Source organism: Nicotiana tomentosiformis, chromosome 6 (genome assembly GCF_000390325.3).
Source record: "Nicotiana tomentosiformis chromosome 6, ASM39032v3, whole genome shotgun sequence".
Taxonomy (NCBI): domain Eukaryota; kingdom Viridiplantae; phylum Streptophyta; class Magnoliopsida; order Solanales; family Solanaceae; genus Nicotiana; species Nicotiana tomentosiformis.
Genome location: NC_090817.1, coordinates 21,242,566 through 21,305,848, shown reverse-complemented (window position 1 = coordinate 21,305,848; position 63,283 = coordinate 21,242,566). Strand labels below are relative to the sequence as shown.

Sequence of the window (63,283 nt, the reverse complement as noted above, 5' to 3'; positions counted from 1 at the left end):
TATGCAAAATATAACAATTGAAATAAATTGTTCATTAATTTGTAATAAGTTCTTAAAGTAATTAGTACATCAAAGATTTAATTAATTATATATATACAAAGAAAAATGGCAAAGGATGAAAAATGGCAAAAGATTTTCAAACCAAATCCAAGAAAAATTTACCATCGCCGTTAGCTGGTACTAGTAGCAGCTAACGGTAAAGGGAATTGTATAGGTTTGATACCAAAATTAAATATCCATTTCTCTTAATAGTAAAGAAAAAACAATATTTTCAACACATACATTACTGCCAATTGGTTAAATATACATTACATTACATTACATTTTACCTGTATGATATTATTTTATAAAGCTACACTACGTTTAAGTATAAAACAATTCTTTATTCAGGAAGAATAAAGAATTTAGTTAAATATGCATATAGCAAGAAAAGTTACTTTATTACAGTTGTAGATCACAATTTTCTCTATCGGTTAATAGATTAATTCTAACAGATTAAAAACCTATATTTTAATTGAGCAAAATTGAATAAACCTACATATTTCATGTTTAAAATATTATTGTCGTGTATAGCTTTGTGATAGAATTTATTTTCGCTTATGTAATACTTATTTGTTAATACTTTTATTCTTGTATGAAAGTTACCTAAGAGTATTATATTTGAACTTTTAACAAACATATAATTGTAATTAGTTTTTAGTTTTCATCCGGTATCTGGTATCCGCTTTGTGGCTAAATTAATTTTGATTCGCTCCAAAGAATTTCACTTTAAGAATAAATTGCTCCATACCAAAGGCAAAAGATATTTAATTGTGACTGACATAAATAATAATTATTTCTATATATGGAAAATATCCAAATATACCTCAAAATTATGCAAAATGGTTTACCCACGCATTCCTTTAATAGTTCGGTTCAAATAAGTTCTTAATACACTAGCTTATATTTGTCCTTATTTTTTCACAGAAAATTGTTAGAATCTCTAATTGAATTATTTAGCACCAAACAATTGCCATGTGTCCAACAGATGGCTTAAAATAAAATCAATTGTTTCTCCATGCCCTCTTCTTCCCTACCAATTTTTTCTTCTTCTTCTTCTCCACTAGAGCGGAGCAAAAAATAAAAAATAATTGCATTACATCAAAAAATAAAAAGATAAATGAAAAAGTAAAAAATGTGGCGGTCAATAATATAACGACTCGAGTTGTCGTTTTAAGAATTAACGCTTCGTTCAGCGACTTAAGGTCCCAAGCAGCTTTGTGATGTGTACTATGACTTGTGTCTGTGATCGAGTTTGATTTTCAGATGATTCGGGATCAAATTGGAAGAACAATTCTTATTTAAGAAGCTTAAAAGAAAAGAGTTGACCGGAGAGTTGACTATTGAGCAAATGACCCCAGAATAGAGTTTTGATGATTTCAATAGTTCCGTATGGTAATTTTGGACTTAGGAGCATGTTCGGAAAATTATTTGAAAGCCCGTAGCTAAATTAGGCTTGAAATGGCTAAAATAAAAATTTAAGTTTGGAAGTTTGACCGGGGAGTTGACTTTTTGATATCAGAGCCGGAATGCGATTCTGAAAATTTGAATACCTCTATTATATCATTTATGACTCGTGTGCAAAATTTGAAGTCATTCCAGATTGATTTGATATGTTTTGGCACGAGTTTAGAAAGTTGTATAATTTGGAAATTTATGAGTTTGATTTATGGTGTGATTCGTAGTTTCGACGTTGTTTGATGTGGTTTGAGGCCTCGAGTAGGTCCGTGTTATGTTTTAAGACTTGTTGGTATGTTTGGTTGAGGTCTCGAGTGGCTCGGGTGAGTTTCAGGGTGAGTTTTGAATGAGTTTGGGCATTTCGGCACTCTGATGATGTTTTGGGACAGTTGAAGGGCCAAGAGCACATTTTGGAGTACGGATGTGTGGCCGCAAACTCCCAAAGTGCGGAGGCAGTAGTAATTATGTGGACCTGTAACGACTCGGCTAGTCGTTTTAAAAGTTGTAGCCTCGTTTCTCCATTTACTGCTCATTCTGTACTTTATAACTGTTATGTGATTTGCCGGGGTAATTGGTTCGGGTCCGGTGAGGTTTTTAGAATGAATTGGAATACTTAGTTCCAAAGTTTAAAACTTAAGTTGAAAAAGTTGGATGGATGTCGACCTATGTGTAAACGACCCCGCAATAGAATTTTGATGATTCCAATAATCCCGTATGGTGATTTTGGATTTAGGAGCGTATTTGAAAAATTATTTGGAAGTCCATAGTGGAATTAGGTTTGAAATGGTGAAAGCTGAATTTTTGGGAAGTTTGACCGGGGAGTTGGCTTTTTGATATAGAGGTCAAAATCCAGTTCAGAAAATTTTCATAGCCCCATTATATTATTTATGACTTGTCTGCAAAATTTGAGGTCAATCGGACTTGATTTGATAGGTTTCGGCATCGAATATAGAAATTAAAAATTTCTAAGTTCCTTAAGTTCCTTCTACGCGATCTCATGAGAATGCGATCGCGTATGCTAAGTTGGAGCAGTGAGATTTTGTACTATGCGATCGCGTGAAGGCATCCGCGATTGCGTAGGTTTGGCCAGGCCGTGCTACGCGAACGCGTGGGAAATGCCGCGTTCGCGAAGATGGATGAGGCAGAAGGCTGGGCCACGCGTTTGCTCTATGCGATCTCGTGTGTCTGTCTGCGATCGCGTAGGGCTGAGGATCCTGTGTTTCGCGATCACGTAGGGTCTTTTCTGGGCAGCTTGCAATTGCACTTCTCGATCGCAGGACCTTGTCTGCGATCGTATAGAAGAAATCACTGGGCAGAATGTTTATGTTCTGAAAATGGGACTTCCATTTTTACTAAATTGGAGCTCGGGAAGAGGCGATTTTCGAGAGATTTTCAAGAAAAACAACGGGGTAAGTAGTAGTAGCAGATAACGGTAAAGGAAATTGTATAGGTTTTATACCAAAATTAAATACCTATTTCTCTTAATAGTAAAGAAAAAACAATATTTTTAACACATACATTACTGTCAATTGGTTAAATACTAAGTTGCTCGGACTCGGGTGCGAGCATCCGATACGGGCACGGATTCGAGTGTCGGATTCGGCAAAATCTAAATTTTAAGATTCGGGGGTGCGGATCCAGCCATCCAGGTATGGATACGGGTGCGGGAATTCGGCTAAAAAAATTCAAAATTATAAAAATAGCGCTATAAGTCCGAACTCAAAACACGACCCCTTGAATTCTTGATTTTTCTAGAACACAAAGCAATAAATATAAGATAAAAGTACTACAATATTGAAGGCATGCCATTTCGCATGTCCTAAATCTGTTTTATTTTTAATTTTGAAAAATCAAAATCTCAATTTTCTCCCAAATTTGTCGATGGACTCAGGTCAAAGTATTCGAAGTTAGTTGACCGAATTCGAGACGTATCCGCTTTCGCTCCCGTCCCGGGTTGAGACGGGTACGGCACCAAAAATGAAGAGCCCGCACAACTTAGGTTAAATATATACCGATATTACATTATATTTTCCCTGTATGATATTCTTTTATAAAGATACACTACGTTTAAGTATAAAACAATTCTTTTTTCAGGAAGAATAAAGATATAATATGTTTATTCCCTAAGAATAAAGAATTTAGTTACATATGCATATAGCAAGAAGAGTTTCTTTATTACAGTTGTCGATCACAATTTTCATTATCGGTTAATAGATTAGTTATAACATATTAAAATCCTATATTTCAATTGAGTAAAAATAGAATAAACCTACATATTTCATGTTTAAAATATCATTGTCGTGTATAGCTTTATGATAGAATTTTATTTTCGCTTATTTAATACTTATTTGTTAATACTTTTATTCTTGTATGAAAGTTTACCTAGGAGTATTATATTAAACTTTTAACAAACACACAATTGTGCTTAGTTTTTAGTTTCCATCTGGCGTCCGATATTCGCTTTGGGACAAAATTAATCTTGATCGCTCCAAGAAATTCCATTTTAAAGGCAAAGTGTTCCCTGCCAAAGATAAAATATATTTAGTTGTGAGTGACATAACGATAATATTTATTCCTATATATGGAAAATATCCAATATACCCCTAAATAATGCGAAATGGTTTACCCACGCTCTCCTTTTATAGTTCGGTTCAAATAAGTTCTTAACGTAATCAAACTAGCTTGTATTTGTCCTTATTATTTAACAGAAAATTATTAGAATCTCTAATTGGATTATTTAGCACCAAAAAATTGTCATGCGTCCCCAAGTCCAACAAATGGCTTAAAATAAAACCAATCGTTTCTTCCCTTCCAATTTCTTCTTCTTCTTCTTCACCAAAGAGAAGCAAAAATAAATATTAATTCTGTTACATCAAAAATTAAAAAGATAAATAAAAAAGTAAAAAATGTGGCGACCAATAATTAATAGTAAGTTCACTTTTGCTATGTACAGAAAACATAACAAATTTACGCGCAGCTTATTACAACAACAAAAATAAGGTGTTTTTAATTCTCAAGTTTGATTAATAGCTTGTTTGGCCAAGCTTCTTTTGAGGCAATAGTGTTTTTTATTTTTTTGTCAAAAACGCTTTTTTCTAAAATTAAGGTGTTTGGCCGAGCTTTTGAAAGGAAAAAAAGTACTTTTGAGGAGAAGCCGAAGCCGTTTTTGATAAGTAGAAAAAAATAGCTTCTCTCCAAAAGTATTTTTCTGTAAAGCACTTTTGAGAAAAATACACGTAGAAGCATTTTTTTTAAAGTTTGGCCAAACACTAATTGCTACTCAAAAGTACTTTTCAAACTAAATAGCCAAACACAAACTGTTTTTCACCAAAAATATTTCTTTTGAAAAATACTTTTGAAAAAAGTACTTCTCAAAATAAACTGATTTTAGAAGTTTGGCCAAACAAGCTATAAGAATTAGAAAACGCTTAGGTACGTAAATTGGAAACTGAACAATGCGCTGTGTCAAATATAGGCACTGAAGAAGAGGTGGAGGAGAAGACATGTAAGAAAGATCAAGGCTCTCTAACTAATTTTTTTGGGGGGGGGGGGGGGTTGTAAATAAAATTAAAATGTAAAGTCTCTTGAAAGGAGAAAACAAAATTGGTTCTTAAAAGTAAATTATGGGGTCCATCCCCATAAATGAAAAAAGAAAAGGAAGAAAAAAGTGTTAGATTCCATTATGACTTATTTTGGATTTAATTTTTTTTAAACCCCTCCCAAATCTGATTTGCAAATCTGCAAATTATCAAAAATAGTAGGCGTCAGACAAAGCAATTTGCAATTACAAATTGCAATAACCAACCGTTTTGATCGGTGGAAGATTGGACGCTCAACAATATAAAATGAGAGTTTCGGCTCTCATTTCAATACACCAATCTCAAAGAAAAATATATCTGAGAGCAAAGAGAGCAGTGTGAGGTATTCATAGGCGGTGTAATCTGTGAAGAAAAATAGAGAGTGTGAGCGATAATATAGTGAGGTGGGAATTTCAAAAGAGGGTTATTTCTTTTGAGTGTATAGTGGTTCCTGGATTATTTACTCGAGACTACAGAGTGTAAAATTCCTCATTATAGTGGATTACTTTGCTCCTTTCAGGCTCGTGATTTTTTCCTTATTCAGAAGGGTTTTTCACGTTAAAATCTTTGTGTCCTTGTTGTTCTTTTTATTCTTGTTGATTACCGTATCTCGTCACTACGTTATTATTCCGATGTTATTACCATAAATATTATTTTTGTGGGAGGTTTATTCCCAACAACTGGTATCAGAGCACAAGTTTTGCTCGTTCACAGAAATACTATTCATTATCGGTAGTACTATACTCGGTGAAAACAAAATTGTCAGAGTAAAGTACGAGGTAGAAAAATTTAACGGAAATAGCAGTTTCTCAACATGGCAAAGAAGGATGAGGGATCTGCTCATCCAACAAGGATTACACAAGGTACTAGATGCTGATGTCAAAAAGCCCGATACCATGAAAGCTGAGGATTTGGCTGACTTGGATGAAAGGGCTGCTAGTGCAATCAGGTTGCACTTATCAGATGATGTGGTAAATAACATCATTGATGAAGACACCGCATGTGGCATTTGGACAAAGTTGGAAAGCCTATACATGGCCAAAATGTTGACAAATAAACTATACCTCAAGAAGAAGCTTTACGCCCTACACATGGGTGAAGGTACGAATTTTTTGTCTCATTTAAATGTGTTTAACGGCCTAATCACACAGCTCGCCAACCTCGGAGTGAAAATCGAGGAAGAAGATAAAGCCATCTTGATATTGAACTCGTTGCCATCTTCGTACGATAATTTGGCAACAATCATCCTACACGGTAAGACTACCATTGAGTTGAAAGACGTCACATCGGCTTTTCTACTCAATGAGAAGATGAGAAAGAAGCCTCAAAATCATGGACATGCTCTCATCACAGAAGGTAGAGGCAGGAGTTACTAAAGGAGTTCAAGTAACTATAGTAGATCCGGAGGTCGTGGGAAGTCCAAGAATCGATCAAAATCAAAAGCCAAAAATTGCTACAATTGCGATCAACCAGTTCACTTCAAAAAAGATTGCCCAAATCTAAGAAAGGGCAAAGGTGAAAGCAGTGGCCAGAAGAAAGATGACAACACAACCGCCATGGTGCAAAATAATGATAATGTTGTCCTCTTCATAAATGAGGAATAAGAATGCATGCACTTGACAGATCCATAGTTGGAATGGGTGGTTGACACAGCAGCATCTTACCATGCCACACCGGTAAGAGATCTTTTTTGTAGATATGTAGCAGGTGATTTTGGAACTGTGAGAATGGGTAACACGAGTTACTCAAAGATTGAGGGCATTGGTGACATTTATATTAAGACAAATGTCGGATGTACATTGGTTCTAAAGGACGTGCGGCATGTACCTGATTTGCGGATGAACTTGATCTCGAAAATTGCTTTTGATCGAGATGGATACGAGAATTATTTTGCAAATCAAAAGTAGAGACTCACCAAAGGATCATTGGTGATTGCAAAGGGAGTTGTTCGTGGCACGTTGTATAGAATAAATGCAAAAATATGCCAAGGTGAATTAAATGCGGCACTAGATGAAATTTCTGCAGATTTATAACATAAAAGAATGGGTCATGTGAGCGAGAAGGGATTGCAGATTCTTACCAGGAAATCACTCATTTCTTATACCAAAGGTACAACGGTAAAACCTTGTTTATTTGGTAAGCATCATAGAGTTTCATTTCAGACATCGTCTGAAGGAAAATTGAATATACTCCATCTGGTATATTTTGATATTTGTGGTCCAATAGAAATTGAATCGATGGGCGATAACAAATAGTATTTATTTACTTTTATTGATACTTCACGAAAATTATGGGTTTATATTTTGAAGACCAAAGATTAGGTGTTTCAAATTTTTCGGAAGTTTCATGCTTTGGTGGAAAGGGAGACAGGCCAAAAGCTAAAGCGTCTCCGAAGTGACAATGGAGGTGAGTACACTTCAAGGGAATTTGAAGAGTATTGTTCGAACCATGGGATCATACATGAAAAGACAGTTCCTGGAACCCCGCAACACAATGGTGTAGCTGAGAGAATGAAGTGCACCATTGTTGAGAATGTGAGAAGCATGCTCAGAATGGCTAAATTGCCTAAGTCATTCTAGGGTGAAGTAGTTCAGGCAACATGTTACCTAATCAATAAGAGTCCATCAGTTCCATTGGAGTTTGACATCCCAGAGAAAGTTTGGACCAATAAGGAGGTGTCCTACTCACATCTAAAGGTGTTCGGTTGCAGAGCTTTTGCACATGTACCAAAGGAACAGAGAACAAAGCTGGATGATAAATTTGTTCCCTGCATATTCATCGGATATGGAGATGAAGAGTTCGGGTACAGATTGTGGGATCCTATAACGAAGAAGGTCATTAGAAGCAGAGATGTAATCTTCCGAGAAAGTGAAGTTGGAGCTGTAGATGATCAGTCAGAAAAGGCCAAGAATGGTATAATTCCTAACCTTGTTACCATTCCTTCTACTTCTAACAATCCCACAAGTGCAGAAAGTAGGACCGACGAGGTTGCCGAGCAAGGGGAGTAACCTGGTGAGGTTATTGAGCAGGGGGAGCAACTTGATGATGATGTCGAGCAAGTGGAGTACCCCACTCATGAAGAAGAACAACCTCAACCTCTAAAGAGATCAGAGAGGCCAAGGGAAGAGTCATGCAGGTACCCTTCCACAAAGTATGTATTCATCAATGATAAGGGGGAGTCAGAAAGTCTTAAGGAGGTGTTGTCCCATCCAGAAAAGAACCAGTGGATGAAAGACATGAAGGAAGAGATGGAATCTCTACAGAAAAATGGCACGTATAAGCTGGTTGAACTTTCAAAGGGTAAAAGACCACTCAAATTCAAATGGGTATTTAAACTCAAGAAAGATGGAAATGGCAAGTTGGTCAGATACAAAGCTCGATTAGTGGTAAAAGCTTCGAACAGAAGAAAGGTATTGATTTTGACGAAACTTTCTCATCTGTTGTCAAAATGACTTATTTTCGAACAATCTTGAGCTTAGCACCTAGCCTAGATCTTGAAGTGGAGCAGTTGGACGTGAAAACTGCATTTCTTCATGAAGATTTGGAAGAGGAGATCTATATAGAGCAGCCAGAAGGATTTGAAGTAGTTGAAAAGAAACACATGGTGTGTAAGCTGAATAAGAGTCTTTATGGATTGAAGCAGGCACCAAGGCAGTGGTACAAGAAGTTTGACTCATTCATGAAAAGTCAAACTTACATAAAGACATATTCTGATTATTGTATATACTTCAATAGATTTTCTGACAACAATTTTATTATTTTGTTGTTGAATGTGGATGACATGTTAATTGTAGGAAAAGACAAAGAGTTGATCGCAAAGTTGAAGGGATATTTGTCCAAGTCATTTGATATGAAGGACTTGGGCCCAACACAACAAATTCTGCGTATGAAGATAGTTCGAGAGCGAACAAGCAGAAAGTTGTGGTTGTCTCAGGAGAAGTACATTGAACGTGTACTGGAATGCTTCAACATGAAGAATGCTAAGCCAGTCAGCACACCTCTTACTAGTCATCTGAAGTTAAGCAAGAAAATGTGTCCTACAATAATGGAGGAAAAGGAGAGCATGACCAAAGTTCCTTATTCCTCTGCCATCGGAAGTTTGATGTATTAATGGTATGCACTAGACCTGATATTGCTCACGCACATGGTATTGTCAGTAGGTTTCTTGAAAATCCTAGAAAAGAACACTGGGAAGCAGTCAAGTGGATACTCAGATACCTGAGAGGTACCGCAGGAGATTGTTTGTGCTTTGGAGGATCTGATCCAATCTTGAGGGGTTGTACAGATGCTGGTATGGTAGGTGACATTGATAATAGAAAATCCACTACTAGATATTTGTTTGCATTTTCAGGGGGAGCTATATCATGGCAGTTGAGGTTGCAGAAGTGTGTCGTACTCTCTACAACTGAAGCGGAGTATATTGTCGCTACTGAAGTTGGCAAGGAGATGATATGGTTGAAACGGTTCATTCAAGAGCTTGGATTACATCAGAAGGAGTATGTCGTCTCTATTGTGATAGTCAAAGTGCAATAGACCTTAGCAAGAACTCCATGTACCATGCAAGGACCAAACACATCGACGTGAGATATCACTGGATTCGAGAAATGATAGAGAATGAATCTCTAAAAGTCTTGAAGATTTCTACAAGTGAGAATCCCGCATATATGCTGACTAGGGGTGTACATGGACCGGGTTGGTTCGGTTTTTATCAAAACCAAATCAAACCAACTATATCGGTTTGGATTGGTTCGGTTTTGTCGGGGTTTTAGGGTTTTTTGTTATATGAATATTATTTCAATCTTACTTTGTTAAATTTTTGATAAGTAAAGTATATGTTAAGTAAAAATTGAAAAAATTGACAAATATATGATCTATTAAAATATTCTTATGGAAGAATTTTCTTAGTAACACATGATAGTTATTTTTTAGTCGTCTGACAATAATTTTACTTTCAAGGTTAACCGAATTTAATAATTAAATATAAAAATAAATATGAACTTATATAATTATATGTTCTATTTAACTTTAAATTATCGAAATGCCTTTTCAAATTCGAAAAAGATATAAGAATTTAATAGATCTTGATATATGAATACTGAAGAACAAAGAGATTGACGCATTTCACTAACATTTGATAAGAAAGTGATCGTACAATCCCTTATAAAGTTAATAAATATGGAACACTTCATATTTAACTAAATATTACATCCCATAAGAGAATAACAAATATTTTTAGATATGTTTTAAAGAAAATTCTATAAAAAGTCTTAAAAGTATATATAAAAATTATATATATATATATATATATATATATATATATATATATATATATATATATATATATATATATATGTCGGTTTGGTTCGGGTTTGTTTATATATATATATATATATATATATATATATATGTCGGTTTGGTTCGGGTTTGTTTTACTCAATACCAAACCTAATCGGATTTTTTAATCGGTTTGGTTTGACTTTTCGGGTTGGTGCAATTTTCCGGTTCGGTTTGTACACCCCTAATACTGACCAAGGTGGTACCAAGAGACAAGTTCGAATTGTGCAAAGAACTTGTCAGCATGCACTCAAGCTATAAGTCCGGTGTTACCTTTTTCAGGTGAATGAGTCTGGAGGGGGAGATTTGTGGTGTCCATCCCCATAAATGAAAAAAGAAAAGGAAGAAAAAGTGTTAGATTCCATTATGACTTATTTTGGATTTGATTTGCAAATCTACAAATTGTGAAAAATAGTATGCGTTAGACAAAGCAATTTGCAATTGCAAAAACCAATCGTTTTGATTGGTGGAAAATTGGGCGCTCAACACTATAAAAGGAGAGTTTCGGCTCTCATTTCTACACACCAATCTCAGAGAGAAATATATCTGAGAGCATAGAGAGCAGTGTGAGGTATTCACAAGCGGTGTAGTCTGTGAGAAAAATAGAGAGTGAGCGATATTGTAGCGAGGTGGGAATTTCATTATTTCTTTTGAGTGTATAGTGGTTTCTGGAGTATTTACTCGGGACTACGGAGTGTAAAATTCCTCATTATAGTGGATTACTTTGCTCCTCTCGGGCCCGTGATTTTCCCTTATTCATAAGGGTTTTTCACGTTAAAATCTTTGTGTCCTTGTTGTTCTTTTTATTCTTGTTGACTACCGTATCTCGGCACTACGTTATTATTCCGTTATTATTACCGTGAATATTATTTATGTTGGGGGTTTATTTCCAACATAAACATCCCTTTTCTAGGAGACTCTGTGCCTCAATTTATATCACAAAATGGGAGGAAAGAAGAGAGTTCGGGAACCAATCAGCAAAAGAAGGGCGGAGAAAAAGAGAGTTTGGGCACCAATCAGCATAAAACAGGCAAGGAATTTTGATTTCTGTAGAGTTTGCCGATTTTATTGTATGCTAAATGCAACTTTTTTTGTTTTGAATAGGCATAATAATCACAAGTTAGTACTAGTTTTAATAAGACAAATATTAGGATTGAGAACACTACTACAAAACTTTAGGCAAAATGAATTTTCATTTGCAGTTATCAGAGCTGAGTAATTAATGGTAAGTTAATTATAAGAATTATTAGCTGAGAGAAATAAATCGGCTGATTGGATTAAGCTGCTACGTGCAAAAATCAAGTGGATTAATACAAGAGGCACTTTATAGTTGCTAGTTGCTACTGACGAAGAATGAAATACCAAAGCTGATTTACTCTGTATAAATTAAAAATGAAGGAGAAGCTGAGCAAAATTAGACATGTTTTTAATTGCCAAACTTATTTCATGCATGTCACTGCTGCACTTCCTATGTTACAACCATTATTCGTCCTGAAATAGATTTTCTTTTTTTTTTCTTGGTCAAAGATGTAATCACAAAACACTAACAGTATTTGACTCCCTCTAGATGCTACTAGTAAAAGTAGTACTAACATACAACTCACACACTAACCACAGTCAATGAGATTTAGAACCTAATATTTGCCTGAAACAACATTTGAAGAAGTGCTTATAAAGATTATAAAAACTCCTGCAACCACTCAAGATCATAATTGTGCAATAAGGAACTTTTAGGATCACAAGATAGTCTCCAATTGTATATCCTAGTGCAGAAAAAAGTAAAATTTCATTCAGCCCTTGGCACATTTAAAGTTGCTCTTATAGTGATTAATGTCGCAGGTTACATGTGGAAATACCCCTCTGCAAAAATACAAGAGGACTGTATTCAACCTCCCTTATCATTGCATTACGCAATTTGTGTACAGGGTCAACCCTTTGATTAAAGTATCTGCAATGCTACGAGATAAATATAATTTAAATTTAAAATCAGATAAGTTTGTCGCCAAGAGAAGCAAACAACTAGAAATGCACGACAGAAAACTAACACAAAACGATATAGTAAGATTGAGTTGATCGCATAGCCAAAATGAAAACATAATATGACAAATAACAGTAACTCTCAAAAACTATTCAACTCTGGGAGTAATTAGATGTTGGTCTACAAAATGCATGAACATAAACTTGCTACTGAACAAATTGATCCAGCAGACAGCTCTCAACTAGCTCTCAGCTTACTGAATGTTAGAGGACTTGTTAAGGATAACACCTTCATATTTGACCTGGAACCACTTCATGGCGTCTTCCTTTGTAACCCTGTGCTGGATTCCAACCCGAGACTTGCACCGACGACGTCTGGCAACACGGTATCCTGGGCGTTCTAGGACAACATAGAAATCCATACCATAGATACCAGTCGAAGGGTCATACCTTTAAAGCGTTTAAACAAATAGAATGTCAATGAATCGAGAAGGGCACAAAATTGCACAGATATAAATGAGGAAGAGCAGATGCAAATCCTCCTAGGCTCCCATAGTAAGGAAAGGTAAAATATAACTAGTCTTTGTATACTCATGAAATAAGAAACCAAACACTTCTAGAAGAGGATTAAACAGAAGATAATTAACCGACATATACGTGATAAAAGCTGGCAGCACTCCTAAACTAAATATGTGGAATGTGAAAGATATCTAAACAACAAATTAGAGATAGATCTCAATCAGCTTACTTAATTCCAAGATCAATGTGCTCCTGAATACCAAATCCAAAGCAGCCAGTCTCACTGAAGTTCCTTCTCAACAACTCATACTCCTTGACCTTCAATCCACTCTCAAGGAGCTGCATAGCTTTATCCCCTCTGACAGTGACGTAGCAGGCAATCTTTTCATTACGTCTGATTCCGAAGGATCGCACAGTATACCTTGCTGTCAACAGGAATAAAGCAAGCATATGACAAGCCGAAATAGCACCCAGCGCAAAATGTGTAACAACATATAGTCAGCTAAAAGACGAGAAAAAATTGAAGCAAAAATTGCTATTAAATGATGACTTTGGTTTACTAGAGACATCAACAGATTGTTTTAGCTCGGTGGAAACAAAATCCTTTTCAAACACATCATGAAAATAACCACACGTGAGACCAATATCAACGTAATACAAATGAGGAACATTATGTGTAACTTGAGACACGTAGGCTGCAAGTTTCAATCATTATTACACCAACTTGACCAACTAAGAGCACTAACTTGCGCTGCGCGCATCCACTTTAAGAAAAGTGGATTGATTAGAAAAGTGTTTTTATTTTGCTAGTTGCTTAACGCCTTAGCTGTCACAACATAATGAGTTTAAACAACAGCAACAACAGGTAAGCCACAGTCCCAAACAAGCTGGGGTCGGCTATATGAATCACCGCTGACCATGCTTCTCCATTTAAGCTCAACTAACAAGAAAAGTTTAAACAATAACTATAAATAGGAAAACAAGGGGGTGGTAAAACCCTACAACCTAGTATTTCTACTAGTAACTGATTACAAATTAAAGCCAAACTTCAACAAATTACCAGTTCTTCACTAACATTACCTTATCAGATTCTTTAACACAAAGAAGAGTTCATTCTTTGACGGACACAGAGCTAAAAAAAACATAGAAATGAGCTAGATACAAATGTTCCTTAGAAATTGGAACTAGTCATAACACCCGAATTCGCAAATAAAAAACGAAAACAAAGTGCAAATGATATTCAAAATCTTACCCTTGGAGAAAACAGGGGATTGGCCACTGAGTTGCTCCAAGACCTACAAGTACAATAAAAACATTCAATTAACCATTTAAACACATTCAATAATAACTAGTCTGGATCGAATATATAAAACGTTTATAATAATTCCACTCTATTCGGGTCCCATTTCATTCTAATACTGGAAAAATAATGTCTTTTTAAGCGTAAATTAAGGGGTTATGAAGTGGGTGACCTTGGCGGCTCTGGTGAGACGATCTCCGCTTTCACCGACAGAGATGTTGAGAACGAGCTTCTGGACTTTAATCTCCCTCATCGGATTGCTCAATTTCTTCTCTGAAGCCTAAAAAACAGAGCGAGTTTAGATTATGAATACAAATATGTAAAAGCAACAACGACATCGGAAATGGAAGGCGGAGAGGTACCATTGCGCTTCGTTTGCAGCTACAGGGCAGGTAGTTAGGGTACACAGGGAAGGGGAAGGGGAAGGGGAGAGTGTGAGAAACCCTAGTTCAATCCCAGTATATATGTGCGTGTAATGGAGCTGCGCTGTTGTTAGCTTTCTCAACCTAGGGGCATTTTCGGAATGATTGCTAATATGCTCATTAGATTGCATTTAAATCCGTTATCTTATTTTTTCTTTTTTTTTTATTTTTTTATTATTAAATAATTATATTTTATCCTTTACCTTATCTGTTTACATAATAATTTTATCCTGTACCCTACTTTTTCTTATAAGTTTTATTTTTTATTTTGTCGGTACATGATATGATTGAAACGATGACAAACAATATAATCTATCCAAACATTATATTTATCAAAATAATACAATACAATATATTATGATACGATACATTATGAAACGATATATAACAATCATCCAACAAACCGTTAATATTGTACTCTTTGCTTCATTACACGAACCATTAAATGTTCGTTTGGTGTGAAGAAAAAATGGGTAAGAGGCCTTCGTTCATTATTACTTTAGGATCATTTATACATCTATCGTTAGAAAATCGGTCTTATATTGTCATTGTTAGTGGCAGGGCTCCCACTTAAAAAATACGGCAAAGGGCCAAATATATCTATGTACTTTCGAAAATGATCTAAGAATACCCCTCGTTATATTATTGGGTCATCTATACCCCTCCCGTCATACTTTGGAATAAATATACCCTTATTTTGGATGGAGTGTCACGTGGCAGTACCAGACGAAAACGACCCATTTCTTTTTTTTTACCTGATCCGTTTTAAAAAACTCATCACCCGACCCGTTTTAAAATTCAGTTTTTCAGATTTTTTAAAGCATATATTTTGTAAAAACTGGAATTTATTTTTTGTAAAAACTAGAAAGAAAAAAAAAGAATTTGCATAATATATATTTTTAAGTTTTTTTTAGTTTTTTAAAGTATTTTTTTTGTAAAAACTGAAAAAAATATTTTTTGTAAAAACAGGAAAAAAAAAATTAAAAAATATATATTTTGTAAAAACTGAAAGAAAGAAAAAAGAATTTGAAAAATATATATATTTCAGTTTTTTTAGTTTTTTAAAGTATTTTTTTTGTAAAAACTGAAGAAAAAAAAAAGATTTTGCAAAATATTTTCTTTTTTTTAAACTAATGCATATGTAGTCCACTGCTTTAGAAGAGTTTTATTTTTTTCAGTTTTTACAAAAAAAAATCAGTTTTTACAAAAATAAATACTTTAAAAAAAATGGAAAATATATATATATATATATATATTGTAAATTCCTTTTTTTTTTCAGTTTTTACAAAAAAGAATTCCAATTTCTACAAAATATATGCTTTAAAAAAACTAAAAAAATTGAATTTTAAAACGGGCCGGGTGGTGGATTTTTTAAAATGGGTCGGTTAAAAAAAGAAATGGGTTGTTTTCATCTGGTATTGCCACGTGGCACTCCATCCAAAATAAGGGTATATGTATTCCAAAGTATGATGGGAGGAGTATAGATGACCCAATAGTATAACGAGGGGTATCCTTAGACCATTTTCGAAAATACAGAGGTATATTTGGCCCTCTACAGTAAAAAATAACAAAGCTAATTTTAAACCATAATCAAAAGTTTAAGGGGTAAATTTGGACTTTATAGAAATATTTTAACACGTGGAACCCAATCAATCGATACTTTCATTGAAATCAATAGTAAATACGGGACCATGTGCTAACATCAAATATATGGTGTTATTTGTATATCATGCCCTTTTACAATTTATAACTTAAGAAAAAGATATTTTTATATCTCTTATGTGTAAAAGATAGATATCTTACGTGTAAAAGTAAATCTCTTATGTGTAAAAAAAAGAGGTAGGGTCATAAAACTAAAAACAAGTTTGTAAAGAGTCACAAATATACAAATGGCTTTAGAGTACAACAACAACAACAATAACAACAACTCAGTATAATTCTACTAGTGGGGTCTGGGGAGGGTAGTGTGTACGCAGACCTTACCCCTACTCTGGGGTAGAGAGGTTGTTTCCGATAGACCCTTGGCTTCCTCCCTCCAAGAACTCTCACCTTGCTCTTGGGGTGACTCGAACTCATAACCTCTTGGTTGGAAATGAAGGGTGCTCACCACTAGTACATATGGTAAAATTGAAACTTTTTTGTAGTAAAGAAATAAATTTGAGCACCTTCCCTTAAAAGATTTTTCAAGAAAATGCTTTCTTAAAAACAAAACAAATTGGTTTTGGGGGTGTTTGTTTTTTAGAGTTTGCAAAAGTGATATCCTTTAAGAAATTATTTTCGGACATTTTAAATGATGCTTATGTTAGAGTTTGCAGACCCAAGTTTTAAGTTTTTACGAATTGTTTGCTTAAATTATTTGCAAATTCAAGTTTTGCTCCTCGAACAATCTCTCGTATGGTCTTTCATGAATTGCACTGTCATGATCCAAACCGATAGGTCGCGACAGACATCTAGTGCATTACTCAACTGAGTATCAATGTAAAGTATTTTTCTTATCAAACTATCATGGATAAATGAACCGTAAAGGCCGTCATGAGATAACCAGAATAAAACATAAGGGAATACTCGACATAGGACGACCCAACATGGTATACAAACTTATACATATGATATACTGGCCTAAAAGATCGAAATGATCATTTGTACTCTCAAAACATAGGCCGACAAGGTCATACAATAATCTCTATACATGACATATGTCTACAAGTCTCTAAGAGTGCATAAACGTCATAAAGGTCAGGATAGGGCTCCGACATACCAATCAATATATGTCCAAAGCATATTGACCAAATAGGCAACTCCGAAACAAGTGGAGTGCACCAACACCTTCCGCTGAGCTGATAGCCAACTATGAGGACCATAAACCTGTAGGGATGTCAGTACGAATAAAGTACCGAGTCTGTAAGGCATGAAAAGCAGTATATATAAGGCATGAAAAACAGTATATAAAAGACATGAAAGAAACATGGAGTAAATGACTCAACCTGTAAGTTTGAATAGCTCAGTGAATAATGAAACATTTATAGTGTCATGTATATTCGTATAAATGCCATATCATGCATAGGTATATGCGTACATAACATCATCAAGCCTCTGAGGGTATCCCATCATATCATCTCGGCCTTAGTGGGTGAAATCATCAATGTATGCCAGGTAATCAGGTGGTGGTACGTATATAACATCGTAATCTTTTTCCATACACCATATACATATAATATACGCGTATATAACGCCATCTGGTCATGTGTCAACGTACATGTATAAATGAATGCAATGCATAATGAAGTAAGTCAATAAGATCTCTCGGAATATCATAAGATCAATATGCCTTCGGTTAATATCACGAAATATACTTTATCAACTTGCATATTTTTCGAGACCCATGAACATGCGATATAATAATAGGACACATGGGAAATTAAGAACATAGGCTCCCATATTACTTCTAAGAATAGAGTCATTTGTGAAAGTTGCGCATTTGCTCGTTTCGTTTGTATCATATGGATCATGCCAAAAGGAAAGAAGGGATAACATTAACATACCTTATCACAGTATGTCCAATGACCATGTAGAACTCGTCTCATCACACTTAAATCTACAACAACGATAATAATACTATTGTTAAGCTGCGAATGATGCAACTATCGTACAACGAACGACGAGCTTATTTTACATTAAAACGAACAACATCTCCGGCGTTTTCCTTGCTTTCCCCAAGTTCATAAAACAATAAGAACACATAAAACCTTCAACTATATACCTTCAGCATCATAACACACCCAACATCCCAACAACACCAATCAATCTACACAACAATAAGTGCACAAACGTCACCAACGAAATCATAATTTAACACGACGAGCGGCAAGCTTGAATTAGAACTAAACCCCAACTCTTTTTTCCATCTACCCTGTACTTACAACACCATATAAAGGTCCAGCATATAAACATATATATTGACATGACATTCAAACCTTATATCCATCATAAAAGTAATATCAAACAACTCAATAAGATATAATAACAATATGGACAACTTCTAGGTATTGTGTGGTTGCTTCTTCTCCTATTTACAACATCATCAACGTACTCAATATATTGAAAAGAATAATAACAATAAGGACATTATATATATTCTATTCTCGACGATTTACAGCCATGTGAAGTCATATACACAACTCCAAAATAGTCCAATAAGAGACAACAACTTCTTATACACTCCATGTTCTATCTTGTAATTCTTCATCTAAATAACTTAACCAACATATAGATAAGCTTAAGCTCAAGCAATATGGTATTATACATACCTTAAATAACCAGAACAAACTCGAACCAAAGCTTCCCTTAGCTTACAAGCACCCTTAATAGCATCATAATACCATAGAGACTCTTTTCTTCGCTTAGGCTAACTATTGAGGTTAGGTCTAGGTAAAACCACCTTGGATTCGACTTGGAACCTAGGAGAACTATTAGAGACATGTTGAGAGAGATTGAAAACTGTCCTTGGTAAAAAAAATGACTAAAAATGAGCCGTCCAACCCCTTTAAAATGTTCAAGGGTCGTCTACCACCTAAGTGGGCCCCATTGGGAGCTGTTTGAGCGGTCTCGCAAACGCGAATATCTCTCTACTCCGATGTCGTATTGACAAACGATTTAATGCATTATAAATTAGACTCGTAGATCTTCAATTTGGTAGGTGGAAAATCCCGTAATTTCAAGTATATTGGGAAAAAAGCTCCGCTATATTTGACCTGATTTTCAGCACATTAATGAATGCAACTTGTGGTGACCTTTGCCAACTTTTGTTTCACAACTCGTTCGACTTCAAAACATAACACACGGCTATCATATGACTAAAATAACTCATAATATAACTTCATTATTATGTTAAGTACCCTAGTATCACCCCAAAAGTACATGTTATAACATTCCCAACTTGTCGGCTTTCGACGAGACTTATTTTCTTCAATTTGTTTTGCTTTTAAGCCTTCCAACCGTCTTGGTACTTGTTATCCATGATCTTAAAGATTTGTAACCTCCAAAGTAACACGATTAACTTACTTTATGTACTTTCAAATGTGATCTTATTTCTGAGTTTACATCAATTGACTTACGACATACTCTCATGTACGAAAACAAGGGGTGTAACATGCACTTTGTCTTGGGATTGCATGTTTAGAACATTTTTCTATTTTTCACCCAATATTCAACATCTATTTTTGGACCCGGCTTAAATCCCACCATATTTAGAACTTGAATCAACTAGGGAAGAATTACTTATCGTTCCTAGTAATGGCGTTTGTGAATGTATAATAACATCACATAATCTTTTTAAAAAATGAAAGTCGACAAATTTCAACTATTAGAAGAACTGAAGTATATCATTACTATGATTTGTAATCAAAGAAAATAAAATTAACTCATTATTGCCTCTACTATAATAAAATTAAATTTGATGCAAATATTGGCTGCAGTTAATACAAAATTATAACAACTGCAGTAGTGGGAGTAAATATTGAAATATTATTTATGATGAGAAATAGATCGTCGATATGATTCATGTTATTTATTCTTTTAGTTCTAACTAATATCATTGAAGTGTAACTTTAATTTTTCTTGGAAAAACATATAATCAAAACATAATTATATTTTGAATTAAGTTATTAAACCACAAAAACTGTTCAAACACCTAGAAAGTTTGGGGACTTTTATTCAAAAAATAAATTGCACATGAATGTAATTTTCCAAAAAACAAATAGTTGGGCTTGACTTGTTTTTTTTTTTTTTTTGTTTTGTTTTTGAAACAACAGTACTTTAATTTTGGGAAACTGAGTTTGAATAAGTTTTTGCTTTAGGAGACCAACACAATTTGGCGCCGAAAAATACCTATCTTCATTCTTCAGTGATGTTTTAATTTCCAGATTTTTTTATTAAGCCCCATAAATTTGTTTTGAAAAGAAAATTGTTTCAATAATTAAATAATTATGTATTCGGAAATTCAAGAAATCCTTAAAAACTTTTACGAGCCACCAACGCCTCAATTAGTGAAGACAGAAAGCTCACCAAGTCCAAGTGAGCTAGCCCTCAACCTCGAGCTATCCGAAGTAGAAATAGTTCTCTCTCTTTTTCTCTCCTGCCCTCTTCTTTGAATGAAAATTGTCTCTCTCATTTTTCTAGTATAAAAAGTGGTAGGTTAAGGCAAAACATATTACATTCAAGACATAATATTGTGCTACGAAAGGACATTTAGTCAAAACACGATTATAAAACACAGATCAAACATGCAGATTATCGAAACTAAAAAAAACATAATTTCAATTGAATATGGCATCTACACCAAAAAGAATTGTTAAAAGTGTTGGTACTATTCCTCTTTAGGCGTTATACTCTAATTTGATAATGCAAAGAATAAAGAACTTCTTATTCATAACTAATCTGTGGTTAATTCTCATATCTCTCCACCATTATTTTTTGTAACATATCTAGATTGTATGTATATGCAAAGTGGGAGAATGAAGTTACTACTTCATAAATGGTTCACATTCATTCATATGATAATTTCTTAATTTTTATTACTTCATTTGGGAAAAGATATTAGTTTTTCAGAAAGTTGAAGTTAGTGTCTTTATGACAATTTTGTCATTAAGACAAGAATAATGTTACATAACATTAACTCCCATTTGATTCTTACATTTTTCTGATGGAAGAAACCGTAGATGATTTTCCTATATAAGCATCATCATTTGTGAAGTAAATAACCAACCAAAAATATTATTCTCTCATCCTCTCAAAAGATTATTCTTCTTCATATTTTTCTGGGCAATTCTTTTTTGTAAACTCTAAACTTCCAGCCACGAGTACATGTGTTTGGGAGTATTGTGGAACCTTGGGGAGCGACTGATCTTAACGATTTGTATCCAGTCGGACCGAAATCGCTTTCAAGGCAGTTGCTTGTCACGACACAGTATTTATTCGATAAGCTATTTCTATTCTTTTATTATTATTGGTCAATATTATCAACTATTTTTCTAACAATTTGAAAGCGATTTTGCGTATAATATTGATCAATGGCTACCACTTTGACTAAAACTCTTCCCGATTTGTCAAAGCTTGAGCCTTTGGATGGAAAGAATTATAAGGGTTGGTCCCAGAAACTTTTGATTTTCTTCGAACAATTAGAAGTTGATTATGTTTTGTTCAACAAACCTTCTACTAATGTTGTTTCTAATACTGATGTTGTTGTTGATGGTTCTAATACTACTGTTGCTATTGTTGTTGATAATACTGCTAAAAAAAAATTCGAAAAAAGATAATAAAACTGTTCGAGGGCATCTGCTTAACCATATGACTAACCCTCTGTTTGATTTATTTATAAATTAAAATTATAAATCTGCTAAAGTCATATGGGATAGTTTGGAGAAGAAATATGGTGTAGATGAGGCAGGGAAAAAGAAGTATGTGGTTGGAAGGTGGATTAAGTTCCAAATGGTTGATGATAAGCCAATTATGGAGCAGGTTCACGAGTATGAGAACTTGACTGTTGATATTCTGAACGAAGGTATGGAGATGTGTGAGATTCTTCAAGCTAATATTCTGCTTGAAAAGTTACCTCTTTCCTGGAGTGATTGCAGGAACCAACTCAAGCACAAGAAGAACTTAACCCTCCAAGAACTGATCAGTCACATGAGGACTGAGGAAGCAAACCCGTATCAAAGATGAAGAGGCAGAACGTCTTAAGGATAAGATAAAATCTCTCTTTCTTAATTCTTCTAAACTAACCTTGTGGAATCTGCTAGTACTTTTGTGGAAGACAAGTTTAAAGGAGAACAGAAGAAAGGCCAAAAGAAAGGATATCTGAAGAAGCAGAACTACTTCAATAAACCGGAGGACCAAATACAAAAGTCGAAAGGACCTTGCTATGTCTGTGTAAAACTTGATCACAAGGCTTTTTAGTGCAACCAAAGACAAGGACAAAGCTCGAAGCATGGAGGGAAAGCTCTAGTCCAAGATAACCTTATTGAAAGTGTTGATGTGATTGCTGCTATGGTCGTTGAGGCAAATATGGTGGCTAACAAGACTGATTGGATACTGGACACAGACGCTTCAAGGCACCTCTGCGCCAACAAGGAATTGTTCCATAACTTTGAGGAATCTACCGATGGCGAGTGTGTCTACATGGTTAACTCCACTACGGCTTGAGTTATGGGTAAAGGAAAAGTTCCTTTTAAGTTAACTTCTCGAAAAATGTTAGCCTTGAACAATGTTTTGTATGCTCCCACTATTCGTAGATGTTGATACCCAATTTTGCCCTCATATTTTATAAATATCATGTATATTTTTAAAATATCATTTTTGCACCATCACCAATTGACAAGAGTCATATAAGTATTTTCTATAGTTCTTTTCATAATTTTAAGGCTTTAAAATTGGTTTTCTTACATTTAAATTATTCAAATATTTATTAATTACTCCTTCGAATTATTTTATGATGACTTAATCATTCAAATTTATTGTTTACACCCACATATATGCTTTATAATATTTTACTTCATTTTATATAATTACATTTGTATTTTTCGAACTATTTATATAATTTCGCAACAATAGCCTATATTCTATACATAACTACATTATTTACATTGTTTACACTAAAATAGTATTTTTATATTTTTATAATGCTAAGCTATTATTTCCAATCATTTTACTGTATAAGTGATATTTTTATTATTTATTAATTATTTTTTATAAATTATTTTAAACGAATTCGCATATTTAATGTTATAGCCCAATCAGGGCTAATTTCGGACCAAAGTACGGGCCCAAACACTTTGACCATTCATTTTTTCTCTTCAGCAGCCCAACCAAACAACCCCTTTTAAACCCGATCGCGATCCGTTCATTTAACCCGCCCCATTTCCTATTCGATCTTGACCGTTGATCTTAAATGATCAATGACCCATAATAAATCCCTCATTCTCCTTATATCCCCATAACCAAACCCTAAAGACCATTCCCCCAACCGACCGCCTTTGCATTCTCTCTATTTCTCCTCTCTTCACAAAACCCTAGCTGCGTTATCCCCCAAATCTTCTTCGAATCCGGCTATACTATGGAACCCTATCACGATATTGCTTACCTTATTCCGCTACTACTCATGCGTTTATGGTATTACTTAGTACTTGCTCAATTTTGGCAAGTACAACCTTTCAAAATCAGACCTGATTGACTTCGATCTTCGAGGATTTAGACGGTATCTCGTTTACATACACTTGAAATGAGGTGATTCTTGCACTCCTAGTTTGATTTACAGTTGGCTGAAACCAACTAGGGTTTTATATCTCCATCTCCTTTACCGATTCTGATGGCATGAGATCTTTTCTTTCTATTTTTATGTTTAAATTTATTGTTTTCCATGTTTGTCTGTTCAAATCGATCGCTATATAACCCCCCTTCCCCTCTAAGTTTGAATGACTACTGCTATGACTACTACTACCACTATTCTCCCACTCTCATTCATCCTATACTATTCTGAGATTTTAATTTTTGGCCGGCTGAAAGCCAAGGCCAGCAGATTCTGTTCATTAACCTCCTCCAGTGCAAGCACTGCTCGGAGCCCATTTCGAGGCTCCTGTGAACTCTGAAGAACTGGGGGTTTGGGGTTTCATCATTCTCCAGTAATTACAACTATTCTTGAGATTTTGAATTCTTTATCAGGCTATAATTTTGATTTTTTGCATAGTTAGCTAAATCGATTCATGATGTTTACTTGGTTTACAATTAAACTTGATTGATGTTTATCGCACTTTGTTTGGATCCCTGGAAATTGCGTCTTTCTAGAATTATTTTCTTCTTGTCGAATCCCTTATGCATTATCTGCTGTTCTGCTGCAAATTATGTGATTCCACTATCTAAATACTTAGCCTAATATGCTCTTCCTTGATATTACTAGCCTTAATACATGCCCATTGTAGATGTCCAACTTGATTAATTGCTTTTCTTCACATTTAAGTCTAATTGATTACTCAAGACTGTTGCTTATCATGAATCCATGATTTAGAATCTATTAGGAAATTAATGTATGCCCAGAACCTATTGGAATATGTCTATGCTAAATCTTTCATGTATACCTGTTATTTCCCTGAAATCAACTTGTGATTATATGAATTCTATATGCTAATACTGTTGCAATGCTAAGGCAAACTTGTTCTTTGCTTTGATGTTGTGTGCTCACTGATCGTTTGAGACTCCTAGGGTGAATTCCAATCCATGTCTAGTTTACTTCTCTTTATGTTGACTAAGACAAATCCCTGCCCTCTTCACATAATGCATGCTTACTTTATTTACATAAAATCCAGCCTCTTCACATCTGAGTGCTTACCTATTGGATTAAAAACCTTTATGTGGTAAATTGTATTTGCCTGAATATTTTACATGTTAAGCTCTGCAAGTTGTTTGTTCTCATTAGGCTCTCATGTTAAAGCTTCCATGTTAAGACTATATCTCATGGGTTCTTGTCTATGACACTACTAGATTTTCATGTTCAAACCCCTACCTAAAGCTCTTTAGGCTAGTTCTGGACTATACTTTGTTTTGAAACTTTGTTTGAAATAGCCATGTTGCTCTTAAACTTTGTTTCTGGAACGATAACCATAAACTTGCCTCATATGTGCTTTGTGTGCCTTCCAATGTAGTATGATCCTATATATATGTCTTGGCTAGAGCTGCCATTGGTCACGATTTAAGGACTAAGTGTTTAAGCTTCAGAGCTGTTTAATTAATTCTATGTGGAGTTTTTTGCCTATATGGCTAAGTTTGGCATCCGTTTGGGTAAGTATGTTATTCGTTTGGGCCTGGTATGTTGGGTTCGAAGTATACTGTCTGCACTTGGAGGTTGGGCTTGCTGTCCGCATGAAGTTCTAAGCCTGTTTGAAGGCCCAGATATATTACTGGGTTATTCTACATTTGTATTGGCATGTAATTATTTAAAATAATCTGTAATAACTTGTAAAACTGAGTGATGGGGAAATTAGTGAAAATGGGACTGAGGTATTCTAATGGTTGCATAAATGGGTAGAAAACATGCTTATGTGGTCTATGTATTTTATTTGCTATTTCGTTTAGCATGCCTTATTTGTTATTTCGTTTAGCGTACTTTATTTATGTACACTAATATAATCATGCCTATAGAAATCACACACACTTCACTTGTACACTATTCAAAACATGTTAGTACTCGCCATACTTGTTTTCTATGTCCATTACTGTGCACACTTAGACAACATGCCTATAGGATACAATAATATTGTTTTGCTAACGCTCATTTAGATACCATGTCTATAGGGTTTCAACTAATATATCAGTCACTTCTATTGTCTTGGTACATTATTAACCTAGATATCATGACTACATGGGTCTTAATTAATTAATCAACTACTTTATTACTTCATTGTGTTACCATACATAGAAGCCATGCCTATAAGGATAAAATCTTATAAAATCAATTACGTCTATCAACTGTTAGAAATCCTGCCTATAGGATATTGTCACTCGCATCATAAGCTGTTAATTCTGGGCTCCCGAAGTTGTTTTACGGCCCCATCGCGCAATATTTAGATATTATGCCTATAGGATTGTAATGCCTTATTTGCAAATCTATTAGCCTAAAGCTGCACTGCTACCTGTACAATACTGAAAATCAGAATCGCCTAGAAACCATGCCTATAGAACTTAACAGCTATAATGTTTCTTAACTCTGAAATTGTCCACTGCCTAAATCTATTGCGTGCATTTGTGGTTTGTGTGGGGGTTAACTTGAGCCCTTTCTTGCATTTTATGTGAAGTCATATATGTTTTGAATGTGCATTAGTTTTATCATTTTTGAGCATCCTAAGTAAAGTCTAGAACCACCCAAATAGCAGGTCCAAAGCCTTCTGGACCATAGGCATGTGACTGGTAGTGCACGCATAGGACGCTGTTTAGAATTGAATTAGAACGCTTTAGGTAAATAAATTTAACATAGTAATTGGGTAGCAGGAGATAATAGTCTGTGCCTGCTGAATAATATGAGCAACCCCTACCCTAAGGGAGTTGCGAAATATTATTTATATTGCACGGGGTGATCCTTTAGTCTAAAAAACTTAGGATCCCCCTCTTCTTTATATGATTATTTGTTCACACTTAGTTGTTGAATTTAGAACAATTGAGTTGTACCATGTAACCTCTATAGACTTGTACTGATTATCTATATAACTTAATTGTTATCCGATTTTCTTTACACTTGTTAATAATAGAACCTTTAAATTCTTTGTCTTCCCTCGCTTATATGATCACATAGGACAATTATAATCTAATAATCCATATAGTATGAAATTTGGCATGGACCCACAGTTGTGGACCTCAAAAAGTGCCTAACACCTTCTCTTTGAGGTAATTTGAGCCCTTGTCCTATATTTGGTGACATGGACTAGTTCTAACAGAGTTATTTGCAAATAGGTTCCCTAACGCACCTCAAAATCGTTAGGTGGTGACTCTTCTCTTTTAGTACCCATTTAAAAGAGTTATCACACGTCGAAACCCGCTTTTGTGAGAAAACGGGGTGCGACAGCATGTCGACGCTGCTGGAGATTTACATTTAGGCTCTTACCATAACAAAGTTGACTTGTGTGGATTATTTGATGACATGAACGTCCCCTTCCCTTATTTCCTTCATTTGTTTAAATTGATATGACATGCATATCCCTTTCCCTATTTTCCTTTACCTAAATTGCTATGACATGAAACATCCCTTCCATGTTTCCCTTTTATTGCTATGACATGTACAAGAATGCTATATCATGTTTCTCCCATCCATATCCCTTTATTTATTTCATTTAATTCTCGCACATTTTTATGATTTAAACTAACTTCCCTCTTTTGTCTTTCCTTTTTTCTTTTCTTTCTTTTGTTCATCTTTATTACTTACTGTTTTTATGCACTTTTATCATGTAAATATTTGGCAACGTGTTACTATTTTGCATAAAGCATGCTTTCAACATCATACTTTACTCGTGATTATTATCAACATAACGACGCTTGATGAGTGTTCGCGCTTTCCTGAGAATACCCTTTTAAACCGGAAAGGCTTATTTGCAGTAGACTAGTCGATCAGCGGTGTAGTTGATGGTCCCGTGCCTTTCCCTCTCAAGTTGTCCACATGAAAGTACCAGTCCACATGAAAGTACCAGTCTAGGACGAGAAGAAAACTATTTTTTTGATTTGGCAATATAGAAATGACTCCTCTCCTGGAAGAAATATGGGGTTTCGCCAAGTTACCATAGGATAGTCCAGGACTACTGGTGCCAGAGAATCGCACTCCACATAGTTTTCTGAAGATGTTGGGTTTTAGGAAGAATGATGAGCTGATCTTCCTGAAGAAATCATACATCCCCTTTGAATTTATCTATGAGCGTTACGGGCATAGCAAATCATATCGCCTTCATCATGAGGAGCTAGCCATTACCTCTTTAGGATGGGTGCATCACCGGATTTATGTTTTCATAGTTTGTTTCTTGGGTTTGTTAATCTTTCCGATGCAAGGGGAGAATTCATACTCGCTTAGCCATGGTCTCAGGACCTTAATGGAGGGTATCGAAGAGAAAAATTACACTATCATCCTGATGATCTTAGCTGAGATGTACCATGCTCTGGATCAGTGTAATCATAGGTCCGGACACTTTAAGGGTTGTAATCTCTTGCTACAAGTTTGGCTACTGGAACACTTTCAGAGGGGTGATTATCGCCAAGAGCTTCTAAGAAGGCCAGTGAATGACTACATAGCCAGTCATCATCCAAAGAAAATGACATTCATTCCATACAGGTTTTCAAAGCCTAGAAATGTTGTGGGTTGGGTGCGTTTCTTCAGTAATCTGACAGACGAGCAAGTGCATTGGATGTATGAATGGTTTCCTAGTAGTGAGTTCATTATCAGATCCAAAGGAACTACTCACTTAGTATTGATCGGGCTGCGAGGCATCTACCATTACGCTCCTATAAGGGTACTGAGTCAAGCTAGAAGGAAACAAGTTATACCTGGGGTTTTGCAACATGGTTTAGTATAAGGCAGATTTCAAAGGGGATGCCACCCCATTCAAGTTCGAAGCGCAACACATGTGGAACCAAAAGATAACTGTGGAAGGAGAAACCATTGAACCAGACAGGTATCACGCCGTTCATATGTACTACTATCTCTCATGGTTAGAGGACGACATAACTGGGGACGTCAAACCGGGAGTCAATTTGAAAGATAGAATCATAGATGAGGTGGCTGAAGCACATGTGAAGTATAAGAGGCTATACAAAAGGGTGTTCGAGTCCGAAGCTAAGCATCTGGAACAACATAAATTGAACATTGAGGCGATAAGGGAAAGGAAGGAGATTGCCAATAAGTCGACAGAGAGGTTAGAATATCTAGAGCAAAGATTGATGGAGCTGGAAGGGAAGATGAGAAAGAGGTTTTGGGATTGTCAAGGCATGGATGATGATGAAGGAGGGAAGCTGACAAAAGCTTACTTGCTACTGGACATGCGTGATCTGGGGAACATGATTAATGGGGTCAAGAGAGCCAAGCATGGAGAAGGTCCTTCAAGGACCAAGTAGATTAGGAGATAATGTCATTTACTGCTTTCTAGATTAGATTTCGATATAATAAGGCTTAATGCCATTAGTGACTTTATTATTATTGTCGATCTAGTGAAAGATTGATTTGGCTTATTTTCGCACTAATGAAATGAGGCAAACGTTGACATAAATTTTCTCCAAGTCTATGTGTCGCTTAGGCCTACCTCAGGCACAATGGGGTCCCCAAATTAGGACGCAAATTATTGCATAACCTTATGTGATACACGTCTAAATAGTGCAAACACTCTTTTACTTCGTCTTACTTACTTGGTTACCTTTTGCTTTTTCTTTCTTTTGATTATTCCCATTCCCAAAGGTTGGTTCGTGCATTCTGGAATCATTAGCATACCACACCAGATCCAGAGGTCCTCCACATCCTCCTCCACCTAGCGATCCGAAAAGTAAAGGCAAAGGCAGAGGGAAGATGGATGATTTAAGTGGTATTTGAAAAGACAATGCTACCATGTCAGAGAATGTTGAAACCTCAAACGGGAGAAGTACGTCAGGACATAATGAGTTGGTCTTACGTTTGGAGCAAAAAATCCTGGAGTTGCAGGGTGAGCATGAGCAAGTCCAAAATCTGGCAAACCTCTCTCTTGCCCTAAATGTTCCTGACATCAACCAGCAAAACACAACTACTCAGAATCAAACACCACCACAAAACACACAAAACCAGAATCCACCACCCATAGCTCTGAATCCTCCCGCACCGCACCCGTATCACAATCCCACACCTACCCAAAATCTTAACCCACCACCAGTGCAAACCCCTTAACAATACCACCATCACCTGACCCAATATCTGCAAACCACCACTTATCACACTCCTTAAAATGCACTACAACCTACCCCCGATCTCCCTCAAATCTCAATCAATGATCATTCATATACCCAAGTTCCAGGAACTCATTAAGGCAACATGATATACGAGGAAACCTTACCTCATACCCCGCAACAAACTTTATACATACCTGAGATGACAGAGAAGGACCTGCTCATTCAAAACATGCCAGAAGAACTCAAGTTCCAGGAACTCATAAAGGAAACCCGATATACGTGAAAACCTTACCCCAAACCCCGCAACAAACCTTATACATACCTAAGCCAATAGAGAAGGACCTGTTCATTCGAATCATGGCAGAAAATCTCAAGAAACTGACAGGGAGAGTCCAGAGTGTTGAAGGTAGGAAGGGTGTTGAAGGTTTAAACTACAAAGATTTATGTATCCAGCCAGATGTAGAACTGCCGGAGGGTTACAAACGTCCCAAGTTTGAGATGTTTGATGGCACTAGTGACCCAAAGGTGCATCTGAGAACTTACTACGACAAGCTTGTAGGAATGGGTAAGAATGAACAAATCTGCATGAAACTGTTCATGTGAAGTCTTACAGGAGACGCCTTATCTTGGTATATAAGTCAGAATCCAAAGAAGTGGGAGAATTGGGTGAGCATGGCATCTGATTTCATGGACAGATTCAGGTTTAATACAGAGAATGCACCAAACGTTTTCAATATTCAAAACCTCAAGACGAAGCCGACAGAAACCTTCCGCGAGTATACTACTCATTGAAGATCAGAGGCCGCCAAGGTGAGGCCACCACTTGAAGAAGAACAAATGAACAAGTTCTTTCTTAGAGCTCAAGATCGCAGTACTATGAAAGGCTGATGGTTATCAAGAATCATAAGTTATCAGACATCATCAAGTTAGGAGAAAGGACAGAAGAAGGAATCAAGAGCAGGATGGTGAATAATTTCGAGGCACTGCAAGCCACAAACAAGGCCTTGCAATTAGGGGGTTGTCATGACCCAATTTTCCCTCCATTGGGTATCGTGATGGCACCTTGTCTCGCCATATGTGCAATAGTAAAGTAAATGCCCGCCTTGTCTCGCCACGCATGCATAATAACGTTCCCACCTTGTCTCGCTATATGCACAACCCATATATATATATATATATATATCCCGCTTTGTCACACCGCATATGCAAATATCAATAGTAACTATAGCACGACAGAAACCTCGTGCAACCCCATAACAACAACCACACGACAGAAATCTCGTGCATCACAATAACAACAACCACACGTCAAAAACCTCGTGCATCACAATAACAACAATCGCACGGCAGAAACCTCGTGCATCACCACAATAAGTACAACAGAAACAATGACAATAATATAAGGGTACGACAAATAAGTCAACTCAAAAATTCCAGAACTCAAAGAAATGGAGGAACTAATTCACAAGGAGTAGCCACAATAGAGAATGCTAGTCATAATAAGAACAACTCCACAAGAAAGGAAATACTATGTAACAAGGGTCCACAATATATAGTTCGACAACGAGGGAGCTAACACAAGTCGAATAATTCCAAATAAGGACAAGTCAACTAAATTATAGGATATCTAACTTCTTTTAAGTTTGGGAAATTATGAAAGAGATACAACAAATTCAATAAGGATAAGCAGCGGAAAGATAATCATAGCCTCAATTAAGGGTGAACTATTATAGAAAAGATAATTATAACTTCAAACAAAGATAAGCAATTAGGAAAGGATAACATGGCAATAGAAGAGATAACAATTTTAGTTAAGGCACGGATGAATCAAATAAGCAACAAGAGTAGATCATGAAGCAATTAATTCTAACTAAAGCAGGTAGAGGTGAAACTAATAATTAAGAGACGTATTCATAATATAACAACTGCATAATCAGTGAATACAAGGACCTAAGAATCCTAAAAGGCTAATTTTCCACAAATAAGTCCGAGCACGTACTCGTCACCTCGCGTACACGGACTACAATTAGCATAGAAGACTCAAATTCTAAGGGGTAGTTCCCCCACACGAAGTTAGGCAAGATACTTACCTCGAACCATGCTCAATCAATCAGTAAGGATGCCCTTTCCTCGATTATCCGAATCTGAATGGCCCAAATCTAGACAAACACAATTATATATCATGAATAAAATTATAAGAAACTAATTTAAATAATAAATCTACGACATTAGCAAAGAATCGAAATTTCGGCCCAAAAAGTCAAATCGGGCCCACGTCTCGGAATCGGGTAAAAGTCACAAAATACGAACACCCAATCAACCACGAGTTCACTCGTACCAAAATTATCCAAATCCGATATCAAAATCCGAATAAAAACTCAAAAATTTATTTGAAGAACTTTCCAACTTTTTCCCAAATTTCTCAACCAAATTCCTTAATTAAATGATGAATTCAACTATAGATTACTGGAGTATAACCATAAATGAGTTAGGAATCGTTACCCAATATCTTTCTTTGAAAAACCCTTGAATTATCGCCTCAATCCAAGCTCTCAAAGACCCAAAAATGAAAATGGGACAAAACCCTGGAACTTGGCCTTTTCTGCCCAGCGATTTCGCTTCTGCGGGCTTCCAGTCGCACCTACGATGCCGCACATGCGAAAATTCCATCGTAGGTGTGGAAATGACTTAAGTCCTCTGGTCCGCTTCTGCGAGCACAAGGCCTCATTTGCGAGTGCGCACCTGCGGATTCTTGTCTGTTTCTGCAGAATCCTCACTCAGCCCGCCTTCCGCTTCTGCGATCCCTTCTCCGCAAGAGCGGCTCCGCTTCTGTGCCCCATTTGTCGCACCTGCGACCACTGGCTACCCAGAACAGGGACGCATTTGCGAGCTCCCTTCCGCATGTGCGAGTCTGCACCTGCGGCCACCCCACCGCAGGTGCGATTACACCAGAAGCTTGAAAGCTTCAGCAACTACACAAGTCCATATTTCGATCCGTTAAGCATCCGAAACTCACCCGAGGCCTCCAGGACGTCAACCAAACATACCGACCCGTCCTATAACACCATACGAACTTAGTCGAGTCATCAAATCACATCAAACAATGCTAAAAAAAATAAAATCACCCTCCAATTCAACTTAATGAACTTTGAAACTTCAAATTTCTACAACCGATGCCGAAACATATCAAACCACGTCCGATTGAATTCAAATTTTGCACACAAGTCATAATTGACATTACAGACCTACTCCAACTTCCAAAATCGGAATTCGACCCCGATATCAAAAGGTCCACTTCCGGTCAAAATCTCTGAAAATTCGACTTTTACTATTTCAAGCCTAAATCAGCTACAGACCTCAAATTTACAGTCCGGACATGCTCTTAAGTCCAAAATCACCATACGAAGCTGTTGCAATCATCCAAAACCCATTCCGGAGCCGTTTACACAAAAGTCTAAATTCTAGTCATCTCTTAGCGCTTAAGCTTCCAAAACTTGCATCATTCTTCCGATTTGACTCTGAATCGTCCGGTAACTGAATTCAACCACGCACGCAAGTCAATACACATAATAAGAAGCTGCTCAGGACCCTATGCCACCGAACGGGACTTAAATTCTCAAAATGACTGGCTGAGTCGTTATATCCTTCCCCTCTTAAACAAACGTGTCAAGAATCGCCTCGAAGTCTTAAAATCACTGAAAGCCCATATCCAACATATACCCGCGGGTGAACCCACGTCACCCCAATCCACATAAGCCTTACGACACCATCTCAACTGTAATTTATCATTTCTACCAACGCCGATAAACCTTAGAGTCAAAATTCTCACTTTCCATTCATCTCCAAAAGACCCGATTCTAAATCCATACCCGATATCAGTCTCAACCAGCTGCAACAACTCATGCCTACACCCACAAGGTACGACCACCCAACATGACATGCCACATATGGGCCCAAAATAATATTTTTGATCAAAACCAACACCAGCAATTAGCCTCATTTCCATTAGAGACCCGTTCAGACCTCCACACCGCTGACAATGATGCAAGAAACACGAAGACCTCATAACTATACACCCAGATCAACAAGTTACATCTAACACCACTGGTCACACACCTAGTAAAATAAAACTCAAATAAGCACAAGACGAAAATGAATAAATATGAAAAGAGAAACACATAAGAGAAATATCAAACAAGCCCGACAGGCACAACTCTCTATCAGAACCATGCTACGCATAGATTTAAAAAGAAAGAATCAAGGTATATGAACAAACCACAAGGATCTCATCCCGATATAATTTCCACCGCAGCACGCAGCCCGGCTCAACATATCAAATCACATGGAATCGCGAGGGTCTCACCCTCAACTCTGAATCACAAGCAGAATACACATCATACCAATTGAAATCTTCCACTAACTTAGTTCTGCCAATAAAATCACAACATTTACTGAACTCTCCCCTGGTAGAGTATCAAATCACAAATCGTAACCAATTACTTAGGAATCACATCAAACCTGTAATAATGGACAATATGAATTCACTTCTAGTCTCGCAACTCTCAATAATGGATAAAAAAATGATAGACACGGGCTACCACTCATAGAATCTCCCAACAGGGGCAAACACATAAACATAATACTAAGTCATGAACTCACCCATAGATGGGACAACAAATAGGGGGACTCGTCCCGATAAGCAGAACCGAATCAAAATACAAATGGTACCCCTCTGTAACAAATCAAAAACATGCATGTATGACATCATCTGGCGCAACAGCCTCAAGCCTACTATATGAAACACATCAACAGGTCGGGCCTTCCCCTCTTGGGCACCCTCTACCCTCCTAAATACCCCGATGTGACACATCTGTCCGGAGTCTAGGATAATCTCTCACCTTGTGGCTGGTATCTCCACACTCGAAGCAACCTCTCTGCTGACGTGGCTATGGGAACTGTGCGGTACGGGTACTCAGAGACCCATGAGCACCTAAAACATTGTGGGAAGCCTGAAGTGCAAACTGAACTGGCTGACCCACAAAACCTCTACCATGTCATACCCTGCCTCCAAAATAAGGACTAGTAGATCTTTATGGTCTACTAGGCCTCCTCGCCTCCCTGTCCTCTCTCTCCGGACCTCGCCTGTCCTCTCTCTCCTGATCCCACATGCCTTCCACTCGGTGAGCGATCCCTACCACCTGCTAAAACGAAATGTACGACTCTAACTCCCGAGCCATGCTGAACTGAATATCATGCCTGAGTCACTCAATGAATCTATGGACACGCTCTCTAACTGTAGCGACCAAAGCATGTGCGTGTCTGGCCAAATCGCTAAATCTAATGGCATACTCTGACACTGATATAGTGCCCTGACGTAGCTACTCAAACTCCGCGCGCCATGCATCTCGAAGGGACTGAGGTACAAACTCTCTCAGGAACATCTCTGAAAACTGAACCCATGTAAGTGGAGCTGACTCGGCCGGGCTATCCAACTCATATGCCCGCCACCACTGATAAGCTGCTCCCCTGAGTTGGAACGTAACAAAAGCAACCCCGCTCATCTCCACAATACCCACAGTATGAAGAATGCGGTGACACTCCTCTAGGAAACCCTCGGCATCATCTGCCGCCAATCCACTAAAGGTAAGAGGGTGGTACTTCTTGTACCTCTTAAGTCTGAGTTGTTCTTCCTCAGATGTTGCTGCCCTAACCACGGACTGAACTGGGACCACAGGCTGTGTCGCCATGACACCTGGAACCTGACCAACATGAACTCGCTGCTTTGGAGTATGGGCGGAGGGAGTCTGGGTTCCTCCCCGGCTGTGAAGTAGCTGGTGCTACCGGAATCTACCCCACCTGAGCCAATGTACCAAACATGCTCAGGAACTGTGCTAAGGTCTCCTGAAGTCCGGGGGTAACAACAGGCGCCTCTGGTACCCGCCCCAACCGGAGCTACTGGCGGCTCCTTAACTGCTGCTTGTGTAGATGCTCTAGTTGCGGCGCGTGCTCCTCTTTGGCCTCTGCCTCTGCCCCTAGCGACATCTGCTCCGGGGGCAATGCCATCAGTAACTGCAGCTCGTATCCTCACCATATGTGAGAGAATGGAATGATAAAAGTTCAAACTTCGAGATCAATGAACTCACACGATAGGAATGAAGGAAGTGAAACTGTCCTAATAGTTCTGTAGCCTCTCGAAAATAAGTACAGACGTCTCCGGACCGATCCGCAAGAATATTAAACTCGCTTATGACTCTTGTAGCACCTATGAACCTAGAGCTCTGATACCAACTTGTCACGACCTAATTTTCCCTCCGTTGGGTATCGTGATGGCAAGCCTAACTTTTACTGAATAACAACAATAATTAAATAACATCTAACAATATTTGAAATGAAAATCTCTATAAAATTTACAATTCCTAAAATCGGTAGTACAAGTCATAAGCTCTACAGAGTTTGCTCAAAATTTCTAAATATAACTATTTAGAAATAGGTAAAACAGTATGAATACAAAACAGGAAGATGACTCCGAAGCCTGCGGACGCAACAGCAGGTTTACCTTGAGTCTCTACACCAACAACTCGCACCACTAGCTAATGATTAACTGACTTCGAAATACCTGGATCTGCACAAAAAAATATGCAGAAGTGTAGTATGAGTACACCATGGCGGTACCCAGCAAGTATCAATATTAATCTCAGTGGAGTAGTGACGAGGAACAGTCAAGACACCTACTGGACTAAATAACCTGAACAAGTATAAGTATAGAAACAACAGAGTATGATATCTACATAAAGACTACGCGAAGTTGAAATTAATACGATAAAATTTTAGTAAGAAAGGTATACAACAATTATCAGCGGAACACTATAATCATTACATAGAAGAATGAACGGAAATATAGCTTAAATCCGATAATCACAGATAAAGAAAGGACAAGTAACATCTCAACAAAATGACAACTTTTACACTAGGTTTTAGTCAATAAACTCCACGAGGTACCGAACCTCATACTATTCACAACTCCCAGGTTCCAATACCTAATACCTAACACTTGGCATCCTGTGCCCTCATTTTACTTCATAACTGCACTGACGACTCGCATGCCAAATAGAGCTATTCTCTCATAGAAGGCAAGTAAACTAGGGTGTTCATCTATACTCAATAATATCAAGAAAACTTCTTAACCGATAAGAGTGCTCAACTACGTGTATACTTTTGCAAATGTCCTAACGTAGTTCATGCCCGATAGTAAGTACAACAAAAGAAATAGACAGCACGTAGAATGTTTTCACACAACTTTCCATAAGATAAAGCTCACACGGGTAAGTGTACCACTACACAAACATCAACAACAAGAATGCACCCAGGTCATCATAAGTTATCACAAATAAATCCCTGACATAGCCCACTTTGTCTCCCCACGTGTGCAATAGTAAAGTAAATGCCCGCCTTGTCTCGCCACACGTGCATAATAATGTTCCCACCTTATCTCACCACATGCACAACCCATATATATATATCCCGCCTTGTCACGCCGCATGTGCAAATATCAATAGTAACAATAGCACGGCAGAAACCTCGTGCAACCCCATAAAAATAAACGCACGACAGAAACCTCGTGCATCACAATAACAACAACCGCACGGCAGAAACCTCATCCATCACAATAACAACAACCGCACGGCAGAAACCTCGTGTATAACCATAATAAGTACAACATCAACAATGACAATAATACAAGGGTACAACAAATAAGTCAACTCAGAAATTCCAGAACTCAAAGAAACGGAGGAACTAATTCACAAGGAGTAGCCACAATAGAGAATGCTAGTCATAATAAGAACAACTCCACAAGAAAGGAAATACTATGTAACAAGGGGCCACAATATACAGTTCGACAACGAGGGAGCTAACACAAGTCGAATAATTCCAAATAACGACAAGTCAACTAAGTTATAGGATATCTAACTTCTTTTAAGGTTGGGCAATTAGGAAAGAGATACAACAAATTCAATAAGGATAAGCAAAGAAAAGATAATCATAGCCTCAATTAAGGGTGAACAATTACAGAAGAGATAATTATAACTTCAAACAAAGATAAGCAATTAGGAAATGATAACATGGCAATAGAAGAGATAACAATTTCAGTTAAGGCACAAATGAATCAAATAAGAAACAAGAGTGGATCATGAAACAATTAATTCTAACTAAAGCAGGTAGAGGTGAAACTAGTAATTAAGAGACATATTCATAACATAACAACTGCATAATCAGTGAATACAAGGACCTAAGAACCCTAAAAGCCTAATTTTTAACAAAAAAGTCTGAGTACATACTCGTCACCTCGCGTACACGGACTACAATTATCATAGAAGACTCAAATCCTAAGGGGTAGTTCCCCCACACGAAGTTAGGCAAGATACTTACCTCGAACCAAGCTCAATCAATTAGTAAGGATGCCCTTTCCTCGATTATCCGACTCTGAAAGGCCCAAATCTATCCAAACACAATTACATATCATGAATAAAATTACGAGAAACTAATTTAAATAATAAATCTACGACTTTAGCAAAGAATCAAAATTTCAGCCCAAAAAGTCGACTCGGGCACACGTCTCAGAATCGGGTAAAAGTCACAAAATACGAACACCCAATCAACCACGAGTTCACTCGTACCAAAATTATCCAAATCCAATATCAAAATCCGAATAAAATCTCAAAACTTTATTTGAAGAACTTTCCAACCTTTTCCCAAATTTCTCAACCAAATTCCTTAATTAAATAATGCATTCAACTATAGATTAATGGAGTATAACCATAAATGAGTTAGGAATCGTTACCCAATAGCTTTATCTGAAAAACCCTTGAATTATCACCTCAATCCGAGCTCTCAAAGACCCAAAAATGAAAATGGGACAAAACCCTCGAACTTGGCCTTTTCTGTCCAGAAATTTCGCTTCTATGGGCTTCCATTCGCACATGCGATGCCGCACCTGCGGAAATTCCATCACAGGTGCAGAATTGAGTTAAGTCCTCTGGTCTGCTTCTGCGAGTACAAGGCCACACCTGCGAGTGCGCGCCTGCGGATTCTTGTCCGCTTCTGCAGAATCCTCACTTAGCTCGCCTTCCGCTTCTGCGATCCCTTCTCCATAGGAGCGGCTCCGCTTCTGCTCCCCATTTATGATACCTTCGACTACTGGCTACCCAGACTAGGGCCGCATCTGCGAGCTCCCTTCCGCACGTGCGAGTCCGCATCTGTGGCCACCCCACCGCGGGTGTGATTACACTAGAAGCTTGAAAGCTTCAGCAACTACACAAGTCCAAATTTCAATCCGTTAAGCATCCGAAACTCACCCGAGGCCCCCGGGACCTCAACCAAACATACCAACCAGTCCTATAATACCATAATAACTTAGTCGAGTCCTCAAATCACATCAAACAACGCTAAAAAAGCACGAATCACCCTCCAATTCAACTTAATGAACTTTGAAACTTCAAACTTCTACAACTAATGCCGAAACATAACAAGCTATGTCCGATTGACCTCAAATTTTGTACACAAGTCATAATTGACATTACGGACCTACTCCAACTTTCAGAATCAGAATCCGACCCTGATATCAAAAGGTCCACTTCCGGTCAAAATCTCCAAAAATTCAACTTTTACCATTTCAAGTCAAAATCAGCTACAGACCTCAAATTCACAGTTCAGACATGATCCTAAGTCCAAACTCACCATATAAAGCTGTTGCAATCATCCAAAACCCATTCCGGAGCCGTTTACACAAAAGTCAAAATTTCAGTCATCTCTTAGCGCTTAAGCTTCCAAAACTTGCATCATTCTTCCGATTTGACTGTGAATCATCCGTTAACTGAATTCAACCACGCACGCAAGTCAATACACATAATATGAAGCTGCTCAGGACCTTATGCCACCGAACGAGACTTAAATTCTCAAAATGACCGGCTGAGTCGTTACAGGGGCATTTCGTAGAAGATAGAATTGGGTGCCGTGATGGTAGCCAAAGTCCCCAAGTCTCCCCTTACATACCAAACACCTACACCCACATATCAACTCTCACCTCCAAAATACTAATATCCTGCCATCACCTACCATACATATAATACCCAACCTGCATATTACCATTTACCTCCGCCCACTTGCCAAAATTACCCAAAGCCATGACCAAACATTGACTGCAGAGCTCCCAGACAATATACCCTAATTGCTGAACCCATAGCCCAACTGTATGAGAGACTAAAGGTCGTTAGTTACGTCACTCTTGTTCCTACTGTTACTGTTGAGAACCCTTCCCAGTGGGTTAACCCCAACAAAACTTGTGCCTATCACTCAAGCATGAAGGGTCATACCATTGAAGAATGCCTCATGTTAAAGGACAAGATCTAGACACTAATCGACACCAATGTTATACAAGCAAAGAAAGCCGCACCAAATGTCTGTAATAACACTCTCCCGGATCATAGGGGCAAGGGAGTAAACGTGATAGAAACTGATGAGGAATGGGATCATTAGGGATCCATTGGACTTATTCGAGAGGTGAATGGTCCTAAAACATCTTCTATCACCCTCTTACCAATTGTGGTGCAAACCCAGGCACCATTTGAAGTCGAGGTAGCTACACCTTTCACTGTGATGGTATATCCTACACCGTATTATAAGTCTGATGTCGTCCCATGGGTTTATGTTGCAGAGTCAAGAAAAAATGAAAAAAACAAGATGGAAGAGACAAGTATTGCGCAAGGTATGACTAAGACTGGCATAGTTAATACACCTGAGAATCTTGGAGGAACAAACAAAAAAATTGCATCTAAGCCACCTGTCGTTGAGACGAGCACTGACGATCTTTGAAGGAAGGTACATGCAAGGGAGTACTCTGTTGCTGATCACCTAAACAAGACTCCCGCCCAAATATCCATCTTGTCACTGTTGCAAAATCCAGACAAGACAAAAATGCCTTGATAAAAGTGTTAAGCGTAGCTTATGTGCCTGCCGGTATTACTAGCGGGGAGATGGCTAACATGGTCAGACAGGTGCTAGACAGTCACAAAATTACTTTCCAAGATGAGTTACCTCCAGAAGGGTTAAACCACAACAAAGCATTGCACATCACTATGCAATTTGAAGACAAGTTCATTTCCAGGGTCCTGATAGATGGAGGTTCGAGCCTGAACATATGCCCGCTGACTACTATAAAAAGAATAGGTAAAGGCCTGCATTAGATATGGATGTGAAGCATGACTGTAAAAGCGTTTGATAGATCTCAGAGAGCCACTATCGGAGAAATCAACCTTGATCTACATATGGGCATGACCTGGTTTGATGCCGAATTCCATGTGCTAGATATATCCGCCACCTACAACCTATTGTTAGGATGACCATGGATACACACAGCTGGGCCACTTGCTTCCTACACCTTGTGATGTTCAAGTGGAATCATCATGAGGTGATCATTCATGGAGATGAAAGCAACCCTATCTACACAAACCAAAATGTGCCAGTCATCGAAAATAGGAGGAAATTGGGAGGAGAAACATACCACCGCATTGAGTGAGTAAATGCAATTGAGAAGGATCGATGGTGGAGCAATAAGATAGAAATCATATTGATGTGGTAGGGATATGAACCGGGTAAGGGTTTTGGCCGAAAGCTTCAAGGGATCACAAAACCCATATGACCACAGTATCATGGCATGACCTTTGGGCTCGGATATGAATATACCGTGTAAGAGTACCAGGATTGGACATCGCCGTGGCACACCGATTATTATTAGCTAGAACAACCCATACCACCGCTGCACAAGACATTCCGCCAGACTGACATGATTTGGGGATCCGAGGAAGAAGAGATTTTGGCCAGTATGAGGAATCTATTTCTGAACGAGTAAGACATGAACTGCAGTGCAATTTTAGAGGAGGAGGAGGAAGATCTTACTATTCAGACAGTAGGAGAAGGAGTTGTTCTCAAGAACTAGACCGCTACATCGTCCTGGGCTCGCCGAGTACCTGGGTATCCTGGCAGAATTAACATGACTTATTTTTAAATTATTTTTGAGCATTTAAGATATTTTCAGTGTTTTTTTTTTGAAATAATTACTCGAGCCATCGAGTCGTACTTGTTGATAATTTTAAGCTTTATTAATGCATTATTGACTTATGTATTTATTATTATCTTTCTACATTCTTTCTTCAGTGTAATTATTACATATCCTGATAAACCTACGACTGTGAAATATAATGAGACAACGCAACATCAGGAAAGTGATTCAGAAGATTTGGAAGATCATATAATACCTGAGGAAATTGTCAAAGAAGTAGAGAAGTTTGAGAACAAACCAAAGTCCAACTTGGAGGAAAGTGAGGCAATTAACTTAGGGGATTCTGAAACGGGCAAAGAAACTCGCATAAGCATTAATCTATCACCGTCAGAGAAGGAAGAATACATCAGGTTTCTAAAGGAATATAACGATATTTTTGCATGGTCCTACGATGACATGACTGGGTTAAGCACATCCATAGTAGCTCACAAACTACCTACCATCCCTATGTGTCCACCGGTAAAGCAGAAGCTAAGAAAATTCAAGCCAGATATGAGTCTAAAGATAAAGAAGGATGTTACCAAGCAAATCAAAGCCCAGGTCCTTCGAGTGGTCGAATACCCAACCTGGTTAGCCAACATTGTGCTGGTTCTGAAGAAAGATGAGAAAGTCAAAGTATGTGTTGACTATCGAGATCTGAACAGAGCAAGTCCTAAGGATGATTTTGCATTACCCAACATACACACACTGATCGACAACTGTGCCAAGCATGAACTCTAATCCTTTGTGGATTTCTTCGCAGGATACCACCAGATTTGGATGGACGAAGAGGACGCCGAAAAGACAACCTTTATCATACCATGGGGGATATATGGGTTGTATTATTACAAAATGATGCCATTTGTTTTGAAGAATGCTAGAGACACATACATGAAGGCTATGACGACTCTTTTCCATGATATGATACGCAAGGAAATAAAGGTGTACGTGGATGATGTTATCATAAGAAAAGTTCAGATCACATAACAGACCTGAGGAAGTTTTTCGACCAACTTCGAAAGTACAATCTGAAGCTTAATCCTGTAAAATGTGCTTTCGGAGTCCCTGCTGGGAAGTTGCTAGGTTTCATCGTCAGTCGCTGCAGTATTGAGCTAGACCGGTCAAAAATCAAAGCTATTTAGGACTTGCCACTGCCAAAGAACAAGAAGGATGTGATGAATTTTCTGGGATGCCTAAATTATATCAGCCATTTTACAGCGCAGTCAACGACGATATGTGAGCCGATTTTCAAGATGATGTGGAAAGACGCCGTGATGAACTGGACCGAAGAATGTCAGAAAGCTTTCGACGAAATCAAGGAGTACTTGTCTAAACCGCCCAAGTTGGTCCCGCCAGAGCTCGAAAAACCCATGCTTCTATATTTGTCTGTATTGGATGGAGCCTTTGGTTGCGTTCTGGGGAAACATGTTGAAACCGGGAGGAAAAAGCAGGCGATATATTATCAGAGTAAAAAGTGCACACCTTATAAGGCCCGTTACTCTTTGCTGGAGCGCACCTGTTGCGCTTTGACATGGATACCCCATAAGTTAAGACATTAATTTTGTGCTTACACTACATATCTCATATAAATAATGGATCCACTAAAATACATCTTTCAGAAACCCATGCCTACAGGTAAGTTAGCAAAGTGGAAAATATTGCTAAGTGAGTTCGACATTATCTATGTTACTCAGAAGGCAGTCAAGGGGAAAGAATTGGCCGATCACTTAGCAGAGAACCCCGTAGACAGAGAATACGAACCATTGAAGGTGTATTTTCCCGACGAAGAAGTGTCGTTTGTAAGTGAGGATATTGTTGAAACATATGATGGTTGGAGGATGTTTTTAGACGGAGCAACAAACTTCAAGGGAGTGGGCATCGAGGTTGTTTTAGTATCAGAAACCGTTCAATATTATCCGGTATCCGCAAAGCTCGGGTTCCCATGCACCAATAATATGGCGGAATATGAAGCCTGCATCCTGGGACTATGGTTGGCCATCGACATGAATGTTCAGGAGTTGCTGGTAATCCTAGATTCTGATCTATTGGTACATATGGCACTAGGAGAATGGGCCACCAAGAACACTATAATATTGCATACTTGCATTGTGTACAAGAGTTGATCAAGAGGTTCACAAACATAGAATTGATGTATGTTCCAAGGATCCAGAATGAGTTTGCAGATACATTAGCTACCTTGTCTTCCATGATACAACACCCAGACAAAACTTTCATTGATCCTATCCCAATAGAGATTCATAAGCAACCATCTTATTATGCTCATATTGAAGAAGAGTTTGACGAAAATCCATGGTTCCACGATATCAAGGAGTATTTGGAGAAAAGAGAATACTCAGAAAATGCCACATTCACCCAGAAGCGCACGCTTCGAAGATTGGCCAACCATTTCTTTTAGAGCGGAGGAATTCTGTATATAAGGACTCCTGACTTGGGATGTTGCGATGCGTCGATGCTAATGATGTATCTAGATTGCTTGAAGAAATACACGCCGGAACTTGTGGACCTCACATGAACGAGTTCGTTCTAGCCAAGAAAATATTTAGAGCAGGGTATTTCTGGATGACCATGGAGACAGACTACATCAAATATGTTCAAAAGTGTCACCAATGCCAGATACATGCTGATATGATACAGAGCCACCCAACGAACTCAGTGAAACGAGTTCACCCAGGCCTTTCTCTGCTTGGGGCATCGATGTCATCAGACCAATTGAGCCCGTTGCTTCAAATGGACACAAGTTTATTTTGGTAGCTATAGATTACTTCACAAAATTAGTTGAAGCCGCTTCCTATAAGGCTGTGACTAAGAAGGTTGTAGCAAAATTTGTCCGGGATCGTATTGTTTGTCGATTTCAAGTACCTGAGTCAATCATTACTGACAATGCCGCAAATCTCAACAGTGATTTGATGAAAGCTATGTGTAAAACATTTAATATCAATCATCAGAACTCTACAGCATACATGCCACAGATGAATGGAGCCGTAGAAGCCGCCAACAAGAACATCAAGAAGATATTGAGGAAAATGTGGACAACTACAAGAAATGGCACGGGAAGCTACCATTTACTTTTCTCGGGTACCACACCACAGTTCGTACGTCAACTGGGGCAACCCCTATCTACTGGTCTACGGTACTGAAGCTATTATTCCCACCGAAGTGGAGATTCCTTCCTTAAGAATCATACAAGAGGCCGAGCTCAGCGATACAAAATGGATACGGAGTCGGTATGAACAGTTGGCTCTCATTGATGGTAAGAGAATGAACGTAATGTGTCACGGCCAACTCTACAGAATAGAATGGCAAGGGATTTCAACAAAAAGGTTAGATCGAGGCAATTCACACTGGGGCAATTGGTGTTGAAACGGATCTTCACGCATCAGGACGAAGCAAAAGGGAAATTCTCACCCAACTGGCAAGGACCTTATATGGTTCACCGAGTACTAACAGGAGGAGCGCCTATACTTGTAGAGATGGATGGATAAATATGGCCAAGACCTATTAATTCAGACGCAGTCAAGAGATATTACGTTTAAAATAATGTTTGCACTTTCTCTTTGTTGTAATCTGAACTACGCTTGACCTGATTCCCGTTTAAGAGAGGATACGTAGGCAGCCCTGTGGGTTCGGTCACATCATAATAAAATCTTCATTCCCCCTATGGTCAGAAAATGGGGCAAGATTTCGAGTTCTTCAAATCTCATTATGTCAAGGATCACCAAGAAGTGTATCGCCAGAAGTAAGCATTTGAACTAGGGCAGAATTTTGAGGAGGGTCCTCAAAATTCCGAGTTCAAGAGGTTGCAATGTCTCAAAAGTGTGTCACAATCGCCAATTCGACAAAATTATTTACTTTTATGCATTATCATATATTTTGAACAACTATATTTTTATATAAATAATTTATCACAAATGCATATTTTAGAAAATTTCATTTTTTGTAATAGCCAAATGTTACCCAGGGTGACTCGAACAAGGCAGCAAGACAAGGAGCAAAGGCGAAATGAAGAATCAAAATCATGAACCAACCTTTCCCAAAAAACAAAACTCACAATATTTCTTTGGGTGCAGGCATAACGAACATGACAAGCATGCCCGTAAATTCATAACAAGAATGCTACCTTTACTAACAGAAGTCACCAAGCGCAAATGCGCCAAGCTAAGAATCGCTTTCTTTATCATATTTAATCTTCGTCTTTCTATGCATAGGGCTAAGCACTGCCCTCATTTTTTGCATGAGGCTAAGCACTGCCTAATCATTGCATAAGGCTAAGAACTGCCTTTCCTTGCATGAGACTAAGCACTATCTCCATTCTTTGTATAGAGCTAAGCACTGCCCTCATCATTGCATAAGGCTAAATGTTGCCTTTCTCTGCATGAGACTAAACATTGTCTCCATTACATTGCATGAGGCTAAGCACTGCCTCTATTATTGTATAAGGCTAAACGCTGACTTCCTTTGCATGAGACTAAGAACTGTCTCCATTACATTGCATGAGGCTAAGCACTTCCTCAATTATTACATAAGGCTAAACGCTGGCTTCCTTTGCATGAGACTAAGCACTGTTTCCTTGTATGAGGCTAAGCACTGCCTCAATTATTGTATAAGGCTAAACGTTACCTTCCTTTGCATGAGACTAAGCACTGTCTCCTTTACATTGCATGAGGTTAAGCACTGCCTCTATTATTGCATAAGGCTAAGCACTGCCTTCCCCTACAAAGGGCTAAGCACTGTCCTCATTACATTACATGAGATTAAGCGTTGTCTCCATCATTTGCATAAGGCCAATCATTGCCTTGTCTCATTCTTGCATACAACTAATGCCACGACCCAAAATCCCAACCTATCGTGATAGTGCCTATATCGATACTAGGAAGCCGATAATATCAATAAACCACAATTTCTTTTAAGTTTGAAAATATAATAATTAAATACAATACGAACACTCCCCAAAACCGATGTCACTAAGTACATGAGCATCTAATATGAATACAAGTCTGGAAAAGTATAGTCTATAATAGTCTAAGACCAAAATACAGTAATAAGGAGATGGGGAAGGAGAGACAAGGTCTGCGAAACATGACAGCTACCTCTAAATCTCCGGAAAATCAGTTGTACGGAAGAATCAACACCCGCTATATCCGGGAACACCTGAATCTGCACAGGAAGTACATGGTATAGTATGAGTACAAACAACTCAGCAAGTAACAATAATAAATAAGAAACTGAAGATAGTGACGAGCTATACAATTATAGTTCATGTTCAGTAATTCCAGCAAAGAATAGACATGCTTTCAAATCCAGCAGTTTAAGTCAAATCAATTTTTATATAATTCAAGTTCATGTAATCCGGATATAGAATCTTTCAGAAATTGCACCACAATAACAGATAGCAACTAAGTGCATCAACCAATGAAAAACAAGTACAACCTCTCAGGACAACAATCACTCACTGGGCTCCCAGCCCTCAGCATTCACACTCAATGGGTACCCGCGCTCACTGGGGGTGTACAGACTCCGGAGGGGCTCCTACAGCCCAAGCGCTATAATCTGCACGGACAACTCACGTGCTGCACGGACAATTCACATGCCATAATATAAATATCTGGATCCGCACAGCTAACTCACGTGTTGCACGGCCAACTCACGTACTATAGTATAATATAAGGATCCTCACGGCAAACTCACGTGCTATAGTATAATTTAAGGATCTGCACGGACAACTCACGTGCTGCACGGCCAACTCACATGCTATAGTATAATATAAGGATCCGCACGGACAACTCACGTGCTGCACGGCCAACTCACGTGCTATAGTATGATATCTCACAATCAGGCCCTCAGCCTCACTCAGTCATAAAGCTCTCCAGTCTCTCGGGCTCTCAACAATCATAAAAACAGCCCAAATAACAATGATATGATACATCAATAATGAACAATAAAGACTGAGATAAAATAATCAAGTAAATAGTGACTGAGTACAAAACAATAATTTAAGCAGATAATTCAACATGTACACAACCTCTGTGGGTCCCAACAATACCAACATATAGCCTAAGCATGATTTCTAGCATGACTTATAGTCAAATTTCCACAACACATAGAGAGCACATAGATATCAACAAGTTTTTCAGCTTTACAATTTCCATGGAACAGACCAAGTCACAATCCCCTCGGTGCACGCCCACACGCCCGTCACCTAGTATTTGCGTCATCACCAAAATAATCACATGACATAAAGTCCGGGGTTTCATACCATCAGGACCAGATTTAAAACTGTTACTTACTTCTGAGCGTGAAATTCTTCACTCTGCTATGCATTTGCCTCGCAAATCGACCTCCGGATGCCTCGAATCTAGTCACAAATAATTTATTTCAGTCAATAAAATTTATTGGAATTAATTCTATATGAAAATATAATTTTTCCATAAAAATCCAAAATTTAACTCCAAAAATTGCTCGTGGGGCCCACATCTCAGAATCCGGCAAAACTTACAAAATTCGATAACCCATTCAATTATGAGTCCAACCATACCAGTTTCACTCAAATCCGACTCTGAATCAAAACTGAAATCTCAAAAATTTATTTCTATGAGATTTCTAAAAGTTTCTCAAAATTTCAATCTCAAAGCACTAATTAAATGGTGAAAACAAGGATATATTCGTGTATATTGACCAAATCCGAGTTAGAATCACTTACCCCGATGTTTTTCCTTGAAAATATCAAAATCGCCTCTCCTCAAGCTCCAATTCGTCAAAAATGGCAAATGGGACGAAGTCCCCTGTTTTTATAACTTACAGATCTGTTAGGGAGCCCGATTTGTACCACGGTCAGGGAGCCCGATTTTGTACCACGGTTAGGGAGCCCGATTTTGTACCTCGGTTGGAGCCCGATTTTGTACCTCGGTCATGGAGCCCAATTTTGACACTTGGTCAAGGAGCCCTATTTTGACAACATTTCCAGCAGAAAAATTGCAGCAGCCTTTGCAGCAACTAAGTCCTACTTTTGATCCGTTAACTATCCGAAACTCACCCGAGGCCCTCGGGACCTCAACCCAATACACCAACAAGTCCTAAAACATCATACGAACTTATTTGAAACCTCAAATCACATCAAACAATGCTAAAATCACAAATCACACCCCAATTCAAGCTTAATAAAACTTAAGAATTTCCAACTTCTACATTCGATGTCGAAACTTATCAAATCAAGTCCGATTGACCTCAAATTTTGCACACAAGTCATAAATGACATAACAGACCTATTAAAATTTTTAGAATCGGATTTCGACCCCGATATCAAAAAGTCAACTCCCTGGTCAAACTTCCCAAAAATCCGACTTTTGCCATTTTAAGCCTAATTCCACTACGGACCTCCAAATAATTTTTCGGACACGCTCCTAAGTCCAAAATCACCATACATGGCTATTGGAATTATCAGAATTCGAATCCGAGGTCATTTACACATAAGTCAATATCCGACCAACTATTTCAACTTAAGCTTCCAACATGAAAATTCATTCTTCCAAGCTAACTCTGAAATACCTTAAAACTAACACCGACAATTCACACAAGTCATAATACCTCATAGGAAGTTATTCAAGACTTTAAATAGTTGAAAGGAGCTTAAATTCTCAAAACGACCGGTCGGGTCATTACAACTAAGCATCAACTATTCCCTCTATCGAACGACCGATATTTCTGCATCATTACATTTCATGGGCTGGAATATCGCCATATTGTCAAAGGCGTCATAGTCTGAAGGAATCATCATCATAGCCCGAAGACATCATTCCATGGCCTGAGGATCTCTCAAAACTGCACATCATTATTCAAAGGCATCATAGTCCAAAAGCACCATCCTCATGGCCCGAGGACACCATTTCATGGCTTGCGAATCCCTTATCATATGCTTCATGGCCCAGGACGTCATGGTCTAAGGACATCATCCTTATTGTCCAAAGAAAACTCTCATGAATATATAACCCCATATATATTCGCGCGCATCGTGTTTTAAGTTTTGCAAGTAACTCGGGAGGTAACCGTTCTACAAACAGGAGCAATACTCGCTCCGACTTCTGTTCACAACATTCACATCCTTCTATCATCTCAAACGTAACAGATCAACAATTGATTTCCTTTTATCCTCATAACCGCTCAAATATTTGCCTTATACATCTGTGACCTTTAAATTTACATTCATAGCTCTGCTTGAAATTATCCGTTACTCCTGATACCATCCTATACAAAAGATCTTTTCCTGAAACACATAGACATTTTTATAATAACTCCATTGGTTTCATTCACCGTTGGATCCAGAACTACACGCGGTCTGATTCCCGTAACACCAGGGATATGTAGGCAACTTAAGAACCATGGTTCGACCCCCACTCACTTCGGACAAAATTGGTCATTATTTTCTTTACTCGACAACTCTTTCATCATTTCCGGGTAAAGAGGGGCAACTGTTGATACCTAATTTTGCCCTTATTTTTATAAATATCATGTATATTTTCAAAATATCCTTTTTGCACCATCACCAATTGAGAAGAGTCATATAAGTATTTTCTATAATTTCTTTCATAATTTTTAAAGCTTTAAAATTAATTTTCTTGCATTTAAATTATTCAAATATTTATTAATTACTCCTTCAAATTAATTTGTGATGCCTTAATTATCCAAATTTATTGTTTATACCCACATATATGCTTTATAACATTTTACTTCATTTTATATTATTACATTTGTATTTTTCGAACTATTTATATAATTTTGCAAAGATAGCCTATATTCTATACATAACTATATTATTTACATTGTTTACACTAAAATAACACTTTTATATTTTTATAATGCTAAGCTATTATTTCTAATCATTTTACTGCATAAGTAATATTTTTATTATTTATTAATTATTTTTTATAACTTCTTTTAAACGAATTTCACATATTTAATGTTATAGCCCAATCAGAGATAATTTCGGACCAAAATTATAGGCCCAAACATTTAGCCCATGCATTGTTTCTCTTCAGCAGCCCAACCAAACGACCCCTTTAAAACCCGGTCGCGACCCGTTCATTTAACTCGCCCCGTTTCCTTTTTGATCGTGGTCGTTGATCTTATATGATCAACGGCCCATAATAAATCTCCCATTATCCTTATATCCCCATAACCAAACCCTAAAGACCATCCCCCCCAGCCGGCCGCCTTTGCATTCTCTCTGTTTCTCCTATCTTCACAAAACCCTAGCCGCGTTATCCCCCAATTTTCTTCGAATCCCGCTATACTGTGGATCCCTATCACGATATTGCTTGCCTTATTCCGCTACTACTCACGCGTTCATGGTATTACTTAGTACTTTCCCAATTTTGACAAGTTCAACCTTTCAAAATCAGGTCTGATTGACTTAGATCTTCGAGGATTCAGACGGTATCTCGTCTACATACACTTGAAATGAGGCGATTCTTGCACTCCTAGTTTGATGTTGGCTGAACCCAACTAGGGTTTGATATCTCCTTCTCCTTTACCGATTCTGATTGTATGAGATCTTTTCTTTCCTTTTTTATGTTTACATCGATTATTTTCCATGATTGTCTGTTTAAATCGATCGCTATATAAATCCCTTTCCTTGCTTCCCCTCTAAGTCTGAACAACTACTGCTACGACTACTACTACCACTATTCTACAACTCTCATTCATCTTATACTATTATGAGATTTTGATTTTTGGCCGACTGAAAGCCAATGCTACCAGATTCTATTCATTAACCTCCTCCAGTGCAAGCACTGCTCGGAGCCTATTTCGAGGCTCCTGTGAACTCTGAAGCACTATAGGTTTGGGGTTTCATCATTCTCCCGTAATCAAAGCTATTCTTGAGATTTTGAGTTCTTTATCCTTTGTTTAGTTTGTACGCAACTGGTTAGTATCTTATACTTTCGTAATTTCATTACCCTATGATTATGTGCATTCCTTTGGGTGTCTAATGTTTTGCCACTTCAAGCCTTCTCTAATTCAAATTTTTTGCATAGTTAGCTAAATCGATTCATGATATTTACTTGGTTTATAATTAAACCCGATTGATATTTATCACACTTTGTTTGGATCCCTGGAAATTGCGTCTGCCCAGAATTGTATTGTTCTTGTCGAATCCCTTATGCATCATCTGTTGTTCTGCTGCAAATTATGTGATTACATTGTCTAACTGCTTAGCCTAATATGTTCTTCCTTGACATTACTAGCCTCAATGCATGCCCATTGTAGATATCCAACTTGATTAATTGCTTATCTTCATGTTTAAGTCTAATTGATTACTCAAGACTGTTGCTTATCATGAATCCATAACTTAGAATCTCCTAGGAAATTAATACATGCCCAGAACCTATTGGAATGTGTCTATGCTAAATATTTCATGTATACCTGCTATTTTCCTGAAATCAACTTGTGATTATATGAATTTTATATGCCAATATTGTTGCAATGCCAAGACAGACTTGTTCTTTGCTTTGATGATATGTTCTCACTGACCATTTGAGACTACTAGGGTGAATTCCAATCCATGTCTAGTTTACTTCTTTTTATGTCGACTAAGACAAGTCCCTGCCTCTTTACATAATGCCTGCTTACTTTATTTACCTAAAAGCCAGCCTCTTTTCATCTGAATGGTTACCTATTGGATTTAAAACCTTTGTGTGGCAAATTGTATTTGCCTGAATATTTCACATGTTAAGTTTTGCAAGTTGGTTGTTCTCATTAGGCTCTCATGTTAAAGCTTCCATGTTAAGACTGTATCTCACTGGTTCTTGTCTATGACACTACTAGATTTTCATGTTCAAACCCCTGTCTAAAGCTCTTTAGGCTAGTTTTGGACCATGCTTTGTTTTGAAACTTTATTTGAAATAACCCTGTTTCTCTTAAACTCTGTTTCTGGAATGATAACCATAAACTTGCCTCATATATGCTTTGTGTGCCTTCCAATTTAGTATGATCCTGTCTATATGTCTTGGCTAGAGTTGTTGTTGGTCACAACTTAAGAACAAAGTTTTTAAGCTTCAGAACTGTTTAATTAATTCTATGTGGAGTTTTTCGCATGCATGGCTATGTTTGGCATCCGTTTGGGTAAGTAAGTTATTCGTTTGGGCCTGGTATGTTGCGCCTGCCTTTGGTATTGAGGGTTCGAAGTATATTGTCTGCACTTGGAGGTTGGACCTGCTGTCTGCATGAAGTTCTAAGCATGTTTGAAGGCCCATATCTATGACTGGGTTATTCTACATTTGTATTGGGCTCGTAATTATTTAAAATAATCTATAATAGCTTGTAAAACTGATTGATGGGGAAATTAGTGAAAATGGGGCTTGGGTATTCTAATGCTTGCATAAAATGGTAGAAAATATGCCTATAGGGTATATGTGTTTTATTTGCTATTTCATTTAGCATGCCTTATTTGTTATTTCATTTAGCGTGCTTTATTTCTGTACACTAATAGAATCATGCCTATAGGAATCATACACACTTTACTTGTACATTATTCAAAGCATGTTAGTACTCGCCATACTTGTTTTCTATGTCCATTATTATGCACACTTAGACAACATGCCTATAAGATACAATAACATTATTTTGCTAACGCTTATTTAGATACCATGTCTATAGGGTTACAACTAATCCATCAGTCACTTCTATTGTCTTGGTACGCTGTTAACCTAGATATCACGACTACAAGGTCTTAATTAATTAATCAACTTCTTTGTTACTTCATTGTGTTACCATACATAGAAGTCATGCCTATAAGGATAAAATCTTATAAAATCAATTGCGTCTATCAATTGTTAAAAATCCTGCCTATAGGATATTGTCACTTGCATAAGAAGCTGTTAATTCTGGGCTCCCGAAGTTGTTTTACAGCTCCATTGCACATTATTTAGATATCATGCCTATAAGGTTGTAATGCCTTATTTTGCAAACCTGTCAGCCTAAAGCTGCACTGCTGGCCGTACACTAAAAAGCAGAATTACCTAGAAACCATGTCTATAGGACTTAACGACTATAATGTTTCTTAACTCTGAAATTGTTCACTACTTAAATCTGTCACGTGCATTTGTGGTTTATGTATGGGGGTTAACTTGAGCCCTTTCTTGCATTTTATGTGAAGTCCTATATGTTTTGAATACGTGCTAGTTTTATCATTTTTTAGCATCCTAAGTAAAGTTTAGAACCACCCCAATAGCAAGTCCAAAGCCTCCTTGACCATAGGCATGGGACGGGTAGTGCACACATAGGGCGCGGTTTAGAATTGAATTAGAACGCTTCAGGTAAACAACTTTAACATAGTAATTGGGTAGCATGAGATGATAGTCTATGCCCGCTGAATAATATGAGCAACCCCTACCCTAAGGGAGTTGCGAAGTATTATTTATGTTGCACAGGGTGATCTTTTAGGCTAAAAAACTTAGGACTCCCCCTCTTCTTTATATGATTATTTGTTCACACTTAGTCGTTGAATTTACAACAATTGAGTTGTACCGTGCAACCTCTAAAGACTTGTACTGATTATCTATATAACTTAATTTTTGTACGACTTTCTTTACACTTGTTCATAATAGAACCTTTAAATTCTTTGTCTTCTCTCGCTTATATGATTATATAGGACAGTTATAATCTAATAATCCACATAGTATGAACTTCGGTCGGGACCCACAGTTGTGGACCTCGAAGAGTTCCTAACACCTTCTCTTTGAGGTAATTTGAGCCCTTACCCGATCTTTGGTGACATGGACTAGTTCTAACATAGTTATTTGCAAATAGGTGCCCTAACGCACCTCAAAATCGTTAGGTGGTGACTCTTCTCTTTTAATACCCATTTAAAAGAGTTGTCACATGTCAAAACCCGCTTTCATGAGAAAACGGGATGCGACAGTAGAAACATAAGTTCTAGTGCACTTTTCAACAAAGCAGGCCTTAAACTTATTTTTGAATCTGATAATATTATTATTTCTCGTGGAGGAGACTTTGTTGGTAAGGGTTACCTCAATGGAAGTTTATTTGTACTGAACATTATTCAAGAGATTACTAGTAATGCAAGTACGTCTAATTCTGCTTATATTTCCGAGTCTATTGATTTGTGGCATGGTAGGATAGGTCATATTAATATTGCTTCTATAAAAAGACTTAGAAAAATGAAATTAATTCATGCGGATAATGTTGATAATTTTTCTAAGTGTCTTGTTTGTATAGAAGCAAAATATATCAAAAAGCCTTTTAAAAATGTAACTAGTAGAAAAATAGAATTGCTTGAACTAGTGCATTCAGATTTAGCTGATTTCAAGAATACTGTTAGTAAGGGTGGAAATAAATACTACATCACTTTTGTAGATGACTTTTAGAGATACACTAAGGTATATCTTCTTAAGTCTAAGGATGAGGCTGAAAGCATGTTTTTAAAATACAAAGTTGAAGTAGAAAATCAATTAGATAGGAAAATTAAGAGACTTAGGTCTGATAGGGGTGGTGAATATAGTACTAATGCTCTAGAAGCTTTTTGTGAGAAAAATAGTATTATATATGAGGTTAGTGCTCCCTATATTCCCCAACAAAATGGTATAGCCGAACGAAAAAATCGAACTCTTAAAGAAATAATGAATTCTATGCTTTTGAGTTCAGGTTTATCTGACAAGATGCGGGGGGAAAGCTGCCTTATTTGCATGCTATATTCTTAATAGAGTCTCTTATAAGAAGTTATATAAAACTCCTTATGAGTTATGGAAAGGATTTTTCTCTAACTTGAAATTTCTAAAAGTGTGGGGTTGTTTGACTAAGGTTGGTCTACCTGATTTTAAACAAGTAACTGTAGGACCCAAGATTTTTGATATAATTTTTATTGGTTATGCTCAAAACAGTGTTGCATATAGATTTCTATCTTTGAATGATCATTCTATTTGTGAATCTAGAGATGGAGAATATTTTGAGCATGTTTTTCCATTAAAAGATAATGTTCCTACTGATGTGCCTAATATTGCTTCTACATCTATATTTGATAATTCTCATATTGTACCTTCTTCTAGTATTACTACGAATGATCATGAAAATGAACTTAGAAGGAGTAAGAGACGTAGAATTGAAGCTAGATTTGGTTCTGACTTTATCACTACTTTCTTGACTGAAAATATTGATCTTGATCTTTTGAATTATGAATTAGTGTCTACTTATTTAATAGAAGAAGACCCTAAGACTTATGATGAAGCAATGAGGTCCATAGATGCTAATTTTTGGAAAGAGACCATTAAAAGTGAATTAGACTCTATAGTTTCTATTCGCACTTGGGACTTGTCTAATTTGCCTAAAGGTTGTAAACCTATAAGTAGCAAGTGGATATTTAAGAAGAAATTGAGGCATGATGGTACAATTGAGAAATATAATGCTAGACTTGTTATTAGGGGTTTTAACCAAAAGAAAGGCATTGACTACTTTAATACTTATTCTCCAGTGACTAAAATAGCAACTATTAGAACTCTTGTTGCCTTAGCCGCTATCCATAATTTAGTGATACATCAAATGGATGTTAAGACGGCTTTTCTAAATGGTGATTTAGAGGAAGAGATCTATACGACTCAACCTGAGGGTTTTGTGATCCAAAGACAAGAGAATAAAGTATGCAAATTGAGAAAGTTTCTATATGGTCTTAAACAGGCACGTAAGCAATGGTATGAAAAGTTTAATAGCATACTAGTAGATAATGGATTTGTTGTTAATGCATCTGATACTTATGTTTATTCCAAGATGGTAGGATCAAATTGTGTGATTATATTTCTGTATGTGGATGACATGTTAATTTTTGGCCCTAATGTGGATATTGTAAATGAGACTAAGAATTTGTTGTCTTATAAATTTAAAATGAAAGATCTTGGAGAAGCATATATAATTTTAGGGCTTAAAATTAAAAGAAATGCTAATGATTTTTCATTGTCTCAGTCTCATTATATTGAGAAAATATTGAAAAGGTTTGATTGTTTTGATGTAGCTCCTGCGAGAACTCCTTATGATCCTAGCATATACTTGAGAAAGAATAAGAAATCTAGCATTTCTCAAACTAAATATGCTAAGATAATTGGTAGTGTAATATTTCTCATGAATTATACACGGTATGATATTGCTTATGTTGTTAGTAGATCGAGTAGATATACTCACAACCCCAATAGTGAACACTGGAATGCTCTTCATCGTTTACTAAAGTATTTGAGAGGTACTATGGATTGGTGTTTGCATATTAATAAATTTCCTGCTGTTTTAGAAGGCTTTTGTGATGCAAACTGGGTTACTGACAGTGAAGAAGTTAGCTCCACTAATGGCTATGTGTTTACTTTAGGTGCAGTTGCTATTTTGTGGAAGCCTTCAAAATAGACTTGTATAGCACGTCCGACCATGAAATTTGAATTTATTGCTCTTGAGTTAGCAGGACAAGAAGATGAATGGCTGAGAAACTTATTGACAGACGTGCCTTTGTGGGGAAGACAAACTTCACCAGTTTCTTTACATTGTGACTCACAATCGACAATTGGAATTGCCAAAAATAGTGTGTACAATGAGAAACGAAGACATATCTGTATTATACATGGTGCGGTGAAATAATTATTGAAATATAGTGTTATTTTCTTGGAATATGTAAGATCCGAAAGAAATTTGGCGGATCATTTAACCAAGAATTTGGCAAGGAGAGTTATCCTTGAAACGTCGAGGAGGATGGGGCTAAAGCTCATGGATTGAGGATGTATGGTGGATACCCGTTTGTGATCAAACGAAGCCATATGAGACTTCAATATGCACTACATTTTCTATCCCTATGGCGTGTGGTAGTGCTTTATAAGGTTGAGTCTATTTTGCTATTAATGATTCCATAGCCTTAAGGTGGTCTAAATGTTGATAGACTTGATGGAATCACCTACATGGGTGTAAAGGTGTGGTCGCCTTTTATGAAAGACTTGGGATGTTTTTCTAGAACACTCATGAGACTCAAGGTGTGTGCATGACCATAAAAGCAATTTGTTAGTATCGCAGAGTTTGCATAAACATTAAGGATACAATATGTGTTGTGGGGGTCTCATGTCCATTTAGTTCAAGATTACTTCACTTTGTGGATATTAGTCGTTGCCTCATTTCACTACGTCTCAATTTAAATCGAAAGATATTGACACTTAAATACATGTTCCTTCCTTTTACCCAAACATTATTTCTATTCTTTATCTTTGCATTAGCGAGAGATTGTTGTTATTATTCATCTTCAGGCGTTATACTCTAATTTGATAATGCAAAAAATAAAGAACTTCTAATCCATAATTAATCTGTGATTAATTCTCATACCTCTCCACCATTAATTTTTATAACATATCTAGATTGTATATATATGCAAAGCGGGAGAGTGAAGTTACTACTTCATAAATGGTTCACATTCATTCATATGATAGTTTCTTAATTTTTGTTACTTCGTTTGTGAAAAGATATTAGCTTTTCAGAAAGTTGAAGTTATTGTCTTTATGACAATTTTGTTTACTTCATAAATGGTTCACATTCATTCATATGATAGTTTCTTAATTTTTGTTACTTCGTTTGTGAAAAGATATTAGCTTTTCAGAAAGTTGAAGTTATTGTCTTTATGACAATTTTGTCATTAAGACAAAAATAATGTTACATAACATTAATTCCCATTTGATTCTTACGTTTTTTCTGATGGAAGAAACCGTAGATGATTTGCCTATATAAGTATCATCATTTGTGAAGTAAATAACCAACCAAAAACATTATTCTCTCATCCTCTCAAAAGATTGTTCTTCTTCCTATTTTCTTGGGCAATTCTTTTTTGCAAACTCCAAACTTCCAGCCACGAGTGCACGTGCCTGGGACTGTGGAACCTTGGGGAGCCCGGTCTTAATGATTTGCACCCAGTCGGACCGAAATCGCTTTCAAGACAGTGGCTTGCCACTATACAGTATTTATTCGATAAGTTATTTCTATTCTTTTATTATTATTGGTTAATATTATCAACTATTTTTCTAACATCCAACCTAAGTGAACTAAAATCAAGACTATTGCATAACATATATAACAGAAAATTAATTAAACTTTTTAAAGAAAAAATTGGCTAACAAAGATTAATTGCACTAATAATGACATCAAATTCTAATCAAAGAAACTAAAACTGAAACCTTCTTCATCAAACTCTTCCTTCTCCTTCACTTTCTTTTCCTTCATTTTCACCTCCACACCAACTTGTATACAATGACAGATTCAGGATTTTGAGCAAAGGGGTTCAATATTTGTAAAGAAGTGAACAGTAAAAAAATTCGTCGAAGTTCATCGAAATTTTTTATATCTACATGTAATGTCAAACGGTTTCATCGAAATTTTTTGAATCTAGACAAAAATTAAACTATTTGTCGAAAATCATGCAAACAATATTATGTTGGATTAAAACTAATACGGTTAAAAAAAATATTTGCGTTGTGTGAGGACATGGAATCAAACTTGCAACTCTAAGGAGAGTTTGAACCCCTTTGACCATCGAACTAAGGTTTAGGCTTGTGTCAAGTGAATGCAACATCTAATATTAAAATACTAAATTTAACTCTGTGTACACAGTGTAATGTTCTGGCGAAAAGGGTTCGAATGAACTCCGAATCCCATTCGCTCCCTGCTTGTGTAGCAGTTCGGAAGAATCCCTTCCGTCCCCCTAGATCCGCCCCTGCTTATGTAGCAGCAATATTAATTGCATCGACATCACTAGCACCAGAAACACCATCAACACCAGCAGAGGCCCAAGCCAACTTTCCTCCTCCAGCAGCAAATAACTCAGTAGTAACATTTTTGCCTTTGACTTTAGACAATATTAATAGTTCAATTTTCACCTCATCAATCTCAGCACCTACAATTTATTTTCTTTAAATTATCAGCAGCTGAAGGGCTAGAGCGGCGATTACCTTCATCTCTTAGTTTTACGATCTTGTAAAAATGGAGATTAATGCCTTGTTTTGTTCTAAAGAATAAGAGAATGATATTTTGATTACGAGGAATATGCCAATTTTAAGGGTATTTAATTTATAGGCATATGCATGTGGCAGACTAAGGCCGTTGTTTAGTTGGATTATGATACATAATTCATACTAGTACTAACGGAATTGGAAAAGAATTCATGTTAGTTACATGCATATTAGGAAATATACCAAATTCGACGTTGACAAGGAAAAGGAGAGGATCAAATTAGGAACTAGTAAGTTTTTCTCAAGCATGCCAGCCAGTTTTTTTCCTAGTAAGTTCCTTTTTCTTTTCAATTTTATATAATATTTGATTTTTATTATATTGCTGTTGAACTAATAAGGGAATTTCACATTGTGAAGGCTTTTTATGGTACAGTAATTTTGTTCGCTATTTATCGTAATAATATGAGATTTTTTGGGTTTATAGGTGATGTTTGGCCAAAATGCTATATTTTAAGTATATTACTCGCCTTTCGTGTTATTAGTTTAGTAGTTAATTGTGCAATGTTTGAGCTAAATTATGTTGTTTTATGTGTAGGAGTATCGGAAGATAAAGACGAGTGAAAGTTGCACAAAAAGAGGACAAACATACGAGAAAAGAGCACAAAAGCACGAAGTACCCAAGCCTAGCTACAGGCCAAGCATAGCCAGCTTGACCACGCTACAGGCCAGGCGTAACCAACTCTGTAGCCAGGCTGACCGCACTATAAGCCTGGCCTCGTGAGGTCTATAGCTCGGTGATAAAAAGTGCGTGAATTAAAAGCCCCCGACCCGGATTTGGACCTAATGACATTAACCTAGCCTATAAATACTTCCTAAATGTCTAAGAAGAGGTTGGACGTTTTTGAGAAAGGGAGGACATTATTGAAGATACAAAAAGGCTACGAGAATACTTGGAAGCAACAAATCACAAGAGTTTTCTCTTCCGTTCTTTCTTAATCTGTATTTTAATACTTTCAATTATTATCATGATTGTTAGTATGGTTATGTGTAGCTAAACTTTCTCATCTAGAGTTTGATGGAACCTTTTGAAGAATGGTTTTTCTATTACGTTTAATATAATTTTGCTGTTGGATTTTCTCTTCTTGTTCAACTACGTGATTATCTTAGTTGATTGAAGGGCCCTCAATTGACTGTGCCTATTTTGTGTGTATTGCTTGGAAAATGGTACATATTTAGGTAGTTGTTGAACAACATCACTCCTAACTTATGTGAGGAATCAATACGAAGGGTTTAAAGGTGGGATTAGGAATAACAAAATCTTGGTATGATCTTAGTAAGCGGTGAATTAGTGCCAGCTAGGGTAGTTCAGAAGAATATGTCTAGTAAATTGTGGTAGTTGCTAGGAAGAGAATTACGACACCCGAAGTACTCACGATCGGTAGAGAATACTTAGGCAAAATTATAGAAAGCGGGGAGAATTCCAACAATTGGGGAAATCATAATTCTAGGCCTCCTTAATCTTGTCTCTAACCCTTAATGTCTTTGGTTAATAATTCTACTTTAATTAGTTAGAAATAAAATCTCAATCCTTATAACTTCAAAATTTGTTCAAACTTGTCTTCTTAGTGATAGTGAACAGTTATAACTGAACCTTAGTTCTCTGTAGGATTCGACTCCGGACTCTTAGACCGGATTATATTTGCATCGATCACATATCTTTTTTAGGACTAGAGTTGAGCGTGATTAAATTTTGGCGTCGTTGTCGGGGAACTAACGGTGTAGTTGTAAGTGTACTTATTGCTAGGTTTTAAGTTTAAACTTTTATTTTATTTTCGTATTTGATTTTTTCTATTTTAGTATTACTTGTTGATTTGAGAAACATGGAATTTTGGAATTATGAGGGTTTCGATATTGGTAATTCTACTATTGATCTGCTTTGTGCTTATTGTGGAGGAAATCACCTGCGGCAAAATTGTCAAAATATTTTCGAGAGCAAGTTATGTGCACCAACTCAATCTTATGTGTGGAATGTATGTGATATTTGTGGGGGTCAAGATGGTCACTTTTATGGTTGTGCTTTTATTTTTTATCCTCCTCCAACCCCTTATTATGATGGTTCTACTTTTTCTTGTGAAGTTAATAGGAACAAAGAACCAGGGGAAGCTGACTTGAAAGAGATCAAGGATATGTCAAAGTGCCTTGTGGAACAAAATAATAAAAGACAAATGCAGATAGAAAGGCAAGAAGAAACTATTCACAACTTGAAGGCTCAAGTGAGTCAACTGGTTGAAGCTTTTAATGTTTCAACAAGCCAATTGTCACGACCCAAACTAAACCTTGTCGTGAGAGTGCCAATCGTGGAACTAGGCAAGCCAACTCATTTTCAAAACAAACCGATATTTTCATTTCAAAGATAATTTTAATATTATTTAACATAAAAACCTTCGTAAAGGAGTCCAAATCAAAATAAAAGTGCTGAAGGAAAAGCCCGACATCGGGATGTCACTAGTCATGAATATCTACTACAATCTGTCTAACAATCTCAAGACTAATTCAGTCTAGAAAATAGCTAAATACAACTAAAGGAAGATAAGAGAGAGAAGAGCAGGGCTACGATCGCCAGGCAGCTACCTTGCTATTCCCTAAAAAATCTGCAATCAGAACAATCAACAACCGCTATCATGTCCAGCTACACCTTGATCTGCACACAAGGTGCAGGGAGTAACGTGAGTACGCCAACTCAGTAAGTAACAATAATAAATAAAGACTGAGCAGTAGTGACGAGCAATAAAGCATATAACGTTCATATCAGAAAATCTCAGTAAAATACCACATGCTTTTAAAATAGGGATTTGAATCAAAACATCTCGTTTAAACCCGGTTCCAATAAAAATCATTTAAAGATAGTTTTTTAATAGTTTTTCAAATAGAAAAAAAATGCAAAGGTGAGCAAAAATGAAGAAATCATAAACAGCCCATCGGGCAAACGTCACAATCACTCTTGCCACTCGGGCATACCTCACAATCACTCTTGCCACTCGGGCATACCTCACAATCACTCATGCCTCCAAGTCACTAAGAACTCGGCACTTGGCACTCACACTCAGTAGGTACCTGCGCTCACTAGGGGTGTGTACAGACTCTGGAGG

At 37.2% G+C, this 63,283-nt stretch overlaps 3 protein-coding genes across 3 annotated transcripts; 2 read left to right on the top strand and 1 right to left on the bottom strand.

Moving 5' to 3' along the window:
* Positions 1-12,450: 12,450 nt before the first annotated feature.
* LOC104119835 (large ribosomal subunit protein uL5z-like) lies at positions 12,451-14,697 on the bottom strand. The gene is made up of 5 exons (XM_009631428.4): positions 14,568-14,697; positions 14,378-14,485; positions 14,158-14,200; positions 13,135-13,330; positions 12,451-12,836 (listed from the first exon to the last, which is right to left on the bottom strand). Exons 1-5 carry the CDS (start codon positions 14,568-14,570, stop codon positions 12,641-12,643), a joined length of 546 nt encoding a protein of 181 aa, XP_009629723.1. The 5' UTR covers positions 14,571-14,697; the 3' UTR covers positions 12,451-12,640.
* Positions 14,698-21,694: 6,997 nt separating this feature from the next.
* On the top strand, positions 21,695-22,580 carry LOC104119839 (uncharacterized). Its single transcript, XM_009631432.2, has 3 exons — positions 21,695-21,875; positions 22,027-22,333; positions 22,424-22,580. The coding sequence occupies exons 1-3, from the start codon at positions 21,695-21,697 to the stop codon at positions 22,578-22,580; spliced, it is 645 nt and encodes a 214-aa protein (XP_009629727.2).
* Positions 22,581-30,416: 7,836 nt separating this feature from the next.
* Positions 30,417-30,851, top strand: LOC138893661 (uncharacterized). The gene is made up of 2 exons (XM_070178310.1): positions 30,417-30,624; positions 30,673-30,851. Exons 1-2 carry the CDS (start codon positions 30,417-30,419, stop codon positions 30,849-30,851), a joined length of 387 nt encoding a protein of 128 aa, XP_070034411.1.
* Positions 30,852-63,283: the final 32,432 nt, after the last annotated feature.

Excerpts from the sequence above, each read along its gene's own strand:
- LOC104119835 (XM_009631428.4), bottom strand. Across the intron at positions 14,201-14,377 it reads GTCTCACCAGAGCCGCCAAG|GTCTTGGAGCAACTCAGTGG; the intron begins GTCACCCACTTC and ends TTGTACTTGTAG. Across the intron at positions 13,331-14,157 it reads ATCCCCTGTTTTCTCCAAGG|CAAGGTATACTGTGCGATCC; the intron begins GTAAGATTTTGA and ends TCCTGTTGACAG.
- LOC138893661 (XM_070178310.1), top strand. The coding sequence starts at position 30,417 with ATGGCAGAAAATCTCAAGAAACTGACAGGGAGAGTCCAGAGTGTTGAA. Across the intron at positions 30,625-30,672 it reads CGACAAGCTTGTAGGAATGG|GAGACGCCTTATCTTGGTAT; the intron begins GTAAGAATGAAC and ends GAAGTCTTACAG.
- LOC104119839 (XM_009631432.2), top strand. The coding sequence starts at position 21,695 with ATGGCTACCACTTTGACTAAAACTCTTCCCGATTTGTCAAAGCTTGAG. Across the intron at positions 21,876-22,026 it reads TACTGATGTTGTTGTTGATG|TCATATGGGATAGTTTGGAG; the intron begins GTTCTAATACTA and ends AATCTGCTAAAG. Across the intron at positions 22,334-22,423 it reads AGGACTGAGGAAGCAAACCC|TACTTTTGTGGAAGACAAGT; the intron begins GTATCAAAGATG and ends GGAATCTGCTAG.